The sequence below is a fragment of the Macrobrachium nipponense genome, chromosome 13 (genome assembly GCF_015104395.2).
Source record: "Macrobrachium nipponense isolate FS-2020 chromosome 13, ASM1510439v2, whole genome shotgun sequence".
Classification (NCBI taxonomy): Eukaryota; Metazoa; Arthropoda; class Malacostraca; order Decapoda; family Palaemonidae; genus Macrobrachium; species Macrobrachium nipponense.
In genome coordinates, this window is record NC_087206.1 from 90,060,859 (window position 1) to 90,132,947 (window position 72,089).

The 72,089-nt window shown below is 38.8% G+C and overlaps 1 protein-coding gene across 6 annotated transcripts; it reads left to right on the plus strand.

Moving 5' to 3' along the window:
* Nucleotides 1-4,530: 4,530 nt before the first annotated feature.
* LOC135225191 (tudor domain-containing protein 7B-like) lies at nucleotides 4,531-57,327 on the plus strand. 6 transcript variants are annotated; one of them, XM_064264487.1, is made up of 23 exons: nucleotides 4,531-4,666; nucleotides 30,582-31,112; nucleotides 31,737-31,825; nucleotides 33,517-33,645; nucleotides 33,852-34,376; nucleotides 35,435-35,593; nucleotides 38,325-38,486; nucleotides 38,996-39,190; nucleotides 39,311-39,462; nucleotides 40,403-40,577; nucleotides 40,713-40,860; nucleotides 41,233-41,336; nucleotides 41,606-41,833; nucleotides 42,098-42,212; nucleotides 42,738-42,865; nucleotides 44,478-44,579; nucleotides 50,694-50,807; nucleotides 51,126-51,244; nucleotides 51,359-51,468; nucleotides 52,118-52,299; nucleotides 52,502-52,650; nucleotides 52,984-53,132; nucleotides 55,368-57,327. In XM_064264487.1, the coding sequence occupies exons 2-23, from the start codon at nucleotides 31,004-31,006 to the stop codon at nucleotides 55,592-55,594; spliced, it is 3,570 nt and encodes a 1,189-aa protein (XP_064120557.1). In that variant the 5' UTR covers nucleotides 4,531-4,666; nucleotides 30,582-31,003; the 3' UTR covers nucleotides 55,595-57,327. The 6 variants fall into 6 exon arrangements, with proteins under 6 accessions (XP_064120557.1, XP_064120556.1, XP_064120562.1 ...); XM_064264486.1 differs by lacking the exon at nucleotides 4,531-4,666 and adding an exon at nucleotides 21,841-21,888; XM_064264490.1 differs by lacking the exon at nucleotides 4,531-4,666 and adding an exon at nucleotides 21,920-22,032.
* Nucleotides 57,328-72,089: the final 14,762 nt, after the last annotated feature.

A 72,089-nucleotide genomic window follows, 5' to 3' on the forward strand; every position in this document is an offset into this window, starting at 1 on the left:
AATGCATTTCTCCTTACGACCCACATGTCTTCTTTATAGGATCGTTTCTCCCACGATATCCCACTTTAAATTGTATATATATATATATATATATATATATATATATATATATATATATATATATATATAAGAAATGAATGCCCCTTTGATCGATGTGGCGAAAGTTTGGACCAGTAATAGAATCATTAAGGGAGAAATTATTCCGAATCTGAATTTAGCCACTGTATGTTCAAAGTCATTTCTTCGAGTGTGCATTGCGTCAAATTATGATAATAGGTTCTATACTAGAAAAGATCTAGCCAACTTTGCAGCAGTTATGCAGGAAGCCCACAAAGACATTGAATTTAAGGGTGGTTGCGAATCGCTTTAAAAAATCATGCATGAGATCGGACTTCAATATGGGAGGGTGAATGTCAGAAAATGTTTACTGGAAGAGAACTAAAACTACAAAGAAAGGAAATGGCTAAAAAGAGTTAAAAGTTTAAGGTTTAGATGTCAACCCCTCTCAGACAAGAACAGAATTAATTTTTTTTTTCTGACACGCTAAATCAGTTAATCCGAAGGTATTAACCTGGTCAAATTGTTCATTCGTATCTTTACCGAGCCTTTAAGGTATGATGTCCCTTTTTTTTTTTTATGCCGATGCGTTGCTTTGACCTGAGAGCTTCTCTGACGCGCACTTTCGTTTGGCTCAACACAACAATAGACTGGTATAATTTACTAACAAAGCAATGGTATTAATCGCTGTATGACTATATTAAAACTGCATAAACCTATAATGAGAGGGAGATAGACAGAGAGAGGGCCTGTTGTAGGTATCAAAATCTTATGAATCAAACCAGTGACCACTCCTACCCCTTCCCATGGGATTAATACCTAAGATCCTATCCTGACCTACCCGACAGTTTTCTGTCAAAAACATAAAATTGGCGGTTAAGCCAGTAATAAATCATACTTAAGTCACTCCAGATGAGGCTTATTTTGTGGGAAACAGATTTGAAGTCTGGTCGAAGATTTCATTTGGGAATTGAAGACGTTAATAAGTTTAGGGTAGGCCTATAGATGTGCACGTGTGTCTGAAGTTGTGATAATTCTGTGTGTTGGTGTGGTTGTGTGGTGTGGTGTGTGTGTGTGTGTGTGTGTGTGTGTGTGTGTGTGTACCTACTACGGGAATACATTACTATAAGAAACTATGCATCCTCCCACTGTTTCTGAAATGAGGTAATAGCACTGCTTTTCAAGTCGGACTAATGTGTGGTTTACATTTTAGTTCTATCAGTTATTTAAAAGTATTTTAAAGTTAGTTGTAAGTTTTTTAAATAACCAACTTGAAGGATAAATGTTTTTATATACATATACATTTAATCTGAAAAGCACAACAGTTTAAGTTAAACTATATTAAGTAGTATTTATTTTTATCGTTGCTGCTCAAGAACAATGTCTAGACCTACGTCACTCCTATGCAATTTGTCGTTTTAGCCAAAATTGTGATTATTTTTTGTTCTATTATTTATGTAATTCTGTTTGTTCACAATTGCAATGAATTTCTCAGCTCTCTTATTTTTTTTCCAAAGTTGGCACAGAATTTCCAGTGCCTAAGAATAAGTTATTTATTACCCACTGCGTTTACCAGAGCTTTGGTACAAGGAAAAAATAATAAAATACAGGATAGAAATTAATTATTCATGCAAATTTTGTAGGTCAATGGGAACCTGACAAACTTGATTGTGAGAAGGGCAGATTAATTCATTAGGTTTTGGGACGAAAAAATTAGGCTAGAAAATTTGATTATGGACGAAAAAATTAGGCTAGAGAATTTGATTATGGACTAGAGAAAGGGTTGCTGCACATCAGTAAGAATTTTATAGGAGGATATAGTTCTCTCTTTACCAACAACATGATTAGGCTTAATTGTAAAGGTTGCAGGTCGAGAGCAATTTTATTTTCCCGCAGAGTTCGAGGCATTTGTTAGCAAACTTAGTTTGATTTTGCTACAACATATTTTATAAAGCAATGTAAATATGTAAAGTAGAACAGAATCTATAATTCTGCGCTTGTCAGCAATAGAGCTTGCAGATTCCTCTTCTTGTAAATTTATCGAAGGAAAAATTAACGACCAAATAACATGACAGCGAAGTCCCATACTAGAAAGAGCAGAATCATCCCAGTTCAGTGCACGACCGAATACGTATTTTAGACTTTTATTCATAATAATTATACATTTTCATAAAAGTATATTGAGTTTGGTTTTATAAAATGTCCTCCCTGATATCGGAAAAAAGAGAAAAATACTTAGTAAGACAGTTAGGCCTATCTGTAACTCTCACTGAAAAGTTTTCTGAGCTGCTGTAAACTGCAGCTCTCTCTCTCTCTCTCTCTCTCTCTCTCTGCATGTGTGTGTTTCAAATGCTTACTGTACTCCAGAAAGTCCAGCCTCATATATATGAATTTATACGCCCATATAGTGTGCTACAGGCGCCGTAGTACAGCACCATAAGTTTGTAACGATTAAAATACAAGAGGTTGGAGAAAGTGCTAAAGGGATTAAGGCGATAGCTTGTCTGGTGCTGTGAACTTGAGCCGTTATTCATCCCGCTATCACAGGAGTCATTCCCATGCATGCAAAGTGTCGACAAGATGAGTTGACATTTCGACTCAGCTCTGACTCAGCGGTGAGGCAAAAACCTTCTCCTTCCTTTTGGCGGTGCTGATGCCTCTCTCTCTCTCTCTCTCTCTCTCTCTCTCTCTCTCTCTCTCTCTCTCTCTCTCTAGCTACTTGTTCGCCACTACACGTGATTCATCACCTGCAGAAACAGACTCCTGTTTACTTATATTGTTTAATGTGTATTCATTAGATATGCACTATATTGCGTACCAGCCATGATCTACAATAATATTAAAACACTACTTAGGCCTAACTGATTTACACCTAAGTATTAACTACGGAACAAACCATTATTACCGGCAGCCGGCAATAATGTCACAGAAAAAAGTTACAATTTTGGCTAGGAAAAAAGCCACAGAAAGAAAGTGACATTGGTATTCATTTATGGTGGCCTGTGATAAATTTTGTCCAGGGAAGAAAGTCGGGTAAATAAAAAAAAAAAATATTCAAGCCAGACCATGGCGTGTACAGTCAATAAATGACCGACAAATATATTCGTTTTGATTACATTTCGGTGCTTACATTGAAGAAAGCGTTTTTTTTTTTTTTTTTTTTTTTTTGTTTTTTTTTTTTTTTTTTTTTTTTTTACTGAATGTAATGCCATCATATATAAACAGTGTTGTCAATATGTACCAGTCATGTCTTACCAGTCAATAACTTATTTAGAATATTTTCTTTCTTTCCTTTCCAAAATCATGACTTACCGGCCATCCTAAATTATTGTCTTTTTTTCTGTGATATTTTTACTTGACTTTTTTTTTTTTTTTTTTTTACCGATTCGATAAACCATTTTCTCTTTTTCTTTAACCGTTCGGTAGGCCAGGACCAGGAAACAATATCAGTTCCCCTGGAAAAGTCAAGGTCTTGTCTTAGGATTAGGAGCTTGGCAGTAATGTTTAAGTTCCTTTAGAAGTTTTGGTGCAGGGTTTTATCCGTAGGCCTAACGAAATTTATATTCCTGTCTTGAATTGCTGTACGCTTTTGTTTTCATCTTTCCTAAAGAGGACTTCTGCTGTAGCTAGATTCTCTCTCTCTCAATGAATTGTCCAAATATGGCCATTTTCCATGCATAATGATCAATTGCATGCCATTAGGCTGTACATTCTCTCTTTGTAGTATGTGTTCGTAGTAATATTCTTTCCCTGCATATACTATGTGTGTCTACGTATCCATGTATGTGTGTGTGCATGTAGCAACTCTCTCTCTCTGTATATACTGTGTCTACGTATCCATGTATGTGTGTGCACGTAGCATCTCTCTCTCTCTCTCTCCTAGAGCGCCTTCATCGTAGATCATTTTCAAGGAGTGGCTTTCTAGAATTCCTTTCCCACCCTGAAAGAAAATCAAATAGCCGACCAAGGGCACCGGTCACTGTGCCACGAAAACAACATTAACCCCGGATAAACGCTCCTCCCCTCATCCATGCCTCAACCCTCGTGGGATTTCGGGGACCCATATGTTTTCAAGGACCGAAGGATAGCCAGTGAGGTCCTCCCTGGAAACGGTCTTTGGCCTCTGGGCAAAGAGATTAAGTTCTTGAGAAAATTATCGTCTGCATATTGGGTGAGGCGATCTTCATGCCCTGCTTCTGCGTATTTAAGGACGATATATCTTATTTCACTAATGTATTATCATGCACACGTATACATTTGGATCGTTTATGAATAGTACATATATTACCGCAGAAGATATGCCTACGAAAATACGTATCACTTTTTTGTGATGGAAGACGAAACATTGCCGAGAAAAGGATAGTTATCGCACATCTGGGAAGCAAATGTAAACATCCTCACGTGGTTTAACAAGGGATATTGGAAGGAAGCATCACCAAGTACCAACCATATTTCGATTTTCGATTTCAGTACTGTCTTGGACAGACACCTAGGAACATCTAAGTGATCGAACTGCATCTTGACAAAAAGCACTTCTTTTAACTCTAAAGTTTTTAATTTTTTTAAGTGAAGTCTACAAGATATAGATTGTCAACTATACAAGCCTTTGGTGAGTAAAACTATTGTTCAAGTTTATATAAAAATTGGCCTAGGTATAATTAATGGCTTAGTTTAGTCCAAACTCTTTGTATTTTGTAACGCGCAAACGAGAATTTTAACCGTTGAAGAATTACGGCAGTCGTGACCGTACTGATGAAATCGTGCATTGCTTTCTTTAAAGCCTCGACGGAGGCTCCGTATTTTTTTTTTTTTTTTTTTTTTTTTTTTTTTTTTTTTTTTAACGTGATGACTGGTATTTGTTGAATTTTCCTGCTTTCACAAGGTAAGCAAGTTGCTGTCGATCGTAATTCTACCAAAGACACACACACACGCTCGAGGAAATTTGAAGTCGATACTAGCTATACAATCCCTGCGAGCTCATATAGATTTATTTTAATTGATAAGATACGGTGGGATCATTCTGTCTTAAAACATTTATTCTGTTTACTCTCAGCAAACTACATCCTGGACCTACTAATTACTGTAAACAACTACCTAATTTATCTTCAGTAGCTTTCGTGCTGTCTAGCTATTATTTAAGAAGAGGCCGAAAATATCGGAAAACTTCCCTAAAACAAAACTTGTTGAGTGGATCACTAAAGCGTTCTGTTTTTCAAACAAAGCCACAAAAAAATGTTAGACCTTTTTTCAGGGGGTCCAATGCACAGGTACAATCAATTTCTTTTCACGTAGGAAATGATTGTCTCGAACTTTCATCCAATTCAACCTTTTTTTCTCTCGCGTTTCCTTCGATTTTATTTTGTAATTTCATTTTGGTAATTCTAAGGAATAACTCCGCACTGACTGCAAGGAACGAAACCGCAGATACGAGATCCACTAGGGATTGGGGCATCCAATGTATTTCGCAGTTTAGTACTGGCCTCTGTGGTTTAATTACAGTCGACCGCCCAAATATAACTGTAAATTGTTAATAAGCAACCCGAATACTATAAGAAACTGTAAACTCCAAAGAAATACCCGACGCGGAGTTATTAGTTAGGTTTACCTGTAATTATTTTGTGACTTCGGTAGTTCAATCTGAACACCCAGCCTAACCTAACCTACATGGCAAAAAACTGGTGCAATGCATACTAGGCTACATCTCAGGAGTGTTTGTCGCTGTAGCGTCACCTCGAGTTTTGATTAAGTTTATTTCTCGTGCATTTTTTTTCCATTTTCTCTTCCTCTATTATTTTAGGCAGAGGAAATTTAATTTTTCGTATCTTCTAAATGCGCCCTGCTCTTGATGTCTTCCTTTTGCCAACGTAGTGGCTAGTATTTCCTGAATTTTCCTGCGCGTTCGTCAAGTAAACCAGTTGTAAGAAACTGCAGCCTGTTACTCAACCCAATATTTTATATATAATATTATGTGTAGATATCACAATTTTATACATTACATGAGTAAAATTTTAGTATATTCTCTGAAAGCTCAAAGTTTATTTTGTTCAGTTGTCATGATACGTGGGAGCTTGCGGTCTTAAAACGGATGCAGGCTCATTCGGACCTTGGCTGATTCGGACCTTAATCTTGGCTGGTTCGGACCATTTGCTAGGCTGATTCGGACCCATGCTAATAATTTTATATTATAGCAATTGGTATTTCTATATAAGCATTCCGTATCGTTCGTCCCCGCGAATACGAAAGCCATGAGGAATTGGGACGTCAAATATATTTCGCCGTGTTTTAGTACGAGCCTCCGGGGGTTAATTACAGTCGTCCGAATAAATATTACTTAAAATTCTTGTTCAGGAGGTAAAACTGCATAGAAAAATCCGCCAATCATATGAAGGTCCGAATAAGCCTGGATAAAGTCCGAATGAGCCAGTACATGGTCCGAATCAGCCTGTTCCCCTTAAACATGTGTTCTGTTTATTCTCACAAAAATACATTCAGAGGAACTGTTTACTATGAACAACTGCTGTATCTTTCCCAACTTCGGGCCGTCTTTCAGAAATGGCCGAAAATATCGTAAAAAGTTGTTGAAAACGAGACTTTAAAACACTTTTTTCATCACTTAAACGTTTTTTTTTTTTTTTTAATCTGCAGCACAAAACATCTTTCTAAGACCTTTTTTTTGTGGGGGGTGACTCGGGATTCAGTTCACGTGTGCACCGTCAGTCTCCTTTCATAGACGAAATGGTTTTGTCTCGAACTTGAATCCAATTCCAACCCCCCCCCCCTATTTTTTGTATTTTTCGTTTTTTGTGACGTCAGTAATTCAATCAGACCATTCTCTCTCTCTCTCTCTCTCTCTCTCTCTCTCTCTCTCTCTCTCTCTCTCTCTCTCTCTTCTTCATTCCCGTCCCGACGAGTCCCCGGGACGTGACCTCGATCTTAAAAAAAATAATTTTTTATTCACTTTCATCTTATTTCTCGCGATTCCCTTTCTTTGCTCTCCGCCTTCTCGTTAGTGTTCAGGTGGAGGAAATTAATTTTTCTTATTATATATACGTAAGTCCAAACTGATTTTGATGCTTCCTAAATGTCTTATAGACCATTCTATATACCTTGTTATAGACAATACTCATCCTCGTACGGCTTTCCCTTGTCGATAATTCTAACCTTATTTCTTTACTCTCGACTCATTTAAGAAATATCAACATATAAGAAGAGATTAAGCAAAACAACAGCATTTTGTCGAAATGGAATGATTAATTCAAGTTTCCAGCTTCTGAGCACCAAGAACAGTAGCATAATGACCGGAAACTCCAAAGGTTCGGAATTTGCACTTCGTACAGAAAGGAGATATCGCTTAGCTTTTATTTGATAGGTCATCCCGTTCAACGGAAATACGCTGCGTCGTCACTTGAAATCTCAGTACGGAGACGAGACGTGTTTTGTACACGTATTTGGGAGAGAAAGAGAGAGAGACGAAAACGCCACAGAAATGGACTGAATGACCAATTTTTGGTAAAAGGAATACATACGCTTGATCATTTTAACTGTATTAAACCATACGTTATATGAGATTGGTGATTTTCTATATTTATATACAGTAATTATGCCTCGTCAGATTTGGTACACATTCCACGTGTTATGCAGAATATTAATCCACTCAGATTTGATGTCTTATCGCACCTGCGACCTTTGGGAAGTCCTATTGTGGCTGTGGTGTATATTTTGTACCCCGCAAGTTCTAATCTAATCCTGTTTGCAAAGATTTGTTAATTATGGAAATTTTCTATCGTAGACCTCTTTTAGCCAACGTCCTAGATTTAGAGATCACGGGATGTGAATATAATTTTGTTTTTGTTGTTGATTATTTTTGTTTTCTAATATACGTCTCGTCATTAATAACTTGTGAAAATTTTAAATTACGGGCTTCCGATTTTATGCCAAAATTTGTCATATCAACACATTGGATAGACTTAATGCATTAATTCGTAAATTATATATTATATAAATACAATGTATTCATACATTATTATCTGTATCCGTCCCGTCGACCGCTAGTAGCAACCCACCCCCTCTCTCTCTCTCTCTCTCTCTCTCTCTCTCTCTCTCTCTCTCTCTCTCTCTCTCTCTCTCTTCCATCTTACTCTCCATCTTCTCCTTATAATTATTTCATAATGCAACTGAGAAGTTTTCTTCCTGTTTCATCTTTCAAACCATTTTGCTCTCAATTTGCCCTGAATGACCTCCTGGGTCGTGCGTTTGAATCTATCTCTGAAATTGATATCTTTGCATCTCAATACGTGTGCTCAATTTTCAGTTGCATAGTTGAAATTTTTTTGTTAAGACGGCAAATGATCCTTGAACTTTTTCATAATATATAAAATAATTATATAAAAAGCCAAGTTGTGAAATTCCTCCACGAAATCTAATCATTTCATGGATAAAGTTGGCGAGTTAGTTTTTGCGAATGACGTCATTCGTGAGGTTTTTTTTTTATTTTTTTATAACGTGGCGGTGTGCGTGGTTTCGTTCATAGTGAAAGGTGAAAGTTTTTTTTTTTTTTTTTTTTTTTTTTTTGTAAGAGGGTTATTACGAGTAAATATGGAGTGAGTACAGGTTGAAAACATCTACATTGAAAAAACAAATTTAGATAGGTTGCGTTGGTTTAGAAATATGTAATTTGTTGCTTATCTCCTTAAAATGTGTGTGTTGATGTTTGTTAGGTATGTGAAAAGCATTTATTGGTTTGTATCAACTACTGAGACAAAGACTATTCCAAAACTCGCCCAATGCAGTGCACCACAACCACGAACATCCTCTGCAGTTTTCTTCACCGGACTATTATATATAGCTGTTTTTGCTCGTCACATTAGGCAGGCAGCGCATCAGTGGCGTGGTCGGTTTGGTCTTGGCCACCGCGAGTTCAATTCTCGGACATGTCATTGAGGGGTCAGAGATATATATTTCTAGTGATATTAGTTCACTCTCGACGTGGTTCGGAAGTCACGTGAAGCCGTTGGTTCCGTCGCTGAATAACCATAGGTTCCATGCAACGTAAAAACACCAAACAAACAAACATTAGGTAGGCTGCTACTGCGAACAGCGTAGTGTCGTTTTGTAGCATCAGGTTTAATACTACCCAAGTGTACTGGGAGTCTTTGTTGGCCACAACTCAAACCGAGGACAACCTGCAGAATGCAGTCGTAGAATCTTGTAAGTTCTTTCTCTCTGTAGGCCGATTTCTTCCCTTTGGGTTTATGTAAGTCTGTTGACTTTATCCATGAGAGTGATCAGTTGAAGATTCAAAGAAAGAATCTATGGAAAAGTAATATTCTTCTTGAAATCAGGCTTCCTTTCAACCGTGACCAGTGCGTAGCGCCAGACAGCTTGACGCCGTGAACATAGGCGTAGCCAGCCAGCTGGCTTCCTTAAGACGTCTGTTGTGCTAACCCGTAAGGCTTACCTGTTGGCATATCAGCGTCGTCAGTATATCGGAATGTTACCTGTGTGACTTAACAGGTATTTGAGCCGTCGTGAGCACAGCTAGTTATTGTATGTTGGGGTACATCTCTTATGGGAATTTATGCGTTCGATACTAAGCCGGAAGTATTGTCACAACAAGTGTTTCTCTCTCTCTCTCTCTCTCTCTCTCTCTCTCTCTCTCTCTCTCTCTCTCTCTCTCTGTTAGTCACATCCTGAAGGCCCCCATACACTGAATGATTGTCTGAACGATTTTCGTTATCGACCCACACACACTAGTCATACAGTCTGAACGATTTCAGTCTGAACAAAGATTTTGTCTCGAGAAGACATGGCATCATCTCTAGAAGAGACGCGCGCGATAGCGTTATGTCGGCAGACAAACCCATACATTGACAGACTTAGTCACAAGCCAGCAACCTGGTCGTGACAGATTCTCGGTGAGATCGTTCAGACACGAAGCTCCGCCCACTTTTGCATTCAGACAAGCCCATACACTGTTTTTGCGAACGGTACCGATATTCATTCAGACAATCGTAGGGGGGCCGACTCAGTTAAAACTGGCAAGATTAGATTCAGGGTGTAGCCAAAAAATTACAGGGTGCAGCCAAAAGATGTAGAAGAGTGGTGATTCTCGAATCTACGTCTAGTACGTTGTTATTATTATTATTATTATTATTATTATTATTATTATTATTATTATTATTATTATTATTATTATTATTATCCAGAAGATAAATCCTGTTTCGTATGGAACAAGCCTACAGGGTCATTGACGTGGAATTCAAGTTTCCAAAGAATATGGTGTTCATTTGGTACAAGTATGAGGAAATATAAATAGAAGATCCAGTCATTGGAGAAGGAAGAAATATGAATAAATAAATAAGCAAATAAATAATGGTTTAGGGTAGCACTGCATTGCATCTTCACTTGGACTGTTGTGGTACCAATTGTTTGCGAATCCGAAATTGGATGTCTGGGGAAAACAAGATACTGGAAGTTCTGATAAACTATAACGATCAAGAGGTAAAGATAAAATCGATAGCTCTATCTGATAACCCCAAAGGTACGTCAGAGCAATGGAATTTTATCTACAAGTGACTTGACAGTAGCCAGACCGCATGCTGAGATATTTTTGGACATCTCTGTTCACTGACAGATGTGACGGGGCACTGACTCGTTGTTCGTTCGTCACACCGATGCTGGACTGCTGTTGGGAGCTGTAGAACATTCTCCTCGTGTAGTTTGGAACCTCAGATGTTCATTACTTATAAGACCATTTTCATCGTCTTTTAATCATTTACTTTTTTATCTGTTTATTTATTAATTTGTTGATGTGTGTTCTAATAGCTGATGTCTCTTCCTTCTGTATTTCCTATTGCCTTCTGTAATTCCGTTCAAATGAGCACTATATTAGAATAAACTCGAACTTCAAGTCATTTGCCCCTTTTGTAGGCTTACTCCATGGGAATGGGCTTCTGAATAATGTAATACACACACACACACAGACACACACTGCAATGCATCAATCCTCGGGAAGATGTGTTAACTCAAGACCAAACCGGTCAGGATTAGTATATGTTTTAACATTTATCCCCTGTGGTACGTACTTACATACAGCTTAGTAATGGACTAAGCTTAAGCGTTATGCATCGTAATCATGTGATTCATACAATAAGCTTCATACGACAAACTCATTTTAATCATAGTATGCGGTGTTCAAGTGTAGCGTCAACCACACAAGGTCGACCAATGGTTAGAGCTAGATAAACGTAAACGAGAGAATATACCAATTTGCAAAAGCACGACCTATTCCACTTTTAACAGGCTGATAAATTCATAACCCCAGTCTTCTTCTCTTTTTCTTAGAGAAAATCCTTTGGCTTGACGGAGAATTTAGAATAAGTTTAGTACTTGAAAGGTCTTATTTTGAGTAAGCTCTGTAAATTGTAATTTGGTAATGGTTGGTAAAACTTTAACCGGATTCAGTCACAGCCATGTAAATATTGGCCATCGATAACGCACGTTAAACCAACCATTAGACCTATGGTACTACAAGTTACAACAAACAAACGAAAGCAGACGAATGATTCACCCCCGAAGCTACACAAAAGTTACAGAGACAAATGACGTGTTTTTCCTTCGTTGGTCATGTCGTCTAAGCATCTTTAATCTATAACCATATAGTACTTCGTAACATATAGCCATATACTACTTCTTAACATATAACCATATACTACTTCTTGACATATAACCATATACTCGAGTCTTCCCATCCTTTCATTTTATCAAACAACAAGTCATGCACACAAAATCATTTTAATCACACAATAAGCTTTCTAGGTGTAGAGTCAGTCCCACAAGGTCGATGAATGGTTAACTGTGATTAATGAGAAACTATGCCAGTTTGTAAAAGCGTGACGTATTCCACTTCTTAATAGGTTGACAATTGGCTAGTGTTCTTCTCCCTTTTATTGTAGGAGAAAGTTTTCTGGTTTGACAGTACTTCAAATGCGCTGAGGACGTACAAGGCCTTCTTATTTTATAGCAGGGCCTTAAATATGGTTTAGTTATAGTTAGTAGAAATATCAAAACAATTTAGTTATCTGAGAAGAAAACTGTTTTACCAGCATTGCCTGTCCACGCGATTTTCTCCGTCCGCCCTCAGATCTTAAAACCTGCTGAGGCTAGAGAGCTGCAAATTGACATGTTGACCATCCACCCACCAAGCATCAAATGTACCAAATGACAGCCCTCTAGCTTCAGTAGTTTCTATTTTATTTAAGGTTAAAGTTAGCCATAATCGTGGCTACCACCGGAACGTGGTTCAAGTTTCATGGGCCACGGCTCATACATATTCCGAGACCGCCGAATCATAGATCTGTTTTAGGTGGCCTTGATTATACGATGTACACAAAACTCGAGTACTACACCGAAGAAACTTTACTTGTTTATCATTGGAATGCAAATAGTCTCCATCGATACCTTTGTTCAGGTCCGTAGTATACAACGTTGCAGTAGTCAGGCCTCGAAAGTATTTGGTTGCAAATTGCGGTTTTCAGAGCGTCTTCATCGACAATTAATTATCAGTAAATACTCCCAAGTTCTTCACTGCTGCTACAATATTTATTGTTGACGAACCAATACTTATTCTTTTGGAATGTTGGCACGCCTTTAGTTAGGGCTCTCCCTTCTGATTTTACATTTGATATAACCACTGTAACCATCCTGTTTTCTAAATGACTTATTTCAATTGTGTACATCATTTTCGATGCCGACTGCTCTCAGGTCTTCAAGCAGCCATTAGACCTGTGGTATTATCTTGCAAGCAAACAAACGGCTGAATGCGGAAGCTACAGGGAAAAGTTTAGAGAACAGACGACCGTTTTCACAGTTCGTTGAGTCATGTGGTTTAAGCAGCCTTGGGCTTCTTAACAAGTAACTATATACTTCCATCCTCTGAGTCTGAAGACGTTCGTGTAGAGCCGCCATGGTTCGAGTGGATATATATACCTTGTAGTAGAAGAGATTTTATTATCTTAGTGTAAGCGTGATTGATTGATTTTGTAAGTTGTCTGGCGTTACGTAGCGTGATGACACAACTGTCGATTAAAAGAGAAGCCTGAGAAGGAATGGGTGACACTTGTGCGTCTATAGACAGGTTACGTCATTCATTATCGGACAGTCTTTTGCGGTCAGGAGAGTGAGTGTGACTCACGCTTCGGGTGAATGTGACTTTAGTAGATAGTTTGGACGCAAACTTTCATTATTATGGCTTCGTCTTAAGATTCCTCAAGTGTATGGCGATCAACACGCCCGTCTATTTGTACTATACTCGGTTCTGACCAAAGGAGGGAAAAAAGGTTGCTGCCGTAATGGGCCGTTTTCTCTCCTGTTATGGAAACGATAACTTGCGAGGCTTCATCAGAAAGGCAGTCCTCATTTCCTGTTCTTTTTCGGATGAGGTAATGAGGCTAGACTTTTGGGATGATGTAAGAACAATTTACGCTTTTGGGATGATATGATAAAGTCCAGGCTTACTTATGGGATTATGATATAAAGTCTAGGCTTTTGGGATTATATAATAATGAGTCTAGGATTTTGGGATGATATGATAATGAGTCTAGGCTTTTGGGATGATATAATAATGAGTCTAGGCTTTTGGGATGATATAATAATGATTCTAGGCTTTTGTGATATGATAATGAGTCTAGGCTTTTGGGATAATGTAATAAAAAGTCTAGCCTTTTGGGATGATATAATAAGTGTGGGCTTTTGATGATATAATAAAATGTCTAGGCTTTTGGGATGATATAATAATGATTCTAGGCTTTTGGGTGATATGATAATAAATGTAGGCTTTTGGGATGATATGATAATAGTCTAGGCTTTGGAATATGATATGATATAATGAGTCTAGGCTTTTGGGATGATATAATGTGTAGGCTTTTGGAATAATATGATAATGAGTCTAGGCTTTTGGAGTGATATAATAATAAGTCTAGGCTTTGAGGATGTAATAATGGGATGCTATAATAATAAGTCTAGGCTTTGAGGATGTAATAATGGGATGCTATAATAATAAATCTAGGCTTTTGTGATGATATAATAATAAGTCTTGGCTTTTTGGATGATATAATAATGAGTAGGCTATTGGGGTGATATAAAGAGTCTAGGCTTTTGGGATGATATAATAATGAGTCTAGGCTTTTGGGATGATATAATAATGAGTTTAGGCTTTTGGTATGATATATTAATGAGTTGGCTATTGGGGTGATATAATAAGTCTAGGCTTTTAGGGTGATATAATAATAAGTCTAGGCTTTTGGGATGATATAATAATGAGTCTAAGCAAGTGTAGGCTTTTGGGATGTTATAATAATAAGTGTAGGCTTTTTGGATGATATAATAATGAGTCTAGGCTTTTGGTATGATATATTAATGAGTTGGCTATTGGGGTGATATAATGAGTCTAGGCTTTTGGGATGATATAATAATAAGTGTAGGCTTTTGGGATGATATAATAATGAGTCTAAGCAAGTGTAGGCTTTTGGGATGTTATAATAATAAGTGTAGGCTTTTGGGGTGATATAATAATGAGTCTAGGCTTTTGGGATGATATGATAATGAGTCTAGGCAAGTGTAGGCTTTTGGGATGATATAATAAGTGTAGGCTTTTGGGATGATATAATGCGTCTAGGCTATTGTGGTGATATGATAATAAATCTAGGCTTTTGGGATGATGTAATAATGAGTCTAGGCTTTTGCAATGATATAAAAAAATTCTAGACTTTTGGGATGATATGATAATGAATCTAGGCTTTTGCGATGATATAATGAGTCTAGGCTATTGTGGTGATATAATAAATCTAGGCTTTTGGGATGATGTAATAATGAGTCTAGGCTTTTGCAATGATATAATAAAAATTCTAGACTGTTGGGATGATATGATAATGAATCTAGGCTTTTGCGATGATATAAAAAAAATTCTAGGCTTTTGGGATGATATGATAATGAATCTAGGTTATTGGGATGATATAATAAAATGTCTAGGCTGTTGGGATGATATAATAATGAGTCTAAGCTTTTGGGATGATACGATAATGTGTCTAGGCTTTTGAGATGATATAAAAAGTCTAGGCTTTTGGGATGATGATATTTGATAGTGAGTAGGCTTTTGGGATATATAATAAGTGTAGGCTTTTGGGATGATATAATAAAAACTCTAGGCTTTTGGGATGGTGATATTTGATAATAAGTCTAGGCTTTTGGGATGAGATGATAAGAAGCTTTTGGGATGAAGTAATAAAAAATCTAGGCTTGTGCTGAAGTCAGCTTCGGGTCATAAGGTTCTATGTATATGCTATTTTTATCAGTGAATGAGGCCTGTAGCAAGAAAATACAGCAATGTATAAATGGCAGCCATGTAGTCTGAACGACTGTATAAAAGTGGTTTGAATTTGTCGAAATTTCATGTAATTAATGAGCCAAAGGACAACAAATAACTATTGTAGTCACAGTAATTAGTTGGTAATTTAGTTGTTCTGTGTTACTTTTTCTTGTGCTTGTCTACATGTGTTTTCCCAAGACTATTACTTTTTTATCTGAACACACTGGGGAAAACCTTAATTAACATTCAGCAGAAACCAGTTTCCAAAGACATAGAGGTTTATGAAATCCCCTGTAAGGATTGTGATAAGTCATACTATGGTTTCACCGGAAAATCTCTCGGAGAGATCAACCCAACATAACGATCAGTTCGATATGGACAACATAGTTTGGCAATATTCCATTGTATAAATAATGTGAACCATACCATGGATTGGAACTCATCCTGAATTTTATACAAGAGCAGCTGTTGATGCAAAAAAAAGTTAAGTATATCTGAGTTTTACCAGACCACTGAGCTGATTAACAGCTCTCCTAGGGCTGGCCCGAAGGATTAGATATTTTTATGTGGCTAGGAACCAATTGGTCCTCTAGCAACGGGACCTACAGCTTATTCTGGGATCCGAACCGCATTATATCGAGAAATTAATTTCTGACACCAGAAATAAATTCCTCTGTCGCACCACCGGATTGGTAGCCAAGTGCGAAAACCACTCGTCCAACGCGGAACTAAATGTCAGATGGTAGAATTTTTACTGATAAAACTGCAAAGATAATAGGATCAACCTTTCCAATGGGGCCTGGGACTGACCATATGGACAATATCTTATTTAATGCAACGATGAAGTGGATAAGACAATTAACAGAACCAACGTCGGTAGCGGTGACCCCATGCATCACCTAAGGGCATATCTCCCACTATATATTTCGCTAATGTAACTTAACTCCTGTCATTCACTATTTAGTAAGGGTGGAAGTCAGTCCACGGAAATATAGTCCTTAGGTTTAACTTTAAACCAGAGTATTTTAATGCCTTTTATACTTGACAAATAATATATATATATATAATATTATATATATATATATATATATATATATATAATATATATATATATAATCAAGTATTGTCTCCCACAAGCTTCGAGAACCAGACGTACGTGGGGTGACTGGGTCGGCCTATCGACATTCGACAGCAGCAGCATTACTTCACTCGCTAGTTCGACGGAGACATCAGGTGAACGTTTGACCTAAATAGCTTACTTTAAGAGCTACAGTGTGTGTGGATCCTTTCAACGAAAGTATTAGTCTCTTATATATCTATGGTATTAGTACAAAGGACTGGTTTGAAAGTTTCATTTTATTTATTTATTGCGTTAGTTTAGGATTTTAAATTAGTATAGTTGTGTCAACTCGTTTTTATTTCGACGTTCTCGTAATGTTTCTCTTATTTACGTCCCTATTGACTTTCATATTCCAAGATGGTCGCATAAACGAAACTTAAAACTCCCAAAATTAGGATGTGTTTAACCTTTTCAAGCTCGATGAGTCTTCAGAAGAAGTAGATGAATAATGAGGTCCATTCTTGTCATTGTTCTGCAGATCTAGTTATTCGGGTTAGGAACGAAACACTCTAGCAAACCTCCAACTTTAATAGTGTTTGATATCCCAGTCGTTTAAAAAACAATCCAACACAATAACTGACTCACTTTTAAAGAAAGGATCGTACGTATCGAAATAAAACAATTTACAACGAGATCATCAATGCAAAGTGCGTCTTTTTAACTGATTTAAGTGGGTATAAATAAGGAATTTTTCATCTATCATATCGGTTGAACATGAGAGAGAGAGAGAGAGAGAGAGAGAGAGAGAGAGAGAGAGAGAGAGAGAGAGAGAGAGAGTAGCATAGCATAGTTATAGTAGGCGACTGTCAGCTAGCTGGACATGGCAAGGCCAAACCCCAAACCCTTATCTGGAAACGGAATTATTGGCAAGACCAGATTGCCCAGAGAAACTGTATGATCGTAATGCCATCATTTCCCTAATCTTAGCCTCGGGTAGCCTTTCTCACATGCGACTACAAAGGCCAAATGACATGGTATCGAATATGAGAGAAAAAAAGAATTGTTTTTTTTGCAATGTTTTGGCGTAAAAGGACACGCCCAGTCGTAAGCATTTAAGGAAAGCTGATGTTGCACAACATGGTACCAACACACTTGTGACTTGCATTTCAATTTTGACGAGTCAGACTTAAGACTTGCCTGCCTTGTTTTGCACCCGGATTCTTTTCAACTTCTTTGATTAAACGAGTCGCCTTAAGACTTGCTTGCCTTGTTTTGCACTCAAGGTCCTTCACATTCACAACCTCTTTGATTAGATACTGTTGTTAATTAGTTTACGTATCGTGTGGGCCCAATTATATCTTCAGTAAGCGAATATCGCAAATATCTACATATTTTAATATAGACCTAATGCTTCTATGGCTGTCTTGCTTAATAGCGTTTCGTGTGCTTCCTAGAGTCTAGTGCTTAGTCTCGCGAATGTCTTATCCCTGAACTTCTCTCTCTCTCTCTCTCTCTCTCTCTCTCTCTCTCTCTCTCTCTCTCTCTCTCTCGTAATTTTGTGCCTGTCTTAATTAACGGTGTTTCGTATGTTTTGCAATGTCTGTTGTTGGCTCTCGCAATTATGGATCATTGTGAGAAATATTATCTCTCTCTCTCTCTCTCTCTCTCTCTCTCTCTCTCTCTCTCTCTCTCTCTCTCTCTCTCTCTCTCTCTCAAGCATTTCATTGTGCGCTTGAAGCATTTCAAGTGTTCAATGACCAGTGCACACCGAAGAACTTTTCAACCCAGAGGGTCACTGTGTGATGTAACACATCTGGATCGCTGTCGACCTTGTCGGTATCTGGAGGGTTTCAAGAGATTTTTATTTTTCAATTTATTTTTTCCAGTGCCCCTGGTTTAGAGAGAGAGAGAGAGAGAGAGAGAGAGAGAGAGAGAGAGAGAGAGAGATCTTTAGCTCGTAATACCTTAGTCCCATAGTCTTACGTTCGCCGAGTATAAATACTTCGTGTATGCGGGGAGAGAGAGAGAGAGAGATTAATGTAAATCTAAACGCACGCGCCTGCGCACACTTACTGCTTAGGTAATAGGCATTCTTTAAGCCTATATTCATAACCGGTTTAAGAATGACAATTACCGAAGCCCGTCACGCGCGTAAAAGTTATTAAACAGAATTAACTTAATAAAAATGAGATCAGCATTATTACTGCAATAATAATAATAATAATAATAATAATAATAATAATAATAATAATAATGAGAGAGAGAGAGTGTATACCTGCTCGTGTCCGTGTTTGACAGAACTGCACAGACTTCCTCAATCCATCTCTTACGGTACAACAGATGTTGAGCACTAACGCGTGTGTATGTCGGGGTTTAGGGGTGGGTTTGAGTGTACATGTAATATGTGTACACACAAAGTAGAAATCATGGGAATTTGTTTATTTTTCCCCTGTTATTAATGTCTTGAATGTCTCTTATATATTATAAATTCTGTGCTTTTAAGAACTAAGTTTCATTTTAATGTTTTTTATACTCACCTCTCTCTCTCTCTCTCTCTCTCTCTCTCTCTCTCTCTCTCTCTCTCTCTCTCTCTCTCTGCACTGAGAAGGGCAAAGAGGAAGTTGACTGTTCTGACTGACTGACTTTTCCCAATGGTGGTCGAGATTTCGATCACTCGACTTAGACAGGCAGACAGACAGACAGAGAACATCGATTGGCTATTATATAGATTTTAAATCGTCGTTTTGGCGCCAATATGAAACTGTACATTTCGGAGTGATACTGGCATCCCTTTCATCTTGGCCGTACAACCTTGACCTAAAAGGGCCATCTGGATACTTCGAGAGAGAGAGAGAGAGAGAGAGAGAGAGAGAGAGAGAGAGAGAGAGAGAGAGAGAGATCCATTTCTTATGTAATGCATGTGCCGCCCACTTATCTTGCAATCAGGTTCCCCAGTAAACAACCTCAATAACTGATACCGCTAAAATAACGGGTCCTTCTCAGTACCCTCATCGAATATGAAAGCACGTGTTGGCGTGATATTGTGGATTTTCACGACCTTTATTCCATCATACATCTCCACAATTGCTTCCGAATTGCATGACACACTTCTAGAACATTGGCCTAACACGAACACCTCACTTGAAACGGCTTCATTTATGCAAACAATGGCTTAATTAGAGGTGACAGCGCATCCTCCCGTCTCGCTGTATCAATGACTTAATTGCGCCTCTGAGATTGAATAATTACTCCATTTATTTCACAAATGAAGGATGAATGAACCGTTTCTTCTACTCTGCCGTCAGTAGACCCTGCTCCTAAGGAAAGGTCGATCGAGTGCTGGTAAATATGTAGCACAAACCCTCCAAATGTGACTTCAGCGAATTCGCTCGATATTCGGCATCGCGTGGGGAAATAATCGGGCGACGTACACTTTTATTTTCGACGGTCCCAGGCAGGAAATATGAGTCATCCAGACACACACATTCCACCCAACCATTAAGCGAGAAGGGAAAGAAAGAAGGAAGGTAGCACTTTTTTCCCCCGACTGGGTGAAGGAAAAGTGTTAGTGGCGTTCTGCAGGTCGGGTACATTGCCATTGTGCCGCGCTCCGTGTATTAGATATTTTACCTCACCTTGAGAATGTCTTCTTATATAGCGTTTCTTTTTACGTGGAAGGCAATAATGTATTTCTGATTCCATCATCTCAAATATAATATGGAGTGTCCGATGCGTTACAGTCTACAGTGATTGTTTATTTGAAATGAGACTACCGTATTTGGAATGTTAATTGGCAGGAAGGATGAATGTTATTCATGTAACTGATTTGTTAAGTTATCTGGCGTTACTAGTTAGCGTGATTGTTCCTGGAAATATAATCCTGATGTGTCATGTGACTGATATGAAAGTAAATGGGGGGATGCAAATGAGATATTCAGTGTTTGAAGAAACAATCTTATAGCAAGTTCTGAATTATTTAGTAAGGTAATGTAAGATGAAGAATATAAAAGGAAATAGATTTTTTCGATGGAAGTAAAACTGAGTGACAATTGAAAGGTGATAAAAATGAGAAGGGAAAATAATGCCATTATCATAGTACGTGTTTTGAAGAATGATTAAGAGAAAGTGAAAATAATTGGTCTTAAAAAATAATTGACAAAAATATGTATTATTCAGAGAATTAATACGTATATTAATAGCTCATTTTTTATACAAGCAGATTTTGCAGCCATACAATTACGTATTGATTAATATATTATTAACGATATTCAGTGTATATTTATTTTTACATAGGCTATTTTCTAGGTAAAATGAAGGCAAGGGAACATGGAGCAATGAGAGAGAGAGAGAGAGAGAGAGAGAGAGAGAGAGAGAGAGAGAGAGAGATCTAAGAACGTCGTCTGCTTCTTGCATTATATCCCCGTCGTCTAACCTATAAGCTTTGTTGCACAAGTGTATAATCAACTCAAAACATGTGTTGCAGGGGTGCCAAGAGGTGACCCACGGAGTCACTCGGAGGCCATGCAAAGGGAGACACAGACAGACGATTGACAGAATATATCGTAGGGGTAGAGCGGAAAGAGGCATTCCAGTCCCCCTGTCGAAGATGAAAGTCGAAACTGGTGGGATCTCTCTCTCTCTCTCTCTCTCTCTCTCTCTCTCTCTCTCTCAACGCTGACCGAAGTGAATGTAAACGGAAGTTAATCCAACTTGGAAAAGATTGCTTTAAGAGTATTGTCTCCATCAACTTCGTTTAATCTTGTGATAGAATTTTGATCAAAAGAGGTTACCGATCACGTTGTAACTTCCTTATTGCAATTAACATAAATTTCCGATACAGTTCATTGACTGTAATATTCATTACTTAAAACATATAATGACATGTCTCCGGATAAATTCCCTTTCTTAGAAAACAAGAGATTCTTTCGTCATCTGTCACCCGAATAATGAATGATGTAATTGGTAGCTGACGACATTTGTATTATACAGTATTCATAAATGACTAATTTATGATTTTAAAAAAGTAGAATAGCATTTATTGTCGTCCGTCATAACAAGATGTTCGGTAAAGGAAGGTTTCGTAGGATTTGAGAAGGGGTTGGTTACGTTATTTTTCGATAAAAGATATTAGACGATGCTCTCAAATTACCTATTTCCTCTCATTTAGAGCTTTGTTGGCATTGCTGTGAGTCAACGAAGAAACTATGATGTGATGGAAGTTTGTAGGCAATAAAATATAATTACCTCATAAATTTTATAATATGTCATTATAACATTGCTTATTAAATTTTAAAGAGTTGTGAGCGAGAAATATGAATTAAAATCGACGAAATACCGAGAGGAGATTTGTAAACGCTCATTTGACTAGGAGCATGACAGCTCTCCCTCAGACGGGCGACACCACTCGGTAAGGCGAGACGCACCCCGTCTCGTTTGTGAGGTTGTTTCACTCGTTTAACAGGTCGACGGCGTCGTCGAACCTGTTCGCGTGACGCGAAGTCATCCGACGAGGTCCTCTGCAGCACCTCGCAGTGATGAATTGAGAGTCGAAGTAATCCTTTGGGCTGTGGTATGCGAAGTATGTCATTCATGTGGACAGCTGATGAGGGAGAGAGAGATGTTGTGCTTCTTCTTCTAGTTCTGTGATGAAAGGAATTCGCCCCGAAGAAGGAAGGACCTCCATTTGGTTGTTTATTTTGTTTGTCCGGGAATGTCACGCCGCCACCGCCGACGTCTAAACTCTCTGTGATGTTAAGTGATGACTCTGTAGGAGATTATATCCCCCAGAGGTTTAACGAAGCTGAGAAATGCGAGGAATTGGTGTCTTGTGTTGTGTAGGGGGAGGGGGAGGGGAGAGACAGGGGGGTAGAAAGTGAGTCTCTGCCAGGTGTTGGTCCGAGGAGGATTTTTTTTGGGGGGGGCCAGACTTGCACCCCCTGGGGCTAGTCGCCAACGCCCAAATTCGATGGCGGCCTCCCTTTAACGAATAAAAAGAGAACACACTACCTGGGTACTACTATGACGACTGAAGTTGTGATACTATAAATTTGTAACCAAAATAGAGGCCGTCTCCTGCTTAGGCCTAAGGAAGTGAAGTGAAGGTGGTTGTGGGAGTGTCACGGTGTGTGCGAGTCGCAAACGTGTTTTATCCAACGAGGGATTATTTTCTTATTTTGTTGTACCTAAGCCTACTTAGGTAGTCTAATGACAATTGGTAGGTCGATGACGTCACGTGCTCATTGCACTAAAGGCCTGCCGGTACCTGAACCCTTAAAGGGTAAAAAAAACCGCATTGTACAGGGGTGGACGATGTACGATCAATGTGTACAACCCCAAGAAAAGTACATTATAACGCGTCCTGACACCGGAGTAGAGGTCTTTAGCTCCGTTTCTCACCAACAAGAAGTCGCGTCTGATGCCCATCTCCGATGTCAGGGTGCGTTATAATGTACTTTTTTTGGGGTTGTACACATTGATCGTACATGGTCCACCCCTGTACCATGCAGTTTTTTTTATCCTATTGGTGGAATTTCACGCTAAAAGTTAGGGCCAATCCTTCGCTGTCAGGCTCAGGTACTAGACCAGGTCTGCAATAGACCTAGACAGTTTCATCAAAATTTTGTTCCCTAGGGGAAACAACCGAGTGGACTAGCTGATCCAGTCTTGCCCGCTTGTGTTGATCCACCCTCCGAAAAAGTACTTTTAAATGCTTCGAAAGGATAGTAGAGGTCTCGAGGTGTTGCTCCCACCACCGATGACTCGTGACCGGTGCCCATCTCCGGTATCAGGACGTGTTAAAGTACTTTTTCGAAGGGTGGATCAACCAGCGGGCAAGACTGGGTCAGCTAGTCCACTCGGTTGTTTGCCCTAGTCCTGAGATTTCAAGTTTACAAAATCATAATAGAAATGATTAGGCTAAGATGATTGGTTTTGGTTTGATTGTACGGTAATAACAATTAAAATAAACCGAGGTGGTTAGGCTCAGGGTAACTTGATTAAAATTAACCGAGATGGTTTGGTGTAGGGTAGCCCGGTTGTATTAGTCTAAAAAGGAAGATGCATTCAGTTCACAACTGGACTTTCTAGTATTTGAAGCATAGGGCCAAATTCCTAAATTAGGTTGTTGTCAAAGGGTATCATAAAATTATAACTGTTCCTATAAATATTCTGTCCTTCAGAAAAGCTACCAAAATAGCCTATGGTGTGACTGAATTGTGTAATTCTAGAATATGTATAAAAATGACAGCACAGGCTACCAGTAGTGTCCTTTGTAAACAACTGTCAAGTTACAATTTATATCATTGGTTAGCAAGAGATTTATTAGTTATGAAGGGCTTATCAGGGTTTAATTTTAGTGTAGGTGTCATTTTCTGTAGTGTATACAACAAGAATTATTAAATATCATAGGACATGTCTTGACCTCAAAGGTAATTTGTAGTGTTTTATAACCTGTCCTTAATATAGGCTAGTGTCATTATTTTCTTATTGATTCCATGTGTTATATTGCAGCAGTTTCTCATATTAGTTTATAGTGTATGCTTGGTCTTGATGCTTAATGATCTGGATTATAAAGAACTAACATTATACTAGGTTGTTGTATTGAACACCAGTACTGTAGTATAGTGCAGTAATGGAGAGCAGGAATTGGAAATTATAGTTAGAGAACCAGTTAAAAAACTAGCTGTTCAGGATTTTTTTTGAGGGCTATATTGTGTGAATGTGTTTTAAGTTGACTCTTGCAATTGCAGAACCATGTCAGTGACAAGAGAAATATATTTTAATTTATTTTCTTATGGTAGAAGCCAGTGGAGAAAGTAATCCTCCAAGCATAGGAAATTTAAATTGTATGATCAACATTCATTACCTATCTCCCTTAGGTAATTATGCAGTTCTCTGATTAGTTAAGCAAAGTATGTTTATGGTTGAGGCTCCCAACTACCATCTTACTTCAACCTTTTCTACCCCAATCATGCCACTGGTGATAATGAGGACAGCAAGCTTGAACAATACCAATGTTATATATTTGATTCCCATTTTCTTTTAAAACCTGTGGATGAAAAAAGGGATTTTGACGTAAGGAAAAATCTATTTCTGGGCGATTGGTTCGTGTCGCCAGCGAAATATCCTTTAATCCATTATTTCCAAGGTAAATGTACTAACACATACCAGAGAATAAATAAAATAAAGAAAAGGTCAGTACTACTGACTCGCTCACCCTCCAAGAGGGTGTCGGTATGAACACTATGGAGAGTGAGACCACTACCAATAGAAATCTCCTACTACAAAACCCCCACTAGAGGCGTCATGCAGACGTGAAGCTTCCAAACATATCGCAGAGGCTTCGGTTTCGAGAGCGAGATCGGGAGAATCTTACGGAAGACACGTAACGCCAGAGAGACGTGAGACGTCGTCAAGACATGAATAGTCATTTAAAGCTGCTTTTAGACGCGAGGCTCCAACCAAAATTTTGGCGCCAGTTAGGACGCCTTTTGAGAGCGAAGCGTCTTTCAGGCGCGAGGCGTCATCCAGACGTCAGCAGCCACACACACGGGAGGCGTCAGCCAGGACGCTTGGCTGACTAGAAGCGTCATCCAAGCGGGAAGCGTCATCCATTTATGGAGAGAAGCCTGGGCTGTTGGCGCCTTCCAGGACTATTAAAGCGGGGAAGAGGAAGGAATATCATTCCCTTAGCCCCTCTCCTATTAGGAGTTTGTCTCCTCCAGAGGAAAGACGTACTGAATTAGCAGCGGAGACTCATCTAGACCCCGAGTTAGAAGTAAACTCGGAGGAGGAGTATCAAGGAAGAGAAGGACTGTCGAACTATAATGTTTTGGACAGCCTTGCTTCTAGAGGAGTATGGAGACGACTTGACTCCTGCCTCTCCTCCTTCTCCGCGCTCTCTTTTCTCGAGTGCAAAGACGAAGAAATCTTCGTTTTTTCTTAGAATGAAGCCCGCCATTTCGATGAAGTTGAAGAAGGAGTTAGTTAGAACGGTCTTTTGCATGCCTCCAGCGAGACTAGCTGGTAAAAGAGGCATTTGATATCAGACGGGAGAGAATATGGGTATTTCTCTTCCCATCTACGTCAGAAGCGACGGTTTTCGACCTTAGTTGACGCTTCACGTAGACAAGGTTTGAACTCTGCCCGTATAACTTGGGGCATTTCAGAACTGGACCATCTCCTCAAGGGCACTCTTTCATGTATTGGAAGTTTTCAACTTCTTAGATTGGTCCCTTGGGTGATGTCCAAGAAAGCCCATGATTCTGAAGGACTCGAACCAGAAGTCCTTCTGTGTATTTTGTCTTGTATAGACAAAGCGGTTCAGGATGGCTCGGTTGAGATCTCCTCTTTGTTTGGAGCAGGTCTTCTTAAAAAGAGGACAGTATATAGTGTCTTTTTAACCAAAGCGGTCTCCCACGCTCAGAGGTCAGCGCTTATGTACTCGCCTTTGTCTGACTTTTGTTCCTTCTCAGTAGTGAAGGACATTTCTCGTTCATTAACTGAGAAGGCGACTCAAGACCTTCTGACACAGTCAGTAAGGAAGAAGAAACCTGCAGACAGCCCCAAGAACACTGTCATTGTCTGATGAGGAGAAAGACCGGGCCTACAACCTGACACAGATGCGCTAGATGCGAACATATAGGACAGATAAGAGTGTCCGATGTGGACATTGCCAGACATCCTCGAGACTCTACCAAAAGCTCGAGCTCGGCAAGTGGGGAGGAGCCACCCTGCGCGAGGCCCAGGCAGGCGCGAGGTACCATCCCAGCGGCGAAGCTCCAGGCAGGCGCAAGGCGCCACTTCCACCGGCGCCAAGGCGGCCAGGCAGGCACAAAGCGCCAACCTGGCGCGAGACGCCAGCCAGGCGCGATGGCTGCCAGCCAGCCGCGAAGCTCCAGGCAGGCGCAAGGCGCCACTCCAACCGGGAGCTAGACGCCAGCCAGGCGCGAAGCTCCAGGCAGGCCCAAAGCGCCAGCCAGGCGCGAGGCGCCAGCCAGGCGCAAGCAGCCAGCCAGGCGCAAGCCAGGCTCTAGGCGCGAATCTCCAGCTAAGACGCGAAGCGTCATCCAGATGCGAGGCGCCAGTCAAGCGAAAGGTACCAGACAAGCGCTAGGCGCCAACCAAGAGCGAAGCACCAGCCAGGCGCGAGGTTTCCTGCCAGGCTTCAGGCTTCAGTCCGGGTGAGATCCATTTCAAGAAAGCCCTGGTCTTCTTTGAAACATGGAGATCTCCTAAGCACTTCATTAGTGACTTGATTCCTTCAAACAGCTGAGAATTAAAAGCGCGCTTTTGCAAGTTCTTGTTCTTTACATAACAATATGTCATATAAGACATATTAGCTGTGTTGTACGGTAGAGGCTTCTCATTACACAAAGGATGTCAAGAGATCCTTCTCTTTTGGTTTATACGTTTCTGCGGATACGTTTACTGGATAAGGAGCCGGACACTGATCCTTAACTTTGAGTTAAAGTTTTTAAACTTAGTGAAATTATTGGGGTTTTTTGAAAGGAGTGTGGGGATAACTCTTTACAATTTGAGCGCGAACCCTCGTGTTAGGATCAGGTGATCGGGATCGGTGTTGCGCTCCTTCATAAGGTGTATTGTCATATAAGTGGATCAGCACCCATTGACAAAGTCCTTTCAGGCTCTGCCGAGTAAGTGGATAAGACCCCTTCGGCAGACCCACAAGAACTCTTGGCCATAGATCACATATCTCGCTAAAGTTTCTTGAGGTGATGCAGACTACTGGGCAAACACCCACGAAGTCTACCACCTATCAGGTAGGAACCAAGGTTTTATTTATACCTACAACATATGTTGTTTACCTGTCTATTCCATATAGTAGCTGTCTCTTACCCTCCACCGAAGGGTGCCAATCAGCTATGTATATATCTGACAGGTAAGTTGATTGTATAAAAATGATATTGTTATGATACAATAAAGTTTCATACATACCCTTACCTGGCAGATATATTACGATTAGGGCCCACCCAGCCTCCCCGCAAGGAGACAGGTGGAAGAGAAAAAATATGATAGAAAACAGGAATGGTTCCTAATCCTGCCACCCGGCAGGGCGGACGGTAGATCACCTGACCTACCTGCAGCGTGTGCCGCGAAATTTGAATTTCTGTCGGGGACGACGGAGTCTTAGCTATGTATATATCTGCCAGGTAAGTATGTATGAAACTTTATTGTATCATAACAATATCATATTAAAACTTAAGAAATAGGCTTAGTCTAAAGACATAGGGGATGCAAGATCCCATATAAAACAAGCTTAAGTTTAAAATAAGAGATTAAAATTAAACTTAAGAACTACAACCTTTGTTGGGATTAGCAAACGGAGTTGGGAATACTTACCCCGTCCAAGAGCTGGCTCACAAGATCGTAGCAAATGGGGCAGGTTTCGTGGAACCAGACTTGTAGATTCCCGTGCGGAGTCGCGCATGGAGCATGGGATCTGCAGACTTCATGCCCACAGGGGTCCTGGAGCATGGCATTGCATCCTGGATGCTCACAGTTGGTGATCTGTAAGTGAAAAGATACATGAGCATCGTAAAAGACATCACTTACAGGCTAGTATGGCTAAAAACGAACTCCGCTGCATTGCCGGAGCGCGAAAAAAAATTTTGGGCCTGAACCCCCTCCCTTACCGCCTGAATTAGGCTAGAACCCCCGGAGAGGTCCGGTGTGATAGCGAGGTAACGGAGGGATTCGGCTTAAGCTAGCTTAAATTAAACTTACTATAGTTTAAATTAAATACTAAACACTTAAACCTAAAGCCCTAGAACGTACCGGAATAAATCCGGTGCGCGGCGGTGTTCGTATCGCGATATCAGCGAGACGGGGTGGTTAGAAAAGACCAACTGTACGCCTGCAGTCCGCCCGCAAGGGTGAACTAGCAACTTCCCACGTGAATGCCGGAGCTCCGGTAAAATAAAGAGCACCAGTAAGCCGGGAAAGAGCGAGAGGGCGAAACAGACTCGAGCTAACAACGGAGCGACGGAGTAACGACGGGGGGGGAAGGCCAGTCCCCTCCTTAGTCATCCGAGCGCGCCGTGAAGCAAGAGGAACGGTCAAGTCCAGTCCAGTCCAGTCCTGGGTCTGTCCAGCCCCCCCTACTCCCTCCGCCTAGGGAGAGAGGGAGGCAGGCACGGGTATGTGGAGCGAGCGAGGACAGGGCCTACCCCCCCCCCCCCCCCCCCCCCCCCGGCCCCTATGGAAGAGCGGAGGAGGGTAAGGTGACTGGACAGGGCGCCTGGCTGCTCCGTGATCACATGGGACCACGGAGCTGGTAACATGTGAATACAATGAAACAACATAGCCTAGGTTAAAAGCAACCACTAATCAGTGAGATGCTATACAGAAGCAACCGAACTGATGAGCGGAAGCAATAAATGGTGGAGACCAATAAAATACAGAACCTAGGCTATCGTAATATGCCAGACGCCGTAGGCTAACCAACCTAAAAAATATAAAATAATCAAAAATTACGTAACGTAAAGTAAGAAAATAAATCAGTAGGAGAAAAAAATCCTGGAGTGTACGACTAACCCGAAGGAAAGTCTACCACTCAAAGCTAGCCGGGGCCGATACTAAGAGCTGTGGCTAGGGTCTGGATGGAAGATGCCTACGCAAGGTAAAGAAGACATGCATGCATGACATAAACCCAGTAGGCTGGACTCCTAACATAAAATAGATAACTAACAATAGAGCGTAAGGTAATAAGGGAAGGTTCTAGGTATGGAAGACCAAGAACGAACCCGCCACGAGGCAGAACAATGCCGCCATGCTTCCGACCAAGAGCCAGTATTTATACCTAAAAAACGGCAAATACTGACTCAAGGCCGGAAAAAACCCAATAGCAATAATAACTGATTACTTAACTTAGCTGCTGCGATGGCTGCACGCTCCATAATTAGTAAATCCAAGATAGGGGCACAAAAAACACAGAGCAAAAAAGGGCACGTGTGTACGCGGTGCGCTAACTGAAAAGGATGGCCACCAGAGGCGCAGCAGTCGGCAGCATGGGATGGAGTAGTAGTAGTTGCTGCCCACTCTGTGGGTCGGCTCCCCTCTAGTGGGGGTTTTGTAGTAGGAGATTTCTATTGGCAAGTGGTTCGTGGTAGTGGTCTCACTCGCCATAGTGTTCATACCGACACCCTCTTGGAGGGTGAGCGAGTCAGTAGTACTGACCTTTTCTTTATTTTATTTATTCTCTGGTATGTGTTAGTACATTTACCTTAGAAATAATGGATTAAAGGATATTTCGCGCAGCGACATGAACTGAGCCCAGAAATTTGGTGTGATTGACCTGCATATGATGCAAATGACCCAAGGAAGAATTCTTTCATTCGGGTATTTTTTTCATTTACAATAATTGAAAATTCCGGATCCAGGCTGTAAGTTCCTGAAACTGCTTAATAAAAGCAAAGTAAGGAAATTTAAAATTTTGTGGCCGTGTGATGGCTGTGCAGGTTGTTGCCTTTGGCACACGGGACATTGTGGTTGGTTAATATTCCACAGTATACGGTTATTTACTGGCTGTTGTAACTTTCTCCTTGGCGGAGCAGCTTTTTGTGTTATCACCTCTTTACAGAATATGTTTGTTATATCATCTACTGTATTAATGTTAGTTCTTTAAGTAGTATGTTTTTGTAAGACTATCTTTTGTTAATTATGTGGCCTAGAATTCTAAGTACTACAGTACTTATGTGCATTTTTCAACTTGTATTATAATTGCCAGTCAATAAGTATTATCTAGCCTTACTAGTGTCAACAGCTCATAGTATTAAGAAGTCATTTTTATACTCCGTAATATTTTTGGCAGGCGGGGTCACCTATTAAATTTTCATCAGCAATCTCTGGGCTAGGCTTATGACTGAAGCAGTATAGCAACTTTTTTTTTTTTTTTTTTTTAAGAGGTGGAAGCATTTATATGCCAGTACTGTTATATTAGGCTTATTATCTTTGTTAGTGTTATTCATAGTATTGGGTAGCTCATACTAATTTTATGCCAGTTTTGTTCATAGTACAGTTTAGTATGTACATAATTTCTGGGGAGTTATTTAATGAAGCCTTTACTGTCTTTCATTTCAGGTGTAAAAAGGATGAAGTGAGTGGAGCTAAAATCAACCAGCCCTTGTAATTACAGTCTACAGATTGTAGTTAACAAAGTGCTCGGTGTGATTTTATTCAGATGACTACTGGCAATACTTTTGTCAAAGAACTTTATAAGCTTTAAAAACAAAAAAGGCATCTGCTGTTTAGTGCTACTTAATGCACATTTGTGCTGTGCATGATCTGTCTTTCCAAATGCTATGCATATTGACTTCGACTACTAAAATAAGCCCAAGTAGACTTAATTGAACACATCCTCAACGCTGTTATGTGTAAGGAATTCCGTTGCAATTGTCCTGGAGAAAGTGAAAACGTGTTAAGTGTCCTAGTGTTATTTGCAATCGGAATTCCAGTATGTCCTGTGTTACCAAGTACTGAGTGGAACTCTCCAAGTTGTCATAATGGCCGCCAGCAATGAAAGTATCAACAAACTCCAAGACGACGTCTTGAACTCCATCCAGTCACTCATAAGTTCTTGCGGTGGAGAATGTAATGCTAATACACTACAAAGTAAGTATGGTATTGTTTTACAAGTACGCAAGTTTAATCTTGTAGTGATATTAATAGTATATACTATGTATAGTACATACATACATAGTACATCCATGGATTTGTTTGGTGTCCTATACAGCCGCTTTTGAGAGTACCTACAATAGTGTCCAAATTCACCTGGTTGACTAAGGGGCATTTTATTGTATCTGGTTCATCCTCACCAAAGTATTTTGTTATTACAGTAATTACTGGCAGCCACATCTGGGTGGTTAAAAACAAATATTTATTTCATAGAGGTATTATCTAAATTAAAGTTTCATTGGTCTGGTTTAGAGTAAACATTATTTAATTTTAGTACATATAACTGGGAGGACAAGTATTATGGCTAGGTAGTATCATTCTGTTTATTTATACATATTCATTACTATTCAAATGCTGTATGCTTTTTATTCACCTTGTATTTTGCCAACATGTCTGTACTAAAAAATCAAAAGGAATTTTTCAGAATTAATTTTATTATAAGTATGATACTTATAGTAGCGCTATTGGATATTTGGTTATTAATATGCTCATCTATAGAGTTGAGGATAATGCATGTTGTATTTGTTTTGAAAGTCATAATGTTTATATTCTTTATTGCAGATGACTACAAAGAGCTTTTAGGTTCAGATGTCCCAATTAGGAAGTTTAACCATGGAACTTTTGCCAGCTTTTTACTTGCTCATCCAAAAGTAAGTCGAAGAGCAATTTATTTTGTTGCATTATGTTTCGGTGTTTGGTGTTTATGTTGTGATGAATTTTTATCTTTATCTGGTATTCTTTGTGTGAGAAACCTATTTGATATAATAAAACTGTCTTATGATAAGTGTTAAGTAGATTGCTCTGCTTCAAGACTTGATATAACTAAGTGTGGAACTTATCTTATTGACCAAAATATGGAAAATGAATGTTCAACAAATTAGGTGCATTAAAAATATTTGAACATTAACAATCTTTTGCGTGTTGATGTCATTGTCAGTTGGAGGGAATGGAATTTTTTTTGTATTCAACTTGAATCAGGCATGAATTTTTTTGGATCTAGAATTTTAGAGGATAAATTTTAAAATTGTTTTTGTGGGAGCAACTTCAAAACTGGAAGCTGACTTTATTGCATCTTCAGTGGTGTTGTGTCCTCTACTGCTCAGGGAGCTTCCCATTGAGGGAGATCCTTTACAAGTGCTGTGATAACATTTGCTGGCATTGGAACAACTTTGGTGTCATTTTGGGAAGGAATTGTCACTAGTCCCTGCTATGTTGTTTTTAAGTAAGTGGGAATTAACAAGAAATGGTGAGAATAACATGATCCGGCTTATTTACATAAAAAATTAAGAAATTGTATGGGTAAAATAAAACTACCCTTTGCTGCCCACAAATTACATTGCTGAAGATGACAACTCAAAAAGAAATTGAAACAAAAATTCAAATCTCAAGAAAGATTCAGATGAAAAGAATAAACATGAATTAAAATGAATAACTGACATGTAAGCTCTGTGGGAAACCAGGTACGTAATAATGGGGAACAATGTAGTAAAACGGAGAGGACTTGAGGTAGTGTCATTAGTCAGGAGAGCACATGTGTCATTCTCTGAACTGAATTATAGAAGCAAGGCAATATAGGATTGATGGGCTTTTGGGAAACATAATTTTAAGCCTTTTGCTGTGTGCAACTGATCTCAATAGTCATCAAAAGGTCTCATCCATGTGGGACTGATCTCCTCAGTCAACGTTTGTTCTGTTCTATTTATGCAGTACATAAGATGTGTTCCTTCGTCATGTGTTTACGAGTGTTTGTATGTATTCAAATAGCAACACTGGATTTCCAACTTAAAGTATAATCTCAGGACAAATGCTTTTCTCAGTGATGAAGTATATTATGGAGGCGTTTATTTGGAAATAGTGATTGCACTAGAACTGAACTGTAAAGGAAGCAGATTGTTAAGCACCAGAGATGTTCAGTAAACAAAGAAAACATGATAACATCTGCAAGTGGAAGACCACTGAAGGTTAAGTTTGTAAAAAATTGGTGCTCTGAATTTTTTATTGGGAGATGATAAATTCACTTTTTTTATGACTTTTCAAAGTTTCTAATAAAGATTTTCATAGTGAATAACAAAATCACTTCTTTAATAGCACTAAACAAAGGTAATACAAAGAATAGAGTACAAATATAATAGGAAAGAGAATTAGTCAGATGCATGATCAGCAGGACACTGATCCCATCACTAGTGGCGATAACAGGCTCACAGCTAAAGGGATAAGTTAATAGTCATTTTGCGAAATATTACTTTGAACAAAAGGAACTTAGTACAGAACAAATAAAGTTTGTTTCTTGTTCTAAATGTTGAAAATTTCTCGCGACTTAAATGTTTTAAATTTCTTACAGGTTTTTGTTTGTACCAACAAAGGTGGTCAACTCTTTGTCAGATTGAAAGATGATAAATATGCCTCTCACATAGCCAAATTTGCAAGAGAACAGAAGAAAGCCACTCGCAAAATCAAAGGGAAACCAAAGGTGGAGTATTTTCTTGTATGTGAAACAGTCATCATTGAGTTTAGAAATACTGTAAATCAAATGCACTAGATACAGTAATGAACAAAAATGAAAATTCATATTAGTATTTTATCTCAGATATTAACACAATTAAAATTGACACCTTTATTTGTAATTACCTGTACTGTTAACAGAGATCTTATTCTTTAATAATTTTATACTTGTAGCCTGGGAGAAGACCTGTCTTTTCATCTTGGATGCCAGCTCATGACATCAGGCAGATTAGTGCAGACATTCATCAAAACTGGCGTGAACCTTTCAGACCTATCCAAACTACCACAAATATTCCACGTTCAAAGAATCCAAAGTCAACCGAGAGAAGACTCTACGTTCCTCCGCAAAGGCAGTTCGGGAAACCCAGATCACAGGCACCACCAAGGCGACCAGAAAATCCTCAGGCTATTACTAAAGGTACACCATCAAATAAGCCGAGGTTGTTTCCACAGCCTGACAAGCCTAAATCACCTCCACCGGGGAAGCCAAAGTCTCCGCCACCAAACAGTACCAAACCACAAGTGAATACAAATGCAAAATCAAAATCTCCGCCAGCAGTAAATGTTAGATCTCCTCTGTTGCCTACACCACCAATACCAAAGACTAATCCTTCAGCCCTGTACTATAACGATGGTAATTTCAGTTTTCCAAGGGCCATTCGAGATAATCAAGATAAGCAGTATGCTCCATACTTTGAGGTGAGTCTTGTCTCATACATTTGTATGACATAGGGGCACATTTTACTTAATTTTTTTAATCATTAGTTACGTTTAATATGTACTTGGAATTTCTTTCAATCATTAAGTGCATTTTAATACTTGGGATTTCATTCACTCAGTTTAATAGTTTGAATTTCATTAACTCACATCTTGAAGTACATTTTACTCAGGTCTTGAAGTACATTTTTTGATGCAGTGCGAGTCAAGAATTTCAAAACTGGTGTAATTCTCCACTTTTGGAACTTCTGGACATTTCAAAATTATCAAATTAGTGTAAATGGTCCTTTGTCTGTACAACATCCCCTTCAGGCCCCTCTTTTCATCTTGTATGCTTTTCTTCAAGTTCTAGTTTTTCAGTATACATGAATGAATTCAGCAATGCTGTTTTAATTTTAACCATAGCCCCTTTTTTTTAACAATGTTTAATTATTGATTAATTCTACCAGAAGCATTTCAACTCTGATGACCTTTGTATTAGTGTGAGGGGGAGGTTTTATTCGATGGTTAAGATTATTATTATTATAATGGATGACATGCGTTGCATTCTTCATTGGTCCAGCTATCTCTTCCAAATTTAGGCAAATACTTTAATTTGGTTTGTGCATCACTAACTCATGACTATTTTAGATTTAGAAGGATGGGTGGTTGGTTAGGGGTAAGGTCATTTATTTCTACCTTTTTACCTTTTAAGTACTTTCAAATTTTGTCAGTGCTAAAGGATAAGTACTTTAAAATTTTGTCAGTGCTAAAGGATAGCCCCAAATTATTTGCCAATTGTGACGACAGTTTTTGAACTTGTATTTAGCTAACATTGTTTAATTTTATACAATTATAAGTAGATAGTGAATCCAGTCCATATGATCAGACTAGCTAAGTTTTATAGGTATTCCTTATTAAACCAGATCAGTTTTTCAAAACTGGTTCAGTTGAAAGGGCAATCTAGAATCAGACAAAAACTTTTTAAGATTGTTTAGTTGTTTCCTTTAAAAAGTGGGAATCCTTTACATAGTATTTAAATTTTCAATTTAATGGACTAGGTCCCTCCACGTTTCAAGAAAACGGAGAACAAGCCTGTCATTAAAACATTCAAGCAAACTTTAGAGGAGGAGATCAAGAAGAAAGGCATCAAGCAGGATTTGGTTTTTCGGTCCATTCCCTGTGGCAAGAAGACACAACACTGGGTCTCTGTCGTTAATGTAAGTAACTTTGGCAAGGTGCATTTGTAAGTATTTAAAGGGTCAGCATGCTGAATATACAGTGTATAATATTTTGAAGTGTTGAATTTGGTATATAGTCGACTCCTGCTATTTGCACTTTCCTATTCGGGGATTTTTTATGAAACGTACACATTATTCGCAGAAAATATGCCTATTTGCGGTATTTTTCACAGAGAAATACTTGCAAATTACTTTATAATTACTTTATAATACTTGCAAATTACTTTATAATTTTCATAACTAAAAGCACTTTTTGGATAAAACTATTGACATACTTAGGTATAAGCATTTTTAGATGATTTTTCCTCTGTTTGAACCATCGAAGTGGGCAGTTCTAAGCATTTTTAGAGGGGTTTTAAGTATTAGCAGATTTGTGCTCAAAGATACCCGTCCATCAATCCTCCAGGAAGTACCTTTGCTTCATCCTCGACGGGACGGTGCACCAATTCAGGGCACTTTGCTTCGGTCTCTCAACCGCCCCACAGGTGTTCACACGAGTGTTCACTCTGTTGTCTGCGTGGGCCCACTCGGTAGGGATACGTCTTCTGAGGCATCTCGACGACTGGTTGGTCCTGGCGAGCGGGAGCTCGCAGTTGCTACAGGACAGGGATCGACTTCTCGAGTTCTGCCGCAATCTGGGGATCTTGGTGAACTTCAAGAAGTCCGATCTCGAGCCCCAAGCAGAGGATGAAGTACCCGCAGACTCGCAGAGCAGCAGATCCTGTCTCGGCAAGAACAGTCAGCTCAGCAGTGGCAAGTCGTGATCGGCCACCTGTCGTCACTCGAGAAGTTAGTCCCTCACGGGCGTCTTTACCTGCGGTCTCTCTAGTGGAGACTAATGGAGAGTTGGTCACAGGCAACAGACCCACCTTACTTCCCCGTGTCCCTCATGGAGGTGAGGCAGGACCTAGCCTGGTGGCTGGACAACAGAAACACCTTAAGAGGAGTGCCCCCCCCCCCCCCCCCCCCCCAAAAAAAATGTTGCTGGGAGTGTGGGATTGTCACGACAAGCCCCTTCACATCAACGTTCTGGAGCTCAAGGCAGCGTTCCTCGCCCTACAAGAGTTCCAGGACCGCTTGATGGGACACTCGGTGGTGTTGATGTGCGACAACACCACAGTAGGGGCATACGTCAACAAATAAGGGGCCTAGTGTCCCTCCCGTTGCACCAGCTGCAGAGGACACTCTTCAACACCCGTGGGACAACCTCTTCGCGTACGCCTTTCCCTCGTTCTGCCTGATTTGCAAGGGACGGCTCTGCTTGCAGAAGCACCGAGAGAGATTCCCCCTTGGCACAACCTTCTCGTCTAGCTACACGTGGAACGGTACCACCAGTCAGTCCAGTCAGTCTTCACGGCTGGCTGTTATCCACCATCTCTTGTGAGCGAGAGGCTTTTCTCGCCGAGCAGCAACAGAGATGGCTGGGTACGTCAGACAGTCCTCTACAGCTGTGTACCAGGGAAAGTGGGCCGTCTTCTGTGGTTGGTGTCATAGACGGGGTCTATTTCCTCTCAGAGCCGCCCTGAAACTGAGGGGAGTGGATATCTCGAATTCGAGGAGCTTTGAGAGGTCTTGCCCACCCAGGGAACTCAGGCCCCCGGGGTGGGACGTGACTCGTCCTTAGGAGTCTTGACTCGAAGCCCCTTCAAGCCACTCCGAGAGTTGTCAGACAGGGATCTGACCCTCAAGACCCTCTTCTTGCTGGCCCTGGCATCGGCGAAGAGAGTAGGGGAACTGCATGGTCTTTCTTTCAACGTCAAGCATTCCAGGGGATGGGGATCGGTGACGCTTGATTTCGTCCCGAACTTCATAGCGAAGACTCAGAATCCTTCGGTCCCTGATGACCGGTTTGAGTCTTTCACGATCCCCTCCCTAATGGACTTCACCGACAACGATGCGGATGAGATGCTGCTCTGTCCTGTGAGGGCGCTACGGCGCTATCTGAAGAGAACTCGGCACCTCAGGCCTGAGTGTCGACGCCTCTTCGTTAGCACCAAGAAAGAAGTATCCAAGAACACACTTTCTTTCTGGCTGCGTGAGGTGATCAGGAGGGCGTACGAAGCTGATGGTAGCGACGACATCCGTACCCTTCGTCCGAGAGCCCACGAAGTCAGAGGTATTGGTCCTTCCCTTGCGTTCCGCAAGAACTTCTCCGTGGCGCAGGTCCTGAAGGCAGGGTAACAATTGTAAACAAAACAACGCCTTGATCCGTCAGCTCCCAGCATCCCCCAAGGCGCGTGATTCAAAAGTTTTCGCCTAGTAGACCTATAACTATTTTTCCGAATTGTTAAAAAAGCTTTTTTATATCGACGTACCATACGTCCAATTGGCACCCAACAGACAATTTATATCGACGTTTAATACGTCCAATCGGCGTTAAAGGGTTAAATGTTCATTTATTCATTTCATTAGTCATATAGATTTATTTTTCATTGTTTTCTGTATATAAAACTGTTTATTGGGAATGTAGAATGTATTAATTGTATTTACATTATTCCTTATGAGAATTATCGTCTTGGTTTTCGTAGGAGGTTCTGGAACAGATTATGTACGAAAACCGAGATTCCACCGTATGTAGATAATTTTAGGAACTCCGGTGTTACTCCAATAAAATGCTTAAGTGATGTGTGTCAGTCATAGTTATTGCTTGATCATATAATTGCTTAAAGTCATATAAAATTTCTAATGAAAACCTTACTTAATTTGACAGATAAACGGTACCTCCGTGAGTAGTTACCCAGGGGAATATACAAATGTTCAGGAAGCTGAGGAAGAAGTGTCTCGCAAAGCGCTCGAAGTTTTGAAACAACAAGAGGAAACTCGGTACCCAGTAACTGGTGACCTGAAGACCTCAATTGATCGGGTGGAAAAGGTATGTTTTAGATACATAGTTTATTAATAGCTCTCTAGAGAATCTGCAGGTTTGCAATTGCTTTTTATCATATAGTGAAGAAGTCGATATCTTTATCCTCAACACCTGTAGGTGAATGTTTGTATTAGGCCAGCATGCTTAGGACTTCCTAATAGAGATGAAATGTAAAATTTCTTTACTTTTAAATGCAGACTAAGCTTTTATTTTGGGGCATGTTTTATAAATTGTTGAATCATAGCACTTTACTGAGTTTGTCATACTAGCACTTATATGGCGAATTCTCATGTCATTTATTATACATGTGAATTATTGTTCAAAATAGGATAATTACTTCGTTTCAATTTTTAGAATAGATTTGGTTCACAGGTATTTATGTAAAGCCCATGCGATCCAATCCTTATGTGCAAAATGTCAAGTAACGTTAACAGTCAAACGTTGTTTGGTATTTGGCTGATAATTTGTTTATATTTTCCAAGTTAGATGGATCACTTAGTTTGCAAATCTTGCAGATTCTAAGCTGTGAGACTGATGGAGTGGTGTGGTTGGATCTTGTCCAGAACCTGTACAAGGAGAACTACCATGAAGTTTTACCTGACAACTGGGCCAAGGAAGTGGAAAAGTATAATAAAGAGAATAAAATTAAGTATGGTGTTGTTGTCGATAACCCTGTGTTAGACAAATGGACTGTCCAATTAAAGCAGCAGGTAACACTCTCTGTTAAACCGTGCATTATGTTATCTGAGTAAAAGCAAATGCATAAATTGCCAAAAGTTGTGATTATTGAGGCCTAAAGAAACCTAAATGAATTTTTGATGTCTTTACAGGAAACTTCAAAAACTACTCCATATTTTACTCAGCCTGCAGAATCCGAAGTCACTTCAGCCATGTATGAAAATTTCCGTCAGCAGTATATCACTAGTGCATATTCCCAAGAAACAGAAGAAATGCAGAGCATTCATTACCCATTGCAAGATAAGTGAGTGTTTCTTTGCTACGTATGCTTGTGATTTTAAGTTAGCAAAAATTTTTATTAGTCACGCAGCAGAAATATTTTTCTCCCAGTCATCAGTACACATTTAAGTTTATATTAACCCATCAGCCATACTGAGCCCCATTCTCAGTTGTGATGTTACTAGACACACCTGTTCTGGGGTCTTTTAGAAGACATAATTAATTGGAGGAGCCAAGAGTATTCATTAGCCGGAAGGAAATACCCAGCTCGTTCTTTTGTGTAGACAGATCTGGTTTAGTGAGAAAAAACTTTGCGGTAGTCACTAGACTTGTTTCCTCAATATGTATGTATGCTGACATAGCCCTGTTGTAAAAAAAAAAAAAAAAAAAAAAAATATTTATGAGTGGTTTGAGGCCTGTTGAGGCAATGAATTGCTTGGCTTGGCCTCTTCAGGCATCATCAAATTTCAGACTGCAGTCTAGGTAAAGGACTGAGAAGTCTAGGACAGTGCCATCAGTTCCGAGATGTCACTCCCCATCCACCTACTGGAAGTAGTGGGTGAGAAATCAAATTCATCAAGTAAATCAAGATTAAATCCCAAAATAGATTGTGGAATACATGGTAAACTGATAAAGTGGAGCTATGGTGAGAACTTCAAAATGTGTCTGGAAAATCATGACCTTGATTTGTGCTCAGTGTGATGATGGGTTTTCGGAGAACAGTTTAACTTGAATGAATAATTTGAAAGTAGGTGGGAAGACACTGGAGAAGGTGGAAGAAAAATAAAAGGCTTAAAGCAATGCAGCTGTTGCCTTACCCACCTATTTCTCACTTAGAGTCAGGTTTCAAGTGGTAATGCTATTGAAGCTGCGTTGTACCATTTTATTAAATTGGACAATCGTGTTTATTAACACATTTATAAACTGAAATGTTTCAAAGGATGATGATTTCAATTCTGTTTCAGTATGAACATAGTGAATGGAATTGGTGGGATGAACATCATGGAAACAAAGGAAGCTGAAGATTCAGAGCTCCTGCCAAGTTTAGAGTTGCCCTTGACCAACTATTGGGATATATATGTTACTTACATAGAAGACCTCAGCAGAGTTCATTTCCGCTTGATCGGAGAAAGTTATAATGTAAGTATTTTTTCATAATTATTTTCATCACAGAATAATATAGTCTATTGAACTATATACTATTTTACGTGTGATAATGGGCAATATCTGCCTATGATAATTGACAGAATTCAATGTGTACTTCATTCTCTGCAGGGTGCTTATGAAGATATGATAACAGAAATGGAGCTCTATTACATGGAGGACAAGAACAAGACCCGAGTGTCCGAACCAAAGAAAGGGCACATTTATGCTGCTGCCCACGATGATTCTTGGTGCAGGGTGAAAGTCTTGAAAATTTCAGGTAAGAGGGGCTGTAAAAACATTCACCACACTGTTGTGGTTTTGCTGCTCATTTTCAGCGAGTAATTTTCAAGGGATTGTTACACTTGTCTTTTTCATTAAATTAGTTTATACTTTTTTATAATAATTACTGCTATTAATTGATGGCCAGTTGCTGTAATCATGCCTATATTTGTTTGTTGATATGCTGTTCCCTCTCAATAGAAAAATTATGAATTAGTTTTAACAATAGCAATTTGTTACATTTTCGAGGGTAAAATAAGAATAAGGTAGAAACATTGGCCTATGATATCTCACCATATGTTTGGAAAATTAGTTGCAAATAAAATAGTTGTTGTTGCATAAATCAATTGGGAACTTGTTCCTCACACAGGAAATGAAGCTACTGTTTGTTTCTTTGACCATGGGGATGAAGAAGACATCAATACATCACAACTCTATGAACTAAATGAGAAATTCAAGGAACTACCAGCTCAGGTAACTGTCTTTGCTAGATATTGTACAGAATAACTAAAAATGCTTACTGTAAAGTTTATATTTCACAAAAAACTGCTTGAATGACTCGAGATATTGATGTATTTAGTTGTGAGAAGTGTTCAAAGGTGACATTGTTCAAAACAAACCCCATAAAGAGGAATTAATAGAATTTTTACCCATTTTCTCTCAGGTAACCATATGCAGCAATAATGAAATTTTTATGTTGATCATGACAGCAGTGAATATAATGTGGATCTTACCTTTTCCAGGCTGTCTGCTGTTCTTTGGCAGGCCTTGAATTTGGTGGAAAAGATCAAGCTTCCCTGAGTCTTTTGCAGAACTTGGCACTAGGACAAACTCTAGTGGCACAAGTGATGTCTCGTGGAAATACTATATCGTTAGTATTGTATAACACTGCCACTGATGATGATGTTAACATAAATGAAAAGGTTTCTGAACAAATGGATCGCAGCTTTATAGAACCTACTCTTCCAGCAGTAAGCATTAAACTGTTCAAAAGTAAAATGATTCTTGAAAAAAAGTGTTGAAAACAAATTATAAGGCTATCAGATCACATTGTACATTGGTTCATCTGGATTATTATAAATTTATTGTAGATAAGTTATTGGTGCATCCCTGCTATAATGACAATTGATAGATTTTTCCCTCATTTTTCATCCAGGCAAATGATCTATTTAAGTTTGTGTGCTATATTTCTTTATTAGAATTTTTTATATCTTTTCCTCTTAATGAAATCACAGGTTGGTGGTGTAGCTGAGGTGTATTTGATTCATACAACGTCTACTGGTGATGTGTATGTGCAGATTGAAACTGAAACATATAAAATACTACAGAGTCTTCTAGAAATTGCACGTAGTAAGTAAATACTTTTGTTTATATCAAATTTGTGCCTCCGCAGTTTGTCTTTCTGGACATTTTCCTCATTCACATCCATGGGGCTGGGTCACTCTTTGCCAAGTAGCATTGTATGTAGGCCAGGAAGTCAACACACAAAAGGTAACAAGACTTCTCAACAGTCCTTGAGTCCCATGATGACCTAAAGGCAGCACACAAACTAGGGCATAGAGCACTGTATGGGTAACCGTTAAGCCAGTAAAAAGCAATGAGCAATGAAGTGCCATTGACAGCTGGAGGACCAGGTCGAGTTGGTGTAGATCTCCTAGATCTAATTTAAAAAGATAGCTGTACACCAAAGCTGGAAGATTGCTCATTGCAAGCAATAAGTTGATAAGTTGTCCTTTAGAATCTTGACCTATTACCACTTGAAGTAATATCAAGCTCATCTGTTACTCTTCTATAATGAGCTTTCATTTAGAATAAGTTTATAAACATAAAGGAATTGCATGTAGGCATTATCACTTCACTGGATGTCTTTTTCAGGTCGAACTGCTGAGATTCTTGGTGAGGATGCTAAGATTGACCTTACTCGACTTTATTTGGCTCGCTTCACAGAAGATGGAGAATGGTACAGAGCAGCTCCAAGGGCAAATGTTGATCCCAATGGAAAGGTATGAAGCTTGCTGTGGATTTAATGAATGTCCAATAACCAAAGTTACTAAGCTGTGCATGATGTTTATATGAATAGATGGAATAATTTTTGGTGGCTTGTTTCATGTTTTAAAAGCAAATTTCCTTTTTAAGTCATACAGTTAGAATCCTCCCCCCCCCTTTTTTTTTTGCTAGCAGGACCCTCAGATGCAGATTATTACATAATGAGTTTGAACTGTTATTTACCCTTGCATGTTTTTGTTGTTTGTGGAATGTATATATTTTTGTTACAACCATTTTAAAATAAATATACATGTATGTGAACAACTGCATTTGCCTAGATGCCTTAGAATAGTGAAAGGCTCCCTTAGGTCACTTGAGTTCCTTAGAATCTGCTGTTGTATAAACTGTCAAGTCGTCATAGTGTTGTCATTATCAGAGTTACCGGACAATGATAGTATGTGTTTTGTAATTTAGCTGCAATATTAATAGGAAGTTCAATATTCAAACAAGGATATACATATATACAGACTCTACTGGTCGCTTTTTCCAGATATATACGTAATTATAGTAATTATTATTCACAATGTTTGGGTAAGCTTGTCACTACAATGCCTGAGATCGAAATGCAAGAGTATGAAAAAATTCTAAATCCCACAGCAGGATTCGAACACACACTCCAAGTATAACCAATCCTTCTTGTAAGGTTGGCAACATGACCTTATTTGATACTTTGGATGTGGATTCAAATCATCACTGATGATAGAATTTTTTATATTCCTACATTTGGATATCAGGCTTATCCAAAAAGGATAAAGAATTCAAGAGGTTAAGAATTTTTTTTTTTCTTTTTTCACTTACAATTAATGATTTTCTTCAAAGTGCCTGCAGAATATTATTTGGTGTTCTTAATTGCCAGCCATATGAGAATTATGTGAAAAGTGTTCAATACCGGCAAAAGTATTTTCTAATTTTCTGTCAAGCACAAGTCAGATTGGGATGTAAAACATGAAGCACATTTTTTTAACCAAGATTTTTAATCTGAAGAAAATGTTTAGCATGACAGGAAAAATTTAACTTGGTCATGTCTATCACTGCATAAGGTTAGAATCCTCTTTACTCTTTGCTTTCTTTTTCCTTTTCAATAATATATTGGTAATAAATTTGGATGGAAGTTTGCCCATAATGTTAGGAGTGCAATACTGGTCAAGAAACATTTTCTCATTCATCCCCTTTCTCTAATTTGGTAACCACTACAGTATAGGACAAAAAGCAAATAGGAATAAATTTAAATTTCTTTCTCTGTCAATCTTTGTAATAATGTATTTGAATGTGTGTAACTTAATTCACTATTATGAGACAGGTGTATAAGCTTTACAGGGAGTGGATAAATAATTGAATTTGCAGTTTGTGCTGCCCTTTTTAGAGGATTGCACTTCTTGAGCATATGGGTTTCATACTTATAAGGTTTGGTTTAGAATGAACTATTCCTTTTTATATGTTGGGTAACTGTTAGACCAGTTAAGGATCAGATTTGTTTTACAACAGCAGATTTTACAAATCCAGAGAGGACTAGTGGTGTGGTTTGCTTGTGCTCGTCTGACTAACCCCACTTAACCCCTTAACTAACAGGTTCTGATGTGGTTTGTGGATTTTGGTAACTATGACCAAGTGCCGACTACGAGCATAAGGCCACTGGAGGTGAATGACAAGCTAACCAAAATACCACACCAGGTAAACTTTTTGAGTTAATAATATTCAGTGTCATTGATTAAATGTTTCTTAGAATTTTGCTGTTTGAAGTCATGGCTGATGCTGATGGAATGGCTGTCTGCATTAGCTTGAAAGTAGCATGGATTAGGTTTGCCAGTGAATTTATGCATTTGTATGGCAGATATGTATTTGGAGCGTTCAGTTATTCATACTGACTGAATCCTGAACAAATGAATGGTTTTGTTTAGTTGGGATTTTATAGAAATTTAATTTTTTTTAATCAATTAGTGAAACTGTCCCTATTATTATGGGATGGATTGTATTTGATAATTGAACAATTAGCCATTTATAGCTTTTAAGATTTAATCAAAGGAAAACTACATAGACTAATCCCTGCTTTCCTCACCTTGCATAATTGTTAGTTAGTTCTTGTTAACATATTTTATAAGATCTCATTTCTCATAGTTTTAATTTTCAACTTAATATCTGTTTTTGTATATGTAACTTACCCAAGTATTCACGTAGCTAAAAGTTTAAAAGTACCGGCAACTAAAAATTCTGAAAATCATGGGAGCAATTCTTTTGTTTTGGAAATGTAGGTAAATGGCCCCACCCACATTTGGAAAAGAGAGGAACAATGAGCAGAGAGAACCAATTTGTTTATGCTGGCTCTCGGCAACGGTTGCAAGCAGCAGCGATGGTTTTGAAATTCTCTTCATTCATTTTGTGGGATTTTATCGCAAATTGGCAAAGCATTTTGTTTTCAGTAGCCTTTCGATGATAAGGTACACTACAGGGTTTTCTCTGGAAATAGTGACTATTCTAGATAAAGACTTGCTATTCTACTTGTTAGTTTAAAGATGTTTTACACAAGTTCGACAAGTATTTGTTATTGCTGCTGTGCTGCAACACTAGACTTCAGCGAAGTATGATTTGCACACTAAATGTACATCTTGGAGGGGACAAGTGTGTTCAGCTAGTATGACTGTGATGAGTGTAAGGATTAGAAAATCGTAAACTCATTTGAATAAATAGAGAAAATAGAGAAAAACAGAAAGAGAAAAGCAACTGCAAGTATAGTCCAGCCTCTCTCTTGAGAAAAAATCGGTCATGTTAGTGAACACAGTAGCTCAAATTGGGGCTTCTGCAAAAGCTTTTATGAAGTGATTGTGAAGTGACAGTGGAGGGGTCTGCCCCCGGGAATTGACAAGATAGTCAAGGAAGGCATATTTCTTGAAACTCTATCAAATCCGAGTCCAGAACAGAGGCACCAATGGTAAGTCAAGACCATTGAAAAGGTCAGCAGAAGTGCTTTGCACCCCTCAGGTGCCTTGTAAAAGAGTGAGAGAAGCTGTTCCTTCATGTTTTTGGGACAGGCCAGAGAGTTTTTCCAATAAACTTGCAGTAACACCTGTAGTTGCAAGTGGTGAAATTTCTTCTGATTGATCTTTAGTATCTAAATGCCAGCTGGCGCCACAACAAGACATCGAATGAGTGTTCATATGCACCCGTGCAGTCATGTGCTCCTGAGTGCCCACTTGCGCCCTCTCACTCCTGGACGGTATTTGGCGCCAGATCTCTATCATAAACCTGGATTCGAGCCTTCTTGTAAAGCAAGATGGTATCAGTCCTCATATTTAGAGATCGCACGGAATCAGTTAGACATGAGTCTGCGGCTTCAGCCCCTTTACAACAACCTTCAGAGTATCCCTCTCTTGCCCTGATTAAGCAGCAATTGGACGACATTTTGAGCTGTTTAAAGAAGCCATCCACAGCTATGAGGGACTTGAAAACGTCTCCGGTATCTTAGGTCGAGGGAGAAGTAGAAAAAGGCACTCCCCCTACAGCATACGCATCCATGTTACATGATATACTACAGTGTTACTCCGCTTGCTTCTCGCCTGCAACATCATCTCCAGCGTCGATTCTCCAATTGAGCAGTAGGCCTGCAGGTTCTGTTCATGTAACCCAGATGGTGCTTTCTATTTCAGCAAGGAAGGCTCTCAAAGAAGTGGAGAAATGGATGTCAGAAAAGAGAGAATTGACTAAATTCAATCAGTTATCCCCCATCTCATCTTTTGAAGAGAAGGTACTCGCACTGTGTGGCAGGAGAAGTTCCTTCCTTGGGTGTGGCTGCCTCCTCCCAAGAGGTCATCCTTTTCTGCTGCCAAGACCATGTTCTCATCAGCTGAACTGGACCATTTTTTTAAGAATCTTTTTTTAAAGTTGGAAATTGAGATAGGTTGTCTGGCTTGCAAAATCCAGGAATATCCTGATTTGCCAGCAGAGTTTTCTTTGTATCTCCTTAACGTACTTTTATGTACGGATGAAGGAGGTAAAGATGACTCTAGGGAACTGGCTGCCCTCTACGTCATGGGAGTTTTAGAGAAGAGGGAGTTATGGTGTTCTTTACCACAAAAGGAGTGACATTAATTCAGAGATCTGCCATTCTGTTTTCACCTCTATCAAGAGAAGGTTTGGTTCTACAGGCAATAGTAGATGGGATTTCCTGTAAACAGAAATCTTCTCAGGATTTACTAACAAAGTCATCCAGGCGGCCTAAGGAAACGCATATTTCCTCCTTTAAATCTTCGTCTCCTTTGCAGCCCTATTCCTTTCAAGGAAGGGGTCAAAGACCTTCTGCCAGGACCCAAGCCAACGTACGGTTCTCATCAAGGGCCATTAAGAAATCCATGACAAAACCCCCTTCCAAAAAGCAAGCACAATGTCCTCCATATAAAAGTAGGCGCCTGACACCTTCGGTATTGGGAGAAGTGGAACTCGAGAGGAGCAGAGCGATGGGTGATGGGTGTATTCAGACATGGGGTTATGATCAAGAGTGTAAGGGGTTCTACAATCGCCTCGCCTATTCTTTGTAGTGCCGAAGTCATCAGGGAGATGGAGACCAGTTTTGGATGTAAGCACCCTGAATGCCTTGGTCCAAAATATGAAATTCAAAATGGAAACGACACATTTGGTTTTAGCATCCATCTGTCAGGAGAATTGGATGGTATCAGTAGACCATCAAGACACTTACTTCCATGTACCACAAGTATTCATACACAACCTTACTCCCTTAGCAGGTTGGCTCCATCTAATTGGAATCAACATAACATTCTACTTGGATGACTGGTTTGTACGGAGGAGCTTCGGAAAACACTTTTACTGGCACAGGAACTAGGATTAGCAATAAATCTCCAGAAATCACAGGTGACTCTTGTCAGGAGATAGTTTATTTGGAAATGACTCTCGGCTCTTCGTGTTCAGGCTTTTCGCTCCCCGAAGAATGGGGTCGTCTGCAGAAAGACATTTCGCTCCCCGAAGAATGGGGTCGTCTGCAGAAAGACAAATACCTTTATCTTCAGTATTGCATAGCCAACGGCTGAATGAGTCCTGGGGATGTTTGTATCAATAAAACAGCTCATTTCCTTATGGAGACTTCATCTAAGAATTCTTCTAAGAGGGGCAAATGGGACAGAAAAAGACATCTTGACTCATTCAAGTTTCCGATCACCCAGGAAATCAGGAAACACTTGCTTTGGTGGAAATCAAGAGACAGGTTACTAGAAGGGAAGTCTATTTTTCCTCAAAACTCAGACCTCAACTTCTATTCTGGCACATCAGATCTGGGCTGGGGAGCTCTCTTATAAAGCAAAAGAAATATCCAGGACATGGTTGAAGGATCAACTTTGTTGGCATATAAATATCAAGGACTTGAAAGCATTACAATTGGACCTGATGGCTTTTTCCTCGGTAGTGTCCGGAAGGACAGTTGCAGTCCACTCAGACAACACAACACCTCTAGTTTACATAAGCAAACAAGGATATCATATGGGCGAAACAAAATCAAACTTCGTTGGTCACCAGATTTGTTTTGGAAAAAACTTATGGGAGTGCAAGTCTGTACTTGCTTCTTTTTATCTTCGGGACGTGGAAATGAGGGTAGGAACTGTCTTCCTTATCACATTTCCCCTTGATTTTTATGTTGTATTCTTGGGACAGCTGGGGGTACAGTGTACCTGGGTATCTACTAGTTTTTATGGTTGGGGTGGTGCTAATTTTAATATACAAGTGTTTGTGAAGGTGTTGATTTTCTCTGATTATTGTATTGTTGGTGCTGCACCCTAGACAAGGGGCATCTGTTTGTTAGTCCTCATTAGCATTTGGAAATATCCTCCGCTATGAGGCTCTCACTTATGTAGTAGATGACCCATGGCTATACTGCCCCATCTCTACTGGTTAAGATGAGCAAGATATTAGAGACAGTATCATGATACTGCTGGTCATTTCATTGTTTTTATTAACATTTTTTGGGAATAGAATAGTCCATGTATCCCACCTCCTGTCAGTGTGGGAATCAGCTTTGTAATTAGTTGGTAAGTTACATGTAGAAAAATGGTATATTTATAATAAAATTAGATTTTGTATATACTTACCAAGTAATTACAGAATGGGAGCCCGCCCTCCTCCCCACGCATGGACAAGTTACATAAACAAATTGGTTCTCTCTGCTCAGTTGTTCCTCTCTTACCCGAAAGTGGGTGGGGCCATTTGCCTACACTTTTAAAACAATAATCGCTACTGATTTCAGAATTAGCTGCATTTGCTTTTATACTTTTACTATGTAATTACTTGGTAAGTATATACAAAATCTAATTTTATTATAAAAATACCAAGGTTTTTACCAGTGGTTTTTCTGGCTTCACGATAAATAGAGATTCAACTTCCCATCTTCCATATTTAATATGATTTAAGAGTTGTTTACTTTGGGGATTTTGGAAATGTCATACTAGTTTGTATAAAGTTCTGACATTTGAAAGATTATTAATTTATGTATTATGCAAAGCACAGGTACATCCTTTTGTGTGTAATTGTCATGTTTTTCTTCATAAATTGCACAGGTTACCCTAGTTTTATTTAATTTTGATTGAAAGTAATCATATTTTCAATTATGAATTCAGGCGAATCATAGTGTGTAGTTGTAAAATTCATTTGTTAACCCTTACTGGACAGGAAATATATATTGATATGCAGCTCTTCAGAGCGGGTAAACCTCAATGTCGGCCAATTAAAAAAAAAAAAAAATCAATGGAAAGAGGAAGCTATGCATATGTACATGGTGAAAGAAAAAATATTCTAAAAAGTTTTCCCCACCTTCCACCCCTTGTGGAGCCTCTTTTACAGGATCGTAAATTTCACCAACTTATGTTTTTTCTAATACATAAATTATTTTGTAAAATTATAATTACTGTTCACACAATATCAAAATATAGGAAATAAAAGCAGGAACAAATTCTTACCATATTTGTTGAAAAATATACTAGTAAATTTACCGAGAACGAAGATTCAGTAACTTTACTTAACATGTTTTTTCTAAAATATATCTTTGCACTTTTCTTTGTAAAATTACATTTACAACCGACATACTTTCGTAAAACACAAGAACAAAAAAGAAAAGCAACCCCTTGGTATATTTACAAGCAAATTTACTGAAAGACTTCATGTGAGAGAGATGCAGAACATTCCCCCTTCAAGTCACAAGCACTACTGAGTCCTGAGATGCCCACACTCCTGATCTTAATATAAAAGTTGTCATAAGTGAATTTATGGGCTATAAAAGTATTGGCACCTCTTTCCTGCCCAGTTCTTTCCAAATCGATGGTGCGTAATATTTTTTAACTAAGGATCAATTCGTCCACCACCCCAAACCTGTTATTACTACTCCTGAGAATCAATCCGTCCATTAAAGGTTAATGCATATGTTGTTGTACTGAGCATTATTATTCACACCAGCAAAAACTGTATTGAAAATATAAATTATGAATTGTGATATACTTATACCTTCATTCAGTAACCTAAATCAGTCTTGGGGAAAATGTGATGTTTTCAAGGGGCCAAGGAATTATGTACTTGTTCAGATTAAGTGAGGAGAATAAAAGCTTTTTGAGAAAATATGCATGTTTTAAGTACATTTAGCCATTCAGTGACCAGTTAGGAATGTCATTCATTTATCGTCATTTTACAATTAAAGGGGTTGTATTTAGAGTAAACCATTCATTAATATTTGAGGATTTTGGTGTGAGAAATGTTGACATCTTTGGTAACGCACTATACTAACATGTTTGATTTATTTAGGCCTTGCTCTGTCGTCTACATAATGTACCGTCTACAGAAGGTCTCCAATGGACAAGCCGTGCATGTCAGCGAATCATTGAACTTATTCCAGAGGATTCTCCACTACTTCTCAAGGTTAGTGTTGTTGTGCTGGTTAAGGGCAAAAGTTATCAGATTTAATGAAGGATTGCTTAGACCAGGCAGAGGTTTAGGGAATGAAGCTGGTTTGGTAAGACACCTACCCCTGTAAGAAAGGGACACCTGTCTCTGATAAATATATTGAATGCTCATGTATCTGCTATTTTGGTTTTTTTTAGTGTTTATTGATCTTTGCACTGAATACTGTTTTGCTAAATTGTATTCATAAAAATTGCATTGCCATTTTCATATTCATACTAGTATGCTAATAAGTTTGTGTTGCTCTGTGTCATGTATTTTTCCAAACATTTCTAGGTACATGCTAGCGGTTGTAATGGTGGACCTCCTGTAGTCGAACTCTTCAAGAGATTGTCAGCAACTAATGAACTTGTTTCAATCAACGCCACGCTGAGTATGGATGAATCTCTGTTTAGGTATGCATATAGTCTGGAAAGACAGTAACCTGTTCTCTATCATACATGGTACATTTTGTAAATCAATAGATTTGATGCATAATAGGATTGATAACTTGTACATTTTATTTCAAGTGCGACAGGTGACAGCAACAACAACAGCTTGAGAAAAGAGATTGTGCTCTCTCCCTCGCGCATGAAGAACAGGAGTGGATCCTCTGCCAGTATTACCTCAGGCAGCTCAGGTGAAAATTTTTGTTTAATCTGTTTTTGTATTTTTTGTTGCAGCAGTATAATGAACATGAGTTACATATTGTAATTCCAGAGTATAATTATGTGCACATTACATCAATATAACAAAGGTGATTGATTACCTTTGTTTTCGAGTTTATTCAACATTGCTTATGCTGCTGAAATGACAGATGCCTAGCCTACTATGTTGAAGGCATTATTCTGTGAGGAGAGAGAAGCATCTTAAAGGACAAGCACTACTCCATAGACCCAGCATTTCTCTTCAAAGACATCAGAGAAGTTATGTGGGGTACCGTGTAGAGGAAGTCTTGGCATATAAATATAATTATAGTTTCTTGGTTTAATTGCCTTTGTATTCTTTATGGTAGCTGTTTAAATTTACTTGCAAATTAAGAGTGTAACAAAAATCTAACCTCATTTTTACCATCAGATTAGAAATAAGTTTTTTCCTTTTAACTTGAAAACGGATTTTTTTTTTATAGCGGACATGAATTTACTTATAGCTTCAACTAAAGAAACTTTCCATTCTTTGAGATTCTTGTGCTACACATTAGTATTGTTTTCCTGATTTTATTATAGTATTAAGATATGATGTTTTAAAGCCCTTAGTTTACTTAGAAATCTCTAAATTGCTTACTACAGGTATGAATTCAGGACCCTCATCCATGAACAGCCAGCATGAACTTAATTCACGTGCGTCGTCTCCGTTGGAAAGGAGCAAGAGGTTCCAACAGCCTGGATCCTTGTTGCCAATGGACTTACCATCCATTGGAGAATTTTTCGATGTCTATGTCACTTATGCTGCTAGTCCTTCAAACTTTGCTGTGAGTTGTTTAAACTGTATATTCAAATTTAGAAATAAGACAGGTGGTGTGAACTGGACTAGATCAGAAAAATAGTTTGGATTTGGTGTTATGTGTAGTTACGGATGTGATTTATCTTTGGCTAGATATAATCATGGGTCATTTGTTGTATTGCTTAGTAATTTTAGTATCTGTGTGGAAAAAATAAATTTTTTTTTTGTAGGTGCAGCCATGGAAAATGTCTCGCAAAGTTACTGACTTAATGGAAGAGATGCAGAGATATTATTCTACTGAAACCAATTTGAAATCTGATACAGATTTCAAAGTTGGAGGATATTTTGCTGTTAAGCACAGTGACAGCAATTGGTACAGGTAAGCAGTTATATATGGAGATTTCATACATTCAACTTACCTGTCAGATATATACATAGCTATCGACTCTGTCGTTAGCTATGTATATATCTGCCAGGTAAGTATGTATGAAACTTTATTGTATCATAACAATATCATATTTATGCTTTGTGTGGTACTGGTAATCCAACAAGGTATAGAATTCAGAATGAAAGTCAGGAGAAAATGTAAATGTCAAAATTGATAAAGGAGGTTGATATACTTTATTAAATAATTGCATGCTGCTTTGTTTTTTCCTATTGAAATTCAATTTGTTTCTCATACTGGTCAACTTTGTTTTATTTCACATTTCAGGGCATACCTGACCATGGCTAATGAGGGCATCGTCAGTGGTCTTTTTGTGGATTTTGGAGATTGTTTTGTAGTCACACAAGATTGTGTTCAGCCATTACCTTCTGTCTTCCGTTGTCTTCCTTGCCAAGCAATCAAAGCTAAATTAGCAGGTGAGGTCATAGTAAAAGCTGGAATGAAGTTGAAATTTGTTCATAAGCCGAACAAACCTTCGGTCTTAACAATAGGGTAATCGTGTGCCAGCTGGAAACCAGTTGCTTTGTTTGCCTGTGATTTTTGTTTCAGTGTGTTTGTGTGTGTGTGTGCGCCTTCTAGGTCTCATCAATGCATGTGCCCGGGCGTTCAAGGATTTCCGTGCTCCAGGTTTTTTGGGTGCAATATTTACCGATCCCCATAATTTTTGCACCTTTGCTAAACCTTGCCCGGAATGATGTTCCTGGCCTGTGTCATAGTGGAGGGTGTTCTAGAATATCCATTTGTCCTTCTTGGGACAGTTTTTCACCTCCTCATTTGGACGGTTCAACATCCCTTTCTACCAGAAGCGTTCCTTCGGCGTTGGTTTGTCTCTTTCCTTTTCTTCCATCGATTCGTCGTCGGAAGTATTGGGAGTTGCACAGGATGAGGTTGTTTAATGTAACCTGCTCTTCTGCGGGATATAATTGCCTTCCCGAGAAGGATGAGTCTACGCCTTCTGCTTCTTTATTTCTTTATTTCAGATTCCAAATCAAATGAGGTGTTGGCTATTTGGGCATCTCTAGGCCTATGGGGTGCCCCCTCTTTGGATGGCTAACTCTCACATTTCTTGACTGCTCGTACCAACCTGCCGGCCCCCAGGCCTACACTACTTTGGCTCATGTGTGCTGCCTCCTAGCTGGATGCCTTTGTCAACGTTGACACTTACTGGGTTGCCCCTTATCACTCTGCCAGTGAGGCCATCGACCGGCGCTGCCATTCAAGAAGTTGTGATGTCACTCCTAGCATCCTCTCAGCCTATGACGTCAGCTGTGGTGGTGGTGGTGATACCTCCTGTTGTTGTAAGGTCATCTCCATCTGCGCCTGTGATGTCATCACAACCTCTTGATTTCTGGGAGAGGTATTCTGCTCCCTCTGGCAAGAACGAGTTGTGTGAGCGATTCTTCTTCAACTCCTCGCCCTCCTCACCCTAGAGTCAGACGCTGGAGAATCTTGGACTTGTGGCATCGTCTTCTCTTCGAATGCGTTGTGGTTCATGGTCATGAACATGAGGCGACTCTGGTCCATGGACGTGCCTTCCAAAGACTGAGACCTTAGTAATCGGAGGCCACTGCTTCTACCACCTTCCAGATTGTGTCCTAGATGGACTTGCTGTCCACTGCAATAGCCAGGACAGCATCGGATCAAGCTGAGGGAGGTTCAGTCGGCTCTTCCTCCTTTGTCAGGCTATTACAGTCTGGAACTAAGGTATTTTGTATCAAGGCTAGCTTAGTGCAACTGTGGGCCAACTTCCTCCTAACTAGGAGGGATGATTAGTATGTTCGGAGTCCTTGTCGGCACTCCAAGACAGGATCTCCTTGAGTTGCAGCTGCTGTTGCCAAGAACTCATTTAGAAGATGCGGTCGACCGTTGGCGAGCATATACCAACGATATTGGGAAGGGTCTCTAAAGGATGGGGGCAGAGGGGGTTTGCTTACTATTCACAGCTGCTGTTTGGCTGTGTCTGGATACTAATTTTGCAGTTTCCTCTAGCCCACAGCCTCTCTTTCTCTTGACTGCTGAGGATAATGTAGAAGTGTGCCCTGAAAGATGGCATTGCTTTATTGAGGTCTGTGATATCTACATTATCAACTGTTTTACTAGCCTATAACTGAGAGAGATGAAATTTATAAATAAACTTACATATATATTGATGGATGCTCTTCTCAGACTTCTTTTTTCATTGACAGTGGAATAGCTGTTAAGAAAAATTCATGCCTCCTGGCTTCTTGTCTTTACTAAATGGCTCATGCAATGGAGCTTTTCTGTAGGGAGTTGCCAGTGTTTATCATCTTGTCCTTTTCAAAGTTTTGCTTCTGTGCTTGTTGAAATTCTTATATGCTTGCTGCACCATGGTAAAAGGGGTTTTTACAAGAGTTGTTGTTCACACTTCATGGCTCCCAACTTACAGGAAGATTTGGTTCAGGTATTTGGAGCAACTTGACAGTTATTGTAGCCGAGGTGCTTATCGTTAGGTAGGAACCTGCTTGCTCATTATCTGCCTAACCTAGGTTGTCTTTTTGCTAGTTGGTCTTCCAATTAACGGTATAATAGCATTGTTTTATTATTAAAGATCTACTTTGTGAAATGTGTTGCATTTAATGATTGGTGCTTTAGGTGTTTATCAGAAATCTAATTTGGACTTTTTGTTTCAGGAGTTGCTGCAGCAAACCTTGATTGGCGACCTGAAGATTCTTACCGTTTCAAAGAACTCGTACAATACCGTGAACTGGTTTCCATCATCACCAACATTGAACAAGACAAAGAAACTTCCGAATACATACTTTCCCTTCGCCTGGTTGATACTTCAGATCCACAGTTGGATGTGTATATTGATGAGATATTAATAAGTGAAACGAGAGCAATAAAGCTAAATGAATGATGTATTAGTATTTTATGCTAAAAATGAGGACAATACATAATGTGAAGTTACAGTTCAGTATTTTATGTATGGTTCTGTTTGGTTACCTCCTACGCTTAGATATATACTTTAATACAGAATATATTATTATACATATACATTTATACTCCCCAGCGGTGACTTGCGGCCGCTGTAGTTTATAAAAACGAAAGCGACAATAAGGTAGCTTTATTTGCAAATTTATATAGGATTGTTTTATTTTTTTATAATACTTTATAATCAACCAATACTTTAAGAGGAAGTTTAATTTTTTATAAAAACCTGAGGTTAATTTTTATATAACCAGTACTCTTAAGAGAAATTGTTTATCAGTACATTTAATCAACTTGTTAAAATTTGCTACAAGAGAAATTGTTTATCAGTACATTTAATCAACTTGTTAAAATTTGCTACAAGAGAAATTGTTTATCAGTACATTCAATCAACTTGTTTCCATTTGCTGCATAGGGAAACAGAGTAATCGATATAAAGTTTCAGTCTGATTATAGTGAATCTCAGTGTTTTGCTTGTGATGGTTCTGTAGCTTACATTACTGCAATGCACTGGATGTGGACTTCAGGCAGCTTGTTAATGCACCATGTCCATTTACTTGAGAACCATAGCATAGCAGGTAAAAGGCAAAGCACATCAGAGTGAAACAGCTTTGATGTACTTTTGCAAATAAGGACATTGTTGTTGATAAATACTTGGGCTCCTTATTTTCGTTGGCATCTACAATAATATATGCCTTACGTATAACAGTTATTGCATGTAAAAAATAAAAAAAAAATTGCATAATAAAAAAATAAATTACAGCATTACAGCAACTACTTATTAACATTTTCTACTATGATTTTTTTTTCAGTATGACAAGTTTAGCCTAGTCATGTAACATTGTATATTTACAAGAAACTTTTTTGTTTTGCATTTTTTACATTGTCTGTCATAAATATTTATTATCTGGCTGGATTTTGATTGTAAATATCTTTGCCAAAGACTTATGTTTTTTTTTCATCTCAGGTCTAGGTTGAAATAATTTTTGTACTTTGATTTTCTGTGTCAAATTCACTTAATATTTGTTAGCTAAACTGCAAGGCATTTGTTATAATGAGCTGCAGTCATTTCATGTGATAAAACCCTCATGAAATGCTCGAAATACAGTCATTTTCTTTTTGTAAAGGGTGTTACATAAATCCATGGATGGTAGTTAATACATGAAAGTTTGTCAGGCCATTAAATCCTAAGGATAACAATATTTGGCATCTGGTTTGCTACTTGAAATTGAATAGTTGTTGTTTATAGTAATATGATGTGGATATCATTATCATGGACCTGTGCAGCATCAGTTAATTTGTTTGGTTCACTGCATGGTTAATAGTTACTTGGATATGCACAAATACATGGTTTATGATATTAACTAAAATTTAATAAAAAAAAATCCTCATATCATTTACCAGTCTTATCTAGCAGCTTTGTAATTGCCAATGGCAGTACCAGTGTTTCCCATATATATATATATATATATATACGTATATATACAAATAATACATGATATACTGTATTAGTAACCTTGGTAAAAAATGGTTTGAGTCTGAAAGTCAAGATATTTCTTTTAACTTTCTTACACGTGTTACATAACCAAAACATTATTTGTGATACGTTTGCTAACAAGTTTTACCAAACAAAATGGAATAAAAATTGCATAAACATGAAAACTTATTTCATTAACCGTTGTTGTTGCTTTTAAGATATTGATTTGACAAGCCAGAGACCTTTGCTGGTGCTTGGATTCTTTCGTGTTGTTGACCTGGCATCAGTCATAATGGAGTAGAATAAATTGTTGGATGGGTTAAAAATATAATCATACAGAATTTAATTGTACTAATGCTAAAAGAATGGAATGTGTTTCAGGTGAATAGATGGTAACATGGAAGGTATTCCACTGAAGAGGAGCAGAAGATCTGAAGTAGACTGAGAAATGTATAATATGCCAACAAGATACAATTAGTGGCAATAATTGAGAAGGAAAGGCTTCCCCATGTAAACACTTCAAACTTTGTGTACTGCATGAACAATGACGGTTACGAGAAGTATACTAAGCGCCTCAGTGGCGTGGTTGGTTTGGTGTTTGCTTCTCACCTCGTGGTCGCGGGTTCGATTCCCGGCCATTCCATTGAGGAGTGAGAGATGTGTATTTCTTTTGATAGAAGTTCACTCTCGACGTGGTTCGGAAGTCACGTAAAGCTGTTGGTCCCGTTGCTGAATAACCACTGGTTCCATGCAACGTAAAAACACCATACAAACAAACAAGAAGTATACTCTGGAGAAAAACTATTACCACATACTTCAGCTGACAATACCAATGGAGATTCAGCTGACAAGACCAGTAAAGTAACTGATATTGATAACAGAAATAGATCCACTAGATCAACGACTAAACGGTGAGAGTCCCCTAACACTTGACATTTACGCAGACGAATGTGTCATATGTGGTCAAATTAAATACAAAATGGTTTGTGAGGTTTCGCATCTCAGAAAGTTATAGAGCAAAAATCTTCCACGGTCTGTTATGAAAATGAAATGTACACGCGAACATGTGATCTACAAGACCTCCAATCTTTTGGAGCAGACTTATTGTGTCACATAACTGTATCCGATCATGCAAGTATGAGAGGGAGGGACACAGAATCGACCAATAGAAATCTAACAAAAACAATCACCGAAGTTGGAGATACTGCTTCTGTAAATGATTGTTTAGTCAAGGGTGTTGGATATGCAATTAGTGATCTGAGAAATCTTGCTAACAAGCTTGGTAGTGAGTTAGAATGCATATTTACTAACAGAGAAGTTAGAGTATTGCTCAGTCATTACTATTGTAATAGACTTCTAATATCTTCTCCACATGAGGCAAATATGTCTGCAATGGTGTTTCTGAGAATATGGCTGACAATTCGTGCAACTGACCCTATTATTGAATGTGCTAACATGATTCGTGAATCCCTATTATTACAAGATTTTCACTTCAAAGACAAATTTTGTGATGCAAATGACCTTGAATACTCATGGAATAGCATAGTAATACCTCCGGTAGTGTTGAAATTCTTAGGAGCATTGTTTCAATTTGAACCTAACCACTTTCCACAGTCTTCAGGAGGGCTGGGTGATGATGTTGAGGAAGATGGTCAGTCTACTTCATCCAAGATTAAAATAAGACGAATGGTTGCTACATACCAGATCTTATACTACAACAATGTTCATCATGGTAGGAACAGAACACCTCTTCATATTATAAATGCTCAAGTTATACATGAAGTATGTAAGAGTTCTACATTGATCAAAGAATTTAATCGGTTTGGCCTTACTATCAGCCATGATGAGCTTCTCCGGTATCACAATGATATGACGAATTTGATTGTCCAGTCAACGCATGGTAAATGTTCCACTAGCTAGCCATTTTGATCCCAAAATGTTCACCATTGGGGTTTTTGACAATTTTGGTCACAAAGAGACGACAGCGCCAGGAGTGGGAGGAAGTCACGATACAGTGGCAGTACTATTCATTCCAGGATAAACCTTACGCACCGAAGATGAAACCCAACATCTGTGAAAGCAGTGTTATTCATGGAGCAAAGAGCCAGGATCTACTTGCAAAACAACAGATGAGCTAATATACCAGATTTGATAATCTGCCACCAATATCGACCTCTGCTATGGGACATTCGTAGAAACTTTCATGTAGCGCACTTGTAGATGAACTGTTTCACAGGAACTTTTTTTGATCCAAAGCTGTATGGGTTTACACAGAAATGGATGGAGCGCTGATGCCTGACAGCTTTATACAGATACTGCCAGATAATATCGCCTTAAAGTGTAACTGTCAGAAGTGCGCATCCAAAAGGTGTGATTGTAGACTTCCAGTAGTGCTACCATGCTCAGAGGCGGATTTAAAAAGGGTTGGGGGGGGTGGGGGGGGGGGTGGGGGGGGGGGAGAAAGGCGGCACCTGGTCACGTGCCCCCGCCCCCCTTAGATAGATTAATGCGTAAATCTCAAAGCTATCATTAAACTTTTATGTGTACCCACTGCACGCAAGTAAAATATTGATAGAAAAACACACACACACACTAACCACCTGCTACTTCTTTGTAAGCTACAGGTGTTTTTTTATCATCTATACAGATTTTTGGCATTAAGCCAAGCACTGGGGCAACTAAGGCCATTCAACGCTGAAACAGAAATTGACAGTAAAAGGTTTGAAAGGTGTTAGGTACGGGAGGAAAACCTCGCAGTTGCACTTAGAAATAATTGTTAGAAGAGGGTGGACAGTAAGATGGAAGAAAGAGAATTGGAACGGAGGTAGAGTAAAAGAAATTAAAGTCGTTGCAGCCAGGGGCCAAAGGGACGCTGCAAAGAACCTTAGGTAATGCCTACACTGCACCGAATGAGGTGCACTGAGGGCACTACCACCCTACGGGGGCTACAGGTGTTGGAAACAATGTAACAATCTTCAGAATTATAATCTCTCTCTCTCTCTCTCTCTCTCTCTCTCTCTCTCTCTCTCTCTCCTCCTCTCTCTCTCTCTTCTCTCTTCAGGTCTCTCAACTCTCGTCTCTCTCATCTCTCTCTCTCTCTCTCTCTCCATCTTCAGATAGAAACAACTTCTTGTTAAACAGCCAACACAGTTTCAGTCAAAACAGATCCTACCTATCAAACCTCTTGGAGTTTTTTCATAACATGCTTGGTATTTACGACAGTTAAGAGCTTTAGGAATTGCAGGAGAAATAGCAGATTGGATCGAAGACTGGCTAACTTATAGAAAACATAGTCGTAATAAATGGTGAAGAATGAGAATGGGCAGATGTGACGAAGCGGCGTTCCTCAGGGTTCTGTCCTTGGTCCGCTCTTGTTTTTATTTACATTAGATGACATTGGTGTAGGCAAATTTGCAGATGACACAAAACCAGGTGTAAATGCAGCAGACCCAGATACAGTGGCAAGTTTAAGAAATGATCTAAGGAAAATAGGAGTGGCCAAAACTATGGCAAATGCCTTTTAACCTGGATAAATGTAAAGTGTTATAAATAGGAACAAACAACCCTCATGCCAACTACATGCTGCTTGGGATTGATATAAATAGCGTAGAACAAGAGGAGGACCTTGGAGTTATTATTACCAAGGACTTAAAATCCACAAAACAATGTATAAAAGCTGAAAAGAAGGCACAGAAACTAGTGGTATACATAAAGATACAGAAATAAAGAAACGGTGCTGCATCAATTGTTAGACCTCCTCTTTAATTTGCAGTACAGTTTTCGCCACCAACACTATACTCTGTTTTTTTCCATCTGTCCATCAGCCTGTGGTGGTCGCGCATGGTAACACTGCGTCCCGTACTTTAAATAATATCCTGTTTCGAATATTAACGGTGTAATTCTTATACAGTAAATTATTAAATAACTTTTCAGTTGCAAATGTACACCAAAACATCCTTTTATTTACCTAAAGCTTACACATAGCGTAACAATTTAAAAGCCCGGGACGCAGGGTTACCATGTGTGACCACCACAGGCGGATGGACAGATGGAAAACACAGAGTATAAGAAAGGATATAAACACACTAGAAGGGGTACAAGCAAGAGCCACAAAGTTAATTCCATGCATCAAGCATATAGGTTACCAAGGATGACTAGAGCGCCTGAACACGACGATTGCGAGGACAACTAAATACTGAAGGGCATAACAAAAGTTGGCAGTAACCTCTTCACATTAACGAAAATTAAACAAGAAATAATGGATGGAAACTAGAACTGAAAAGAGATACAACACATCGCATTGTAGGAACTTCTTCACTTACAAGATATGTGACACATGGAATAAACTGCCATTAGAAGTAGTAAACAGCAGCAGTGTAGAATAGTTTAAAAGCTAGATAAAATCATTAGAACACTGTGAATGAATTGTAAAACGTGCTCCTAAAGACAAGTGAGCACATGATGACTCCTCGGCTGAGACATTCTAATCCTTGTAATTCACTACATACAATATATATGTGCATATGTAAATTATGTCTGTATATATATGTTGGTGTGCATACATAATGAATAGTATCGATATATATGTACCGTATGTGTACACACACATTATATATACATATATATATATATATATATATATATATATATATATATATATATATTAAAATCCTAAGTGTCCCCCCAACCATGAAAGATTTCTAGATCCGCCACTGACCATGCTGTCTCTTTTGAAATGTAAATCTGAAAGTTCCCAATGTATGAATCCAAATGTGCTGTAGAAAGATCAGGATAGATATAGGCACATTTGTGTCATGAAGTGACTATAAATGACTGTGTTATACAAACTTTTGTTATATCAGAGCCACAAGAGAAATATAATATTTGATTTATGCAATTCAAATATAATTTCAAATATTATATTTTCACTAAACTATAGATGTTATTATGATAACGAAGTGACATGTAAATCACTTTAGATATCAGAGCCAGACCAGCAATTTTTTTGTTTCATTTTATTTTATGCATTTAACATGATATCGAATATTATAATTTCAAGAACAAAAATATATAATCATGAAAATAAAACATGTAAATTAGAATGCTCTTGTAAGGACAACGCTTATTCATAATTTTCTCTGTATATAATTCATCATTCGCGTTGTTCTTACTTCCCCCTGAAAGAGCATTCAGCGGGCTTTCCGTCAGTGTATAAAGCTTGTATAACCACATATTGTGTACTTTTATATTTTGTATTTTATGTCTCTCAAGAAACACAAATCGGGTCTCGCCGACCCACTTTTACTCTCTCGCGGGTCGGCGACCACATTTCCGTCCGCATGCTGTATATTTATATTTCCCTTGACTGTAATAAAAATCATTACGGGCTGCTCTGTGAGCAAGAGCCCGTGCTGACACAAGGTCAGCTAAATCAAAAACAACAACAGTAATAAAAATCAGTACACTTCTACCTGCCTCTTTGTCCACCTCTCACACTCTTATTAACAATTACTGCATTGTAGCACTGTGTTATAGCAGTTGTTTAAAAGTGGTACCATACAATAATATTGACCACACTTTCTTTTTACCTAGAATACGTTTTTTTTTTTTTTTTTTTTTTTACATTTTTGCACCAATTTTGAAAACGTTAAGTACTGCTGTATCTAGACTATTCGAACATAAAATATCATATTCCCCATACCACAAAACGTAACTATTGATAGCTAGATCAATTTGTACAAGCGTTAAGATGTTATATGATTGTCTAAAATATAAAATGTGGATTTCCCAAGTTGCTACCATGATCCAGCATGTCTACCCATTTCTTTTTCCTGAAGTGGTCTATTATATGAGACTTGAGTAATTTAGGGACCTACAGGTTCACAAAACCCCCTCAACCAATGGACTAACAACTCTTCCGGTACTTTACTGAATTTCCAGTGCAGTCAACAATGAGGTGGTTTCATATTTGGTAATAAATTTATCCCAATTCGGGTCAACAAAATTCAATGGCTGTGGAAGCTCACACTGTGCCATAATGAAACAAAATAAGACAGTCTAGCTAAAGTAGTCCAACCACTAAGCCTAAACTAGTCTTACCCCATGGAGCCACCGACATGAAACTCTTAGACCTAACACAGCCAGGGTTAACCACACGGGGAACTCCCTCATGTCAGGAAAATGAAGTGATCGGAAAAAGACAATTTTCACTAAATTTTCCTCGATATCTTTAAAACAGCTTGACATACGACATTGATATAAGTTGCATCTGTTTTTTAATGTCACTTGTTATGAGTAAGTATAATTTAGATGACTTTCTGTGCATTTTATATCCTAAAACGTTTACCGTAAAATTTTCTGGTCACTTCGAAAAGGGTAAATTATTCATCTTTGATCGTAAATTGTTTATTAATGTTACTTTTTTATATATGTTATTGATACCATCATGAAGATTATTAATCTAGCTACAAATTAACCATAATTTTTAATGGTTTTGGTAAGAAATCTACTTAAAAACCTTGGCCGGAAAATATCAGGTAGTGTTAATTTAATATATATTCATTTTTCCTTTATTAATTAAAATTTCTTGGAAGTACGTACGTTCTGGTAAAAAAAAATTCAATTTCATCCTCCAATTTATTCATTTTGAAAACTGAAAGATCAATAAATAAAAAAAACTAAAATTGTAACATCGAATACTGACCGGAAAAATCTAGGGAATGGAATGCATTCCCTCGTAAAGTATTTAAGTTTATAAAGTATTCAGTAACAATTAATTTGAAATATATATTAGAGTTGTGTTTAAAATATTAAATATCGTCTTTCATAAAATACGCTTGAAGTGGATGAAATGAAAAAGAGTAAACTAGTACTGTTCAGTCTTTACACATAAGTTTGACTATCGTAACCTCCTTCTGCGGCTATTCCATTCTTGACATTCAAATTGTGGGTGTTCAAACACAAGACAATAGTGCCGACAGTGGTCTCTGTGCAATTGCAAATGCTATAGAATTTCCTCAACATTTTTGTCGAGGATGAACTCATATAAACTATGAGCCTAAATATCTGAGACCTCATTTAGTTAATTGTTTGGAGAAGGGAATTTTCACACAGTTCCCTAAAAGTAAAATAAATCGTGCTCCAAAGCTTCTGAAAACGAAAATTCGTTCAATAGAAATTAGTTGCAGCTGTGGTTTACCTGACACAATTGAGGAGATGGTCGGGTGCGGTGGTAGGAATGGTAAGAAATCATGCCGTGTTTGGAAACATCTGCCATGTGCAAATACGAAGACCGAAGATAAAGACTGGTTCTGAGACTTACATTTACAGTAAAACACATAATACTGAGCTAATTTAGATTAAAATCTAAAAATAAAGTATAAATATTTAGAGCTTTAAGTTTCTCCTCACATGATAAAAATAATCTTAATAAATAAATAAAAAATAATAACCAAAAAACACTCCAGTACAGGTACCTCCGGCTCCAAGTTGGTTCGAGGTGGGTCTGGGGAAATGCCAGTCACGTTTTGTAGCTATGGTAGGCGAGAGCAAGATGGAATAACATAAGGTGTGTTCACCGAGGGATCCGATCGCTAATTTCCCTCTCTCAGTGACGTCACTGGACCACATCGACTGGGCGATGCACTTGTCACTCCGTCAGTTCCATTGTTGCAGTTCACGATTATGGGTGTGTATTCCATATTTGGGTGCACTAATAGTTCCAGACAGTATGGGATTTGTTTTCACAAGTTCCCTAGAGACCCCGAGGAGTCCAAAGTATGGATTAATGCATGTAAAAGAAGTGATAACATTAATGTTAAGGATGCCAGGATTTGTTCTGTCCATTTCCGGACAGAAGATTACGAAAGAAATCTTCAACATGAACTGCTACCACAACTTTACCAGAGAAGTTATCACAGATTAAAGAAAACCGCAGTTCTCTCTTGAAATTTACCTGTTAAGGACGTAAAGTCAGGTATGGTTTAACAATTTGTTTACAATCTCATTAGTGCAATTTTTAGTGATATATCTTCGGTTGATAAGTAGCCTGGACTAAATTCTTGAAATGAAGTACTAAATTAGATTAGGCCTAGCCTATGCAATGAATGAAGAAATGATCTGGTTAAGGCTATCCAATTTTTTTTTTCTTTGATACTCTCATTTTATGAATGTAAAGTTGATCGAACAGGTGATTAGGCCTATGCGTAATGACGTACTTCTGAGTACGTCTTCCTGTGCAGACAATAATTAGGCCTAGACCTTTTATTTCTTAAGAACCCCACTAAAGGATATCGTGGGTTCAGAGTATAGACTGAGTTCAAGTGTAGACTGAGGAATTTCTTGTTAGGTAAGAACAACATTTTAAGCAATCACGGTCATAATGTCGCTCCCAATGATGATAACATGCCATGTATGAGCAATACTAGTGTTATGGAACCAGGTAAGTCTTGGGTTTCCAAAACCTCTGAAGAAAGTGACTCCAGTCATGTTGACTTAGACTCTGAATTATGTATCTCTGCTCATCTCTTGATGAGAATTCCTCAGGAAGGTCTACCTAATGAGCTGGAGGAAGAGGATTTTGTAGATCTTGGAGTAGAGTCTGAATATGGTATAGAAATTGAAGCCTTAAATTATCTGGGAGGTTATATAGCTCATAAGTACAGAAATAAATATCCTTCCTTAGGATTCCCAGAAATTGAAGGCCTAAACAACGACTGCATCTCCAAAATGAGGAGGAAAGTGGTGTTTAGGCCGAGTCCTCAATTTGTCAGTAATTGAAAGGAAATGGAATAACTCTTTAAATCTTTTCATGGGGAACAGTTGAAACCAAGGCGTTGATGGGATTACGAAATTAGTTAATATTTTCAGGGAATTAAACATTGATGCTCCAGAGGAAGTAATGAAGTTCTTTATTAGGTGCAAAATACATTTTAGGATGAAGATATTAAATGCTGAAAGGAAGTCAGAATTTCTTAAAAAAGGTGTAAAGAAAATGAAAAAAATTCTTCCGTACTTTATGGTAAATAAAAGAACAATACGCTAGTTCAATAAAAGTCTGGAAAGTTTTTTTTTTTTTTTTTATATTCATTCACCCTCGTTACTTTCGTTATTTGTATTCCAATAAGATTATATTCTGTATGGTGAGGTCTTAAATATCTTGATATAACTGTGTTTTAAGTGAGAGAGAGAGAGAGAGAGAGAGAGAGAGAGAGAGAGAGAGAGAGAGAGAGAGAGAGAGAGAGAGAGAGAGAGAGAGTATTTTCCTGTATGGAAATTGTGAACACCAGCATGGCAACAAATTACTGTCAAAACATATGTAATCATTAAGTGCACTGCCCAGTCGACGCGCACCTGTGACGTCACAGTGCGGGAACCGAGCGACCGACGAACTCCCCTTTTATGTTATTCCATCTTGGGCGAGAGCATGTGCAATTTTCAAAATAAAGAAATTTCGAGGATGGAGTTAGAGGTATTTCTACAGAAGCAATCCGCGGCAATTGACGTTTTCCTATGTTATTTTACTTACTGAACAAGCATTTAAAGTAATATTTATTCGGACGACTCTAATTAACCACCAGGGGCCAGTACTAAACTCGGAGAAATACATAGGACGCCCCAATCACTAGTGGATGTCGTATCCGCGGTTACGTTCCTTGCAGTTCGTAGGGAACTATTCTTTAGAATTACCCTGCAAGAAACGTAACCGCGGATACGACATCCACTTGGGATTGGGGCGTCCAATGTATTTCGCCGTGTTTAGTACTGGCCCCTAGGGGTTAATTACAGTCGTCCGAATAAATATTACTTAAAATTCTTGTTCAGTAGGTAAAACTGCATAGAAAAACCGCAACTGCCATAGTCTGGGCCGCCGCGGATAGGTACTACCCTAGATCTACCAAATTTACTATCAAAGATGAAAAATTGACCCTTCTCGAAATGACCGGAAAATTTTCCGGTCAACGTTTTACGATATAAAATGCACAGAGTCATCTAAGTTATACTTTAGACTCTAGATTATGACATTAAAAAACAGATGCAACTTAATTCAATGTCATAGGTCAAGTCATTTCCCGGTCATTTGGGAGTCCCATCACCCGGGACCTCGTCAGGCCCGAGAACTTAGTAAGCCTTATAGCCAGTCTCCTTACCGCCAACAGAGAATTCCTTCGGCTTCCTACAAAACTGAAAATCACAAATACCTTTATCGCGGAATCAGTAAACAGTAAAAATGAATATGGGAACATATATGTACAAATGTAAAGGAAAAAAACATACGCTTTATGTTAACCGATTTCGCATGGCGTACACGAGGATAAAACAATTTTCCAAGAATAAAGGAAAACATGATCACACACTCAACTTGTGACTTAAAAACGAGAATTGTTGCAACTACCACACAGTCTTTGAAAGAAGCATTTAGCCAGGAGGACAATGTCCACTAATTCATCCAGTGAACATTGTACCAAATAAAGTTGGTACAATTTTCCAACGAACAAATACCAAGTGTCTAAATGATATAAATACTTGTCCTTTCGTTTCCCCACTAAACAGACAACACTTTCAACATAACAGCCCCTTCCAACATCACGATTCTACAAAGACAGTAAGTAAGTATACATACAGCAACCTAAAACCAGTATATTATATAACCACCATGCAAGTAATAAAGAAATATATGATGGTAGCGATACTGCGATGATAACAGAAGTCATGACAACATAATCACATTTCGTAGCTCAGTAGGTATAAGTTTAGTATATCTTAGTTTTACCAGACCACTGAGCTGATTAAAAGCTCTCCTAGGGCTGGCCCGAAGGCTTTGATATTTTTTCGTGGCTAGGAACCAATTGGTCACCTAGCAACGGGACCTACAGCTTATTGTGGGATCCGAATCACATTATATCGAGAAATGAATTTCTATCACCAGAAATAAATTCTTCTGATTCCGCAATTGCCGAGCCGGGATTCGGACTTTGGACCACCGGATTGGCAGCCGAGCACGAAAACCACTCGTCCAGCGAGTAACTGTAGTTATACAGAAATGTCTTATTCACGGTTATTGAAAATTACATATATCTATGTGAAGTCCCTATACATACGTAATTAATTGCCTTAATCTATGAAACTAATGCGAAATTAGACAGGACAACATTTAAAGTTAAGAACATGGTTAAACAACAATAACCATAAACTGTGACACTAGAATCTTACCTAAATTAGAGATGGCTCACATGCTGCAGGAATTGATAGCACTGAACAGCACAATTAAAAATGCGTAATAGCAATGGGATAAACTTGAGTGGCCTCCAACTCTCTCAAGGAAAAGTCCTGTCCAAAATGCGGTGAGAAAACTAATGAGGTAAAATGCTCGAGTCAGTATCGTGATCTTAAGGACCGGATAAGGTGATTAACCAATTGTTCCCAATAGTGTTTTAGTCAAATATTTACAGAAATTCATTGGCTTTGGTTATATAATTCAAATTACTTTATGTTCACCCTCATCTAATATCACAGACCTAATTGAACAGAAATAGAAAGAGAACATCTCGTGTTTTGTTACCAACATTACATTTCCTAAAAAGGAAAAAAGAAAATTAAAAAGAACTGTATTCAAAACAAATGGCAACAATAATTAATATGAATTTTTTAAATAACACAAAAGAGATTATTTCGAGAGCTGTTTAGGATATCCAATTCTATATCACATAGCAACAATAATATAATATAGACTAATAAACATCACACATTCAGATTGTAACACAAAATGAAGTCAGCTGGGCGAGGCACAATGTGAGAGTTTGCATCTTATTATTTGAAAACCTTCAAAATTGAGCTTGCGATATGACAAATACTTGCATAGTCTGATCTTTCTACCATCAAGTCGCTCATTGATGAGATATCAAACTGGGTCCGAATCTGGTAGATCCTGGGGCTTGCTTCGATTACATGTTGCTTAGTTTATATTTGGCCACACAAACACAACCTCTCCTCTACAGGTTCAATAAATTCCTGATCTGATGGTGAAGAAGCGTTACCAAAGTCAGTTGAATTGGTTTTTAACTCTCCGCGCCAATTAATAGCACGCCAAATTGTAGCACTATCATTCTCCCTTAAAAGGCGTTCCCACCTATTTACAGTAACATCAACACCAGGTGCGGGCCTCCTAACTACCGATTTACTTGCGCACTCGTAGAATATAGTACCCAGATAACCTTCAAAATTGTCAATACTTTCATCAAAAGCAGGATCTCTATGTTTCGCTAACTCACTGACAAAAAATTCTTGATTCATTTGTTCTGACATTATATACTTTGCAACACGGCATGACCACCGAGCTGAGACGCTCTTTCTTTTATATGAGTTAAATCGAGGCCAGGGCATATAAAGGCTAAGGATAAGGGTGCATGATTAGAAGGCAATCTTAAATCCTGGATTATATCGAAACTCTTAACAATGTGTATGTAAATATGAGATATCAAACAAGAATCGAGCTCAAGACACCCACAGTTGTCCCTGCCTATAAGTAAGACCTCCCTTGAATTGCCTGCAAGACGTTTGAAGATTGTTAACAACTAAAAGTTTTTCATCCACACAAATCCCGAGTAACATCCTCCCATTGTCATTAGGGTTAAGGCCTGTCCACACGATCGGGCCTGATCGGCGGACTTCCCCTCTAACGGGCACACTTGATGGGCAAACCGTCCGTCAAATTGCCCGATGGGTCTTGTAGCAAAATCACCACGGTGGTGCCCGATGGCTTTTACTTCGACCCTGCCAGACGTATGTTAACCATATACATTTCTTTTACGGAGCCATTCTTTGCACCATATTCTCTTCTTTTTCTCCTTTTTCATCACACACAAAGCAATTATCATGCTACGCTATCATCTTCTTTGCGGTATGCACCATGTTTATCGTACCGCACTGAACATACTACTGGCATCGTCGGGCACGCCCACCTCTCCATCGCCTCACCCGTGTGGACAACATTCACGGGTGAGCCCGCCAGAATTTGCCCGTGAACCCCGGAGCACGCCGATCAGGCCCGCTCGTGTGGACAGGCCTTTAGGTACGGCATCCAGGATAGCAGGGTAAGAATAGCTAGGCAGACGCAGATCCCCTCTCACCGGCAAGTCACGAACACCGACACCAAAACGAGTGTTTAAATCACCCATCACCACACAACCACCTACATAAGACTTAACTTTCTCCTGTATTCTACTGAGTAATGACATGTGGAATTCGGCATACAACTAATTGTGAGCCACACTTGACCAATCACAACATAAAAAAAAAAAAAAAACCACACCTACGGATCAAACCACGTACCTCCGCGATGTTCTGCGTTCCTATTACGACTAATACAAGATACATAACCAGGGAAATTAATTGGTGACGAGATTTTTACTTCATTAAGGCAAATTGTATCATAATCCAATAATAAATTCTCTACAAAAGTTTTCTCAATCTTGGTCCTAACACCATTAACGTTCCACGAGATTATTTTAAGAAGTTTCCGTGGGCTACCTGAAAAGGGTGAGGATTCCATGAATCAATCACCACATCATCTTTATAGAGCTTTCTCTCCGTGTAGTCCATCCTAATTGCACATCCCTGATTTTCTGGCTTCTCTTTCTCTCTCTTTTCGGCTTCATGCAGTCTTTTCCATTCCATCCTGACAGCTGGGTGGGTATCCTTTTTTACAAAAATCTTCTTGAATGGGTCTTGGCATTGTTTTAAAGCTTTTTCCTTTTCAACTATGGCATCCCTTTCTGCTCTCGAGCCCAATGTGACAAGGATAGGTCGGGAACGAATATTATCCTCATTACGAGTTCCCATCCTCCTATTCGTGGTCACCTGAAGAATGTCAAATATCTTCTGGATCTTAAAATCTTCATCATTCAACCCCTCCAGAGCTACCCGTTCATCTGGAACGCCAAGAAGGACTAAATTCTTCTTCCTCTCCCTACGATCCAATTTCTCCAAAAATAATTGCTGTGCTATAATTATTTCTGACTGCTTATCTATTTTCTGTTGCATCTCCGTAATCTTGGAATTCACATTTGCATCAGACGAAAACATGAGAATTTCACCTCCGCTAAATCATTCACGATTGTTGTTAATTTCTCATGGATATCTCCATCAGCTGCAGTAGAAGTTAAAATAGCTTCTATCTGTTCATCTTTATTAATGCCTTTCAGCTGCGAGCGCTGTAGTTTCTTAAGATCATTTAAAGTCCTCATGATACAGGCAAGGAGGATGTGGGCGTTACTGGTCTATTTGACAGCTGTCACCAAGACGTTTTCGTTGTCCTTCGTTGCTATGGACGCTGTGGGTTGCTAGGACCTAGTGCGCACGCGCAAAAATGGAAGAGAACTTGAAAGGGGGATTCTCCACCGTTCAGTCTTTATTTATCTTAAAATAAAACTGAGCCCAACATACGCTGAATTCACTTCTGGCCTCGTACATAAGCACCACACATTAACGCGTCTTTTAGCAGAATCACGTCAGCAGCATTCGCTCTAGTTCTCTTGAAATTTTATGAAAATACCCAGACCATTTCACCGTGAGTTTATCTACAACCAGGGCTGCCATCACATTAACACTGGTCTCATGCTCTCATCACTGAGCTATAGATCCTGACTTGTATCTTGATTGCCATTTTCTTAGCTCGTAGTTCTCCAGTTAACTCTCTCCACTTCCCCCACGCAGCTTTTATCATACAGTCAAGTTCAGCCTCACATCCTCCCTTTTGGCTTAAAGTAGATCATAAGTAGTATTCAAACTTTTCCACCTGTTTCGCAGTTGAGCCTCTCCTGTCTTGTATTACTATTCTGTCTCTATCTTCCCTACTGCTCAGCAAAACCTCTGTTTCATTCACATTTGACCTTCACGCCACCCCTCTCTAAGGATTTCTGCAACCTCCAACCCAACTGTATTTTTTTTA

Excerpts from the sequence above, each read along its gene's own strand:
- LOC135225191 (XM_064264487.1), top strand. The coding sequence starts at position 31,004 with ATGGCCGCCAGCAATGAAAGTATCAACAAACTCCAAGACGACGTCTTG. Across the intron at positions 33,646-33,851 it reads AAATCAAAGGGAAACCAAAG|CCTGGGAGAAGACCTGTCTT; the intron begins GTGGAGTATTTT and ends TTATACTTGTAG. Across the intron at positions 53,133-55,367 it reads AATCAAAGCTAAATTAGCAG|GAGTTGCTGCAGCAAACCTT; the intron begins GTGAGGTCATAG and ends TTTTTGTTTCAG.